This window comes from Parus major, chromosome 2 (assembly GCF_001522545.3).
Source record: "Parus major isolate Abel chromosome 2, Parus_major1.1, whole genome shotgun sequence".
NCBI lineage: Eukaryota > Metazoa > Chordata > Aves > Passeriformes > Paridae > Parus > Parus major.
The window spans coordinates 142,873,222-142,945,310 of NC_031769.1; the positions used below are offsets into that span (position 1 = coordinate 142,873,222).

A 72,089-nucleotide genomic window follows, 5' to 3' on the forward strand; every position below is an offset into this window, starting at 1 on the left:
CTTGAAGGGTTTTTTGCACTCAGTGCCTTTGGCATCTTGGCATGTTCTGCTTTCTCCTCAAGTCCAGTTCAGAATAAGGGAAGACACTCTCTCCTCTGCTTTATCTGCAAGTGGTGGTGTCTTTTATCATCCCATCTGCCTTCATGGGAAATAAATCTTGTGCATTTAGCTCATCTGACTTGATAAATGCTGCATGGGAAGTAAGAAAGTATTTTGTGTTTTATGAAGATGTGTTCCTGAAATTCTTGCTTTTGTGTTTTGTTACCAGTCCCTGTCCAGCATAAATCAGAAATGCTGCTGTATTCTACCTTCTGTATATTTATTTCCACAGATCCAAACCAGGTTTTTAAGGAAGACCTGGTGAGTTCAAGTTTAAACTTCCCTGAGGAAATGACTAAAGGTAGGGTCTGATCACTTATTGAAAAAGTGGAAAATCACTGCCCTCCAAAGGCATCTGTGGTTAAATACTAAATACTGAAACAATTGAAATGGCCAGTCATTTTTTGAAAGAAAGTTTTGAAAGAAAGTTTTACTGTCAATATTTCAACTCAAATAGAAATACTTTTACTGAGTATATGGAAAAGGATGTTCTAGTTGATATAAGGCATTCGTTTTTTTAGAAAGCTTTTGACAAAGTTGAAAGATTAGGAAAAGGAACTAAGCTGTCATGGCATAAAAAGGAAGGTCAGCTCAAGGATAAAAAAATTTCTTAGAGACAGGAAACAGAGTTAAAATAAAAAGCTTTCACAATGGAGGATTATCTGTGCATCCCTAGAGAGACTGGGCTCAAAGTTGAGCTGCTCAACACCTTCTCAAACAGTCCAGAAAAAGAGATGAACTATGAGATTATAGTATTTGCTAAAATAAATGTTGAGGTGATAAAATGGTTTGCAAGAATCATATCGGAAACTGCCTGAGAAGAGCACAAAAATGTCTGAAAATCCCAAGGAGTAGAGTGACTGAAGGAAACAATAGCTTAATATCTCTAAATACAAAGGGGAAAATAACTCTACCTAAACCAGCTTGATCTGTCAGTATATAGTGACAGGTACTTGTCTAGCTATTGAAACTCAGGAAATAAATTTTGAGCTCCCTGTAGGCAGTTTTATAAATACGTGGGCACAGTGCTTGACAGTATTCAAAAGATAAGAGACCATTAGGAATCTGTAGGAAAGTGAGAGATAACACAGTGCTGTGTAAAACCTCAGGGCAAACACTTAGATCTTGCCCCACTCTGTCCTGGATGTCACAGATGTAGAAAAGGTTCTGAGGAAAACAACAGGATTAATCAAAGGAGCCTGGAATCCCCAAGGATATGTTGATAGGCTTAAAATAAACTAAGGCCAATATTTACAGGGTGCATAATTAAAGCACGAAGCTTGTAGCCCCAAGATAAAGGATGGAGGTTTATAAGCATAGTTAGTGTGAAATAACAGCAACACAGATTCACAGAGGAGTGTTCCATCAAAGATAATTGCATGTCAGCCCCCTAGGTCAGACTTTCTTATAGCTGCTGACTGTCTGAGATTGTATCAGAGAAGGATCACTCTTTTCAAAATTTCTTGTACAGAACAGGGTCAAGTCTTCCCAGCAGGGTATGCAAAATTGAATTTTGCCTCTCCCAGAATGAGTGGAAAGGGGCTGGACTAGGTTGGAGTGTGCAAGAGAACGTGCCTGTTCAAGGGTGAGCAGGTTGATGGTGCAGTCACACACAGCCCTCCAGAGTAGTGGGGGACTGTTACTCACTGTATTTGCTGGACTAGAAATGTCCTGCTGGAACTGAGGTATGTCTTGGGCTAACTGGGCTTCTGACTTGGCTTCATGTGGTCTTCCTTATCCCTCCTGCTGTGGGCAATAGCATAAAAAATTTACTGGTGAATTTGTCCCTCCTGCCCTCAAGTGATAGGCTTCTGAATTATATTCTCATCTCTGCCACTGCTGGATCAAGTGGCTGAGGTATATAATTTTATCCAAAATTCTTCATATGATTACCCATATGAGCATATTTTTTCCCAGTTTTGACTCATAGTTCTCCAATGATTTCAGCATCAGTTAAGCTGAAGTTGTGAAGCTTTCAGGGCTCCTCAGGAAGTGAGTAGACTCTAGATAAAGCAGTAGAGCTCAGACCTTCCTGGGAAACTGCGGGATATGATGTATGAGGTCCCGAAGTAAGGCACCTGCGGATCTGAGTGCTGGGAATTTCTTACTGCAAAGGCATTTTTCCTTAAGTGAATCATCCTGACAATAAACCATGCTTGATGCAGAATGGAAAAGTTATTTTGTACATCAAGCTGTTTACTCAAATTGCTTTAGCTAAAGGAAATGGTGAGAGCTCCTATGAACTCTAACCAAGAACTCTAAAATCGGCATGCAAGATAAAAACCAACACCATATTCTTGTGGAACACTGGCATGGACATGGACTGGTGGGGTCTGATTAAGTTCAAGACTGGATGGTAATTTCAAAGTAGGTTTCCTCCTTGCCTCCATTTGTTGTTCCCTTCTTTGCAATGTCAGGGAACAGATTCTTAGAACCACCTGAACAGACCCACTGAGTCATGCCCCAGGATGGGAAAGGAAGTACAAAAGTAGTGAGAACATTGTGCAGGACAAGAAATGGGGAGAACATTCATATCCATGTTAACACACAGGTGCTCCTTCCTCAGACAGACTGAACAATAACTTGGATCCTCTTTCCCAATCTCAGTAAAGATCCAGTCAAAAAATACTATATAAAGTCTTTACAGCCAAAGGGAACCTAGAACCTCTGTCTGACCAAACTGTGCATTTTTCTTCCTGATTGAAGGTCCTAATGATAAATTCAAGATCTGATATTTCAAGAGCTATCAGTTGCTAAAACTAATTTCACAGTTCATTTAATAGGCAGACTAACCACATGTAGTAATTTTCTTTAACCCTGTGATTCAGATATATTCAGTGATTCAGTAATAAAATCTCTCCTACTTGAGTCCCGAGCTGATTTAAATGGTCATTTTTGCCAGTTGTCCTTGAATCTTCTACAGTGAATCCTGAATTAATACAAGTAGAAAGAAAAAAGAGGTTCTTTGTCTATCAAAAGAACATGAACTGGATTTGAGGTTTTCAATGATGTGATAGCAGGTTGGAGCTGACCCAGAGAAATTAATTTGTCTGGATAACTGTGACTTCCATGCCACACATTTCTCTACTACTTATGAGCAAATATTAGACTGAGTAATCCCTTTGAAACAGGCATTAAAAAGCCTCCCTCAGTCATTAAACCCTTTCATTGCCTCATTAATTCTAGCAGTATAATCTGTTTTTGATTAACCAGGTTGTTAAGCATCCAGTGTCAAACACTGATAAAGAGGGAGAATTTGCTTTACAGATCACAGACATGTAATTATGTATCTCACAGCTGATAAAGTGTGAGAAATTACCTTCAGCCCCACAGAATTCCCCCCAGCACATTAGCACCAAGTAGTCTGATGACACCTTCTCAACTATGGGTACATATTAACACGACACAAGAGCCTTTGATACTTCACTAGCACTTTGAGAATGTTCAGACTGAAATTCAAGTTTTTTAGGATAGAAACTGAAAAAGTTTTAATTGATTTATCTGGTATACTCTAGACCGATACTGACAGCACACTTGGAAAACTTTTAAGAATGTTTGACAGTGACTTATTTTCATACATGAATTCCCAGATTGAGCTAAACTGTAAGCATAAATTTAAAAAGGCATGCATTTTTATTTAGAATGTTGAAAAATAACTTTAATGAGATGAATATAGCTTTTACTACAGACATAAGGAAGGGTGACACTTTTAAGCATTTAAATAGCTGAAGATGTAACTAGATACTGAGCATAAGTGCACATAAGGAAGTTCTGAAAATGGTGCAGAATATCAGTGTCTTTAAATATTCAGAAATACATTACAGAGTCTTAGGTTCATGGAAATTTAAAAAAAAAAAAGAGTAAAAAAAATTGGACTTGATTCCCTTAGAGGATTTCCACCGCAAAATGGAGTTTGGTGCAGGAAAAGGAGACAGCTTGGATTCCTTCTGTAGCTGATGTCATGCTTCGCTTCAGCTATATTTCATAGGTGACTGATAAATCTCTTGTGGATGTTTTCCCTTTGAAAATTTTATACTGATGATGCACTTTCATTTAAATATAGAAGCATATTGTAACTTTATTATCAATCTCAGTGAAGTCCTTAATTAAAAAGTCAGATGGCTGCCTGCCTTGTTGCAAGACCAGAGGAGCCAACACTAATTTATGTACACTGTCAAACAGGCATAATTATGCTGCTGGTAGACTTGCAGATGGTTAGCAGTGAGAGCACAAAAACAAGGGTCAAAACAAAACCTTAGGTCACATCTTTCTAGCCAAATGTTCACCAGTCAACTCTTCTATACACATATTTCCTATGAGTTTTCTGAGAAAGATGCTTATTGTTTTGAGCTGTGGAGTTTTTAAGTGCTTCTGTTCATATGATACATGCTATAACTTCTGAGATCTTTATTTGCCCAGACATTTAGACTGTACTACACTGAGCTGTATTTCCACTAACAGAAGTATAACTCCCAGTGTGGACCTGTTTATTATGATTTTCCTATGCATCATGCTAGAAAAGGTGTTGTCAAATATCAGAAAAGTGCCTTATAAGTTGAGACACCCCCATGTAGTGCCCTATATGGGAAAATTGACCATTTGTTCAGATCTGAACTCACCCAAGGGCAAACTATTATGATAACACCTAGACAGAGCAGAGGGCTGGTTCTGTACTATCCCATCTCAAGGGAATGGGCTTTTGACTCTTGATCCCTGGCCAATCCCCACCACATCAGGGCTGTTCTGTGAGGAGCTGTAGAGTTTCTTTAAATGGATCTGTAGCTCACATTTCTGTGCTCTGTATAAGGGAGTGGTTGCTGTTGTCTGTAGGAAGGGTTTGAAAGGCAGAAGAAACTATGCTCAGTCTGTCTAACATGATTTCCTTGCTTCCCTGCTCCTTCTAATATCTATGTTTTGTAGTTAGCTCGGGTAATCCATGGTGATTCTGAAACCAACACAGTAAACAATCTCCAGAACAGACGAACTCTGTGGCTCTCACAGTGTTTTGACTGAGACATGTTTGATGCAGGAACAATTTGTACAAAACCTGCCTCAGAGAGATCCCACCTGATTATTAGATAGTTCCAGTGCACAACTGTGCAACCAAGAGCAGCACTTCTGCCACTAATAATATCTTTTATAATTTCTGCTTTTTTAAAAAATAAAACATGAACTGTCACTCTGAGTAAGATGTGTTTTCTAAATTATGTCATATCTTTTGTCCCTGTTAATCCATATGCTATTTTCTTAGATTTCTGATTTTTTGAGCTCTGCCTGGCTGTAACAGAGGTGGAAGATAGGAGACAACATGTTCTGTCAGTATTGCTCAGGTGCTGCAAATGAGAACAGTAAGCTTCAGCATGCTACAAATGACTCTGTAACAGAAGAAATACATTTATTCACAAATAAATTGCAATTAAACTGTGAATAGGCAGTGCCCAGTGATAGTACCAGAGACAGTGGGCACAGGCTGAACACAGGAGATCCCCTTGAACATCAGAAAACAGAAAACAGAAAATTTTTTACTGTGAGGGTGACCAGGTGCCTGCAGATGTCACCCAGGGAGGCTGTGAATTCTCCATCCCTGGAGATATTCTAAAGCCATATGTATGTGGTCCTGGACAACTGGCTCCAGTTTAAAGAGAGAAGCTGGATCAAATGACCACCACAGGCCCCTTCCAACCTTGAACATTCTGTGATGCTATGATTTAGTTTGGGTGAAGTTACCCAGTCCAGCACTGACAGCAAACACCTCGCCTTTAGCAACTGTTCAGAAAAAGACTAATGCTCAGGCTCCCTATGGTGTTCTTCCATACTCATTAACCAGTAAGAAATGTATTTGCTACTCACCAGTTCCCCATTATGAGAACTATCATTTGAAATGTGCAGTGGGAAAGCATATTTTGCATGGCCAGTACTATTACCCATATATAATATACTCTTACTGAGTATATTCAGAAATCTAAGATTAAAAGACCTTTTGGTAGTTTTGAACCAAATTTGCTATTTTACTGCACATTGTTCTGCACTACAACTGTCATTGGAAGCGCAGGATATCTTTACCCTGTCATATATTCCCTTCTCCTTCTGCTTTTTTTGACTTAGATGTATCAATTTAGTGCTGAAGGGAACAGGACACTTTCTCTTTTGTAAATCAACAAAATTCTCGTTCTGATGGTAAATCCAAATTCCAAATCCCATCCCAGTTTTAGAACAAGAGGAAGATTTTGTGGTAAATCCAAGGGCATTCCTGAACTGTTGCACATCCTTCCTTAGTACTGCTAGAATTTGTCATTAGCCCCATCCATCTCCTGTCTACTGGATGATGGGTAAATCCATCAACTGCATACTACTGAAATTCATCCAGTCATCTAGTTAGAGGTGAAATTCACGTCAAAGCTCAGTGCTTTCTGAAATTTTAATCTCCTTATTCCAATTACACAGTAAGAGATAATGCTGTATGTACAACTGCTGAGTCTGCAGTGGCAGAATGAGGCATGTGGCAAATCACAAAGCAGCCCTTTTTTGTCTCCTCTAAGTAGGAGAATCATATTCCAGATGTGCAATGGCTTTGATCAGCTGCCACGTCCTTAACTGGGGAGACAGTGCTGGAGTTTCCTTCCTCAGTCTTCCTTTCTCTGGTGGGGAGCCCCCAGCAGATGATCTTTCATTCCTTTTGTTATCTTTTATATTTTACAGTACAGGGGATATTTTATCTATGTTGGCTGTACATCCTTTGTTCTCTTCTGTCTTCTCAAAACTGCATTACAGTAATCAGTAATTTTGTAAGGTGTGTTTATGCTCTTGTGGTGTCATCTTGTGCTCGTGAGCTTCATCTCTGTGATCAACCTCTGCTTGTGTTCTCCATGGCCCATACACAAGTGAGAGGTTTATTGAAACTGATTCTCAGAATATACTCCATTTTCAGGCTGGATCCCAAGATTATGTTACCACATGAAACAACTCTTTCTTCAGTAGTTCCAAGCATGTTTTGCTACCTGCTATTAATTTTCCTATGAGGTGTATTTTAGCTCAATATATTTTTTAATTTTTCCCCCCCAAAAACAGAGCAAAATATATTCACAATAAAAACAGATGAAAAAGGAAACTGAGTTGGAATGAGGGAAGATACACAATCGTGTTATGCTTTGGTTTGACATTAGAGATTAATTTTTATAGCTCTCTCTTTAAGAATAAATAAAATAACTATACCTGACCAGGTATGCAGCTTTTCTGTTTTCCACAATTATCTGACATTCTTGACAGATTCATCCATTACAGCTGAAGGCTGGAAAGGTTGATTGTCCCTACAATATTTTCAGAAATAAGCAATGAAGAAAAAGAGGAAAGCCTGTAAAAGGTTCACCTCCTAGAAGCATCAGGAAATCCTTACAGCAATCAATGAGATAACAAAAAATTAAAAAAATTTATATCTTCTGCCAAAATTTACTGATTTTTATCTTCAAAAAAGTGGTGGAGCCTTTTCTCTTCACCTGTCCTAAGGTCAACAAAATTCATATTTCTGAAACAAAAGGAAGCAAGCTTGAAAGGAATAAATTGTCCATCTGACTGCTGTAAATTACATTATCTGTTGCCTGTTTTCCTACTAGGGCTGGACAGTTCCATGAAACAGCACCAACTTTCAGGACTCCCAGGCTCTCTCTGGGCTGCAAGGGGGTCTCTGTTCCACAGGGGTCTCTCTGGGGCTGCCGGGGGCTGTTCCCTTTCTCTGAACCTGCAGCTCCCCCTCCTGTACTGCTGTCACCTTTGGCCCTTGCTGGAACCTGTTTGTCCCTGAGATGCTGCAGCCCCACTGCCATCCTGTGATATCTCAAATCCAGAACCTTGATGTGCATTCCAGAAAATGATCCATGCTCACCCTACGGGAATTTTACGACTCAGTGAGATCAAGAGATAAAATTTAATATGTCTTTTCCATAGTCAGCTGGCAAGGTTAGGCATTTCCAGTGAATTGGGACATATTGCAAAAGCAGTTGATGTTTTTATACTCCATTAACCAGAGCAGGGCTGATTAAATATATTCCAGGGCTCAGAGGTTTGTATCATTGAAGAATTTATTCTGGAGTTGGAAAAATTGAGTCAGTGCAAAAGAAAAATACAAGATGATGTGACAGGCCATCAGATGATGCCCAAATTCAGCTTTTATTTATATCTTTGAAATATATAAATGTTCTTTTCAGCTTTTAGTATATCCAGCATTATTACAAAACTTAATTTTTTTTTACCCTATATCCATTTCTAATTGCAACAGAAGAAAAATGCATCATTTCAAGCTATCAGCCTAAGTTGATGGATATTTTCTGCTTCTCTTCAGTGCACTTTAAGATAGACTATTAATCTTTATCTTACATTAAGCATCTGTGAAGAACCATAAAGCACTTTATAGTGGATAAAAATTCCCAGAATTCAATGGGAATATTTTCATTCCCATTGCTGACATTTTTGTATGATGTTTGTCAAAATTAGGGATACAGCACTTTCAAAGGCTCTGCTATGAACGTGACTATGTGCTGAGGATACTGTGGGCACCATCTGAACTTAAACAGTGATACAGTTATAACTGCAACTTATTAATCTTCTATCTTAAGGATGAAAAAAAGTTTTAACCAGAAAATATTGTCTGATTCTTCCTGACTTGCTTGCTCTTGACTAAAAGCAAAAGGTGATTTGAATCTGAAGCATTTTCTCTTCCAAATGAAGTTTTCCATTATAAACAACAACAAATGCAGAAGGAAGGTAATGTAGGTCACTCAGCTTATTTTTTTTCTTGAAGTTTCTCTTTATTTTCTCCTCAAACCTTCAAGACATGGCATTAGGCGAGCTCCAGAATCCAAGAGCTGTGCATTATGCTGGAGATTCAGTGATGAATGGTAGATTACAGCAATACCTCTCACTCTTAACCATACTCTTTCTTCTACTGCTGTCCATCATGAAAATGAAAACACTGAAGGAATACACAGAGATTTTTCCTATTATTAATTTAATGAGAAAAAAATCACAAATCTTGTTACAAGTGCTTTCTTCCTTCCTTTTCTCTTTTCCTGCAGTAATGTGTCATCTCTCAACCCAGACAGTAAATTGTTTGAAGATATTACAATCTCTGATATAAAACCTCTATTCTAATTCTAACTTACTAAGTACACAATCTAGGAAAAAAAAATTATATAGTAATATACTAACAGAAAACGCAGCAGAAAACACCATCATACAAAAAGTTATTTATAGGAAATGTAATGATATTGCCAACTTCAGCTCTATTTTATTTACACATAGGGTCATGAATTCAATACAAGCATTCACACTACTTACAGAGGGAATATTTCAGAATGTTTCAAATTAAGGGAGGAAAATCTTCATTATTTTCCAAATCAACACAGCTCTTCTTAGGCTCTGTAACCTTCTGTGGTTGGAGCTTTATAGGTCCCTGTCCAGTTTGTTCCTTTTCTTGAATTATCTTTGTCACATCAGGGAATGAATATTTACTAGGATCCACTTCTAACTTCTCAATTTGTCCACTCCTGAGACGAGGGAAATAAATGGAAAAAACTTAATTTCAGTGTCAAATATAACAGAACTGTTTGAATTTATTATGTGATTCCATGGTTCTATTTTGGGTGCCTGATTATAAACACATTGACTTTGGTATGAGGGTTGCTACGAAGTCCAATTAAACCAGGGTTAAGAGTTCTTGTAACTTGAGAATTGATTGCTAAATGAAAACCCTAAGTGTAAACACATGAAAGTAATACAAAATCTCTAAGAAGAGAATCCTTAGTCTCCAGACTTCAAAAGTTAATTTTAGATAGCTCTAATTCCCTTTATATCACAACCTGGTGACTGATGGTATCACAGTACAAATGGTTGGTTTTTGATCTAAGATAATTTTTTAAAATCCAATTGTTTTATAAATATTTTTTTTCTGTTCCTTTTTACTCAGCTCCTTCCCACTGACTGTCTATTAATTTCTAGGTGTCAGGTCCATCTTTGGTAAACAGAAATACTTTCATTTATAGAGAAAATACAATTGTGGGAACTTGTCTGCCTTGATCAGCTAATTTTTATATTTTAGCAACATGAATCCTCACCATGTTTTTATTATGAAAAAAATTAAATTAAATTATAAGAAAACTCAGAGTTTTAATATAATTTTCAGATCCTATTACTATTAAGGATACTCTTTCAGATGACACTTAGAAATGTATACTGGCCACTCATTAAGGCAACCTATGCACATCACATGATGATAAAAGATTTGAAACATACTCTCTGTCTTGCAGCATTTAATCTTGTTGTTTTCTAATAGAGGAGCTCAACAATTAAATGAAAAAAATCTAACCTGCTCATGCAGTTTGTAACTGTTTACATGAAAAAATGGCAAAATGGAATTTAATTGTACAATTATGTTTAATTTCTTCAAATCACAACATGATTTGTACATCTTCATATTCCATTTTATACTGAGTCACAGTTCCCAGCTCAGCATTAGAAAAGACAGTGCCTCACCCTTCAGAGATGTGAGAAAATTCTTTTTACCCAGGAGATTAGAAAGGCTCCTTAGAAATAGAACAAACAAGGGGGAGGCAAAGGCACTGCGTGACAGAATGCATTTTATGGATAACAAGACAGGAAATGAAAATTTGTATATAAAGCACAATAAAAGAATTTAAATTGATAATACACCATCTATAGTTAAAACAGAGAGAGTTTTGCAGGGCAGCTTCCAGATTCTGCCAATGCTTCTCCATCAAGGCTCTGGGAGATCTGAGCAGACATCCCAGCCCCCACCTGTGTGCAGGGTCTCTGTCCCACTGAAGGAGAGATGCAGAGGAGCTCATGGGAGGGTTCCTCCTCCGCTCCTGTCCTATGCTGAGGAAAGCAGGAGTTCCACAACAGGCAGTCACCAGCCTAATCACCTCTCTCAGCTCTATGCCACTAGGTTTTTCTTGTACTAAAAGAATAATTTTTTTATTTTTTTTTTGAGCAGAAAATGGCCAGAGAAGCTGCCTGCTTTAATAATCTGCATAAATCTTTTCCAAATAGTGGCATAAACAAAAATTACTCAGAGTACAATTTTATGGGTAATGAAAACATACAAGAAAGGTCTTATTTCTTTACCCTGAACATTCTTCCATTTATAAAGCAATATTATTTTCTTCTGATATTTCACTATACTATTTACTGAAACATAAAAGTGTTCAATGTATGGCAACACTCTGAAAAATGTTCATCTCCTGAAAGTAAAGTGCATTTATGTTTCCTGTGAAAGTTATGAAATGTGCTGTGACCTGGAATTGCTTTATCAGTAGCTGTTGGTGAGATCACAAAGACAGCAGACCCTTAAACTAATCATTTACCACTAATCTGAGGCACCTCAGAAAAAGCTAAAAAAGCATAAACATGAGAATACATTAGATTCAGCTTGTGCCTCCATCACATGCTGGAAAAGAATTTCCTTAATTTGAAGTATTTCAATTAGCAGTGGTATCTCTCATTTGTTCAACAAAATTGTACAAATTGTCATTCATAAAAACACAATCATGGAATTTGAATATCTTATTGCTTAGTAGCACAATAAACTTCAGTACTCCAGAAATGAATTAACAGTGTCATAAGTAACAATCCACATCAACAAGCTATGAAAAAGTTATTGCATCAGCCATTCTCAAAATTGCAACAGCACATGTAATCAATCTCGAAGTATGTTAGCAACAGGCTACAAGTAAGACTGAGAATCAAGCACAGGTGAATTTTTCCAGAAAGGAAGTGGGTTTTCATGTACTTACATGAACATGATCAAACATTCTGTACCTGTTTGGAAAAGCTTTACAGTGGTATCCCAGCTACCATGATACTAATTGGCTGAAGCAAGACTCTGTTAGGCTGAGATCAGTGCAGCTACAACACAGATCTCATCATGCAATCCAGGCAAAAGAGGCTGGGTATCGATGAAGTCAAGGGTAACCACCTGAACATTTTTTGAAGAAAGAAAAATGTTTTTTTCCATATAATTCCAACTGGCAGAATAAAAATCACCTTGTTGCTGAAGCTGTTCCACGAGCAATGGCAAAATTTTTGCTTTGTTATGTTATGGAAACAAAAATATTCCTTGAAGCACCAGCTAGAGAACATATCTGAAAATCTCACTGTTTGCAAACTATTTCAATCTCAGGTCTAAAAATATATTAAGTTCACAGTTTTTGGCACTGCTACCTGCTGCTGAGTGTTCTCTACCTAAAAAATTATGGTCAAACACTAAAGCACCACACAAAAATAAATTAAATCCTTTATTTTTTCCTGACTTTTTTTTTTCCCTTTGAAAGGCTATTTCTACCTCCACATAGTCTGGCTAGGTTTTTTAAGAATAAAATTAGAAGACTCCACAATAAAGAAATTTTTGTATAACTCTAGCAGCCTGTTGAACAATCTGGTGTATGACACGTGGCATATCTGATAAATTGGTATTTCTTGAAAATTTACACTTGCATTTACAGTCTTTAATCCCCATACTTGATATTTAAATGATTTGACAGTTACATTCCCCTGTGTCAGCTTCTGAATTTCAATAAAATTTAGTTTGCTAGAAATTTCTCATACCTTTGATCCAGAATATATGGTTATTGGCATGTGACTGAAAGTTTCCTTTCTCTTATCAGGGTATCTAAAGATACTTTGGAGTCACAACCAACCACTTTGGAGAGGCACTTTTTCAAATCTTTTAATATTGTGAATGAAACAGGACAAAAAATCATTATCACCCTAGACAATGGAAAAGTTACTGATTAAAGTGACCTTGTCTGCAAGCAAGAAATATGCTCCAATACCTGCAATATACAAATAGATCCTGAATTTATATATGGCTATTATGGCTATAATATTATCTTACTCTTTCTCCTTTCACTATTAAAATTTTTAGTCAAACTTGAAACCCTTAAACACTCAGGAAACAAACACTGAAAACACACTTTATTCTAATGAAGTTTTTTCAAAGTTATGGAATGTTAGAAAGCAACTTTAAATTCCATCTCTGCCCTCAGACTTTTGTCCTTGTCCCATATGCACAACCTAAGATAACTTCAGACTGCACTGATCAGGAACTAACTGAACTGTTCTCTTGAGAATGCTTTCTCCAGAAGGGCACATTTCTGAAGTCTTCTGACCTTTATTACATTAAGGACTATCAGATGCCAATGTACAAATTAGTTTTCAAATCATTTCTGAGGCACCCCACCTTTTGTTCTCCTCGTTAGTCAAATGATGGAGATGCACACCCTCTACTTTGATTAGCTCCAGGCCTCTCTGAGAATGCAAATAACTCCATACTTTGAGAGTAATTTGATTGAAAAACATTTTTAACATGTTGCTTAGTCATATCTGATTACACTTTCTGGCTAAGAAGCCAATTGAATTACAGTTCCTATGATTCCTCCTTTCCCATACAATATTACTTCCATTCTGAAAGTTCTCAATGTCTTCATGACAGCTAGAAAACTTCATTGCCAGAAAATAATAATTCTGCAAACTATTCTACTCTCAAGATTTGTGATCTAATCCCAGGTGTTTATCAAAGGCATTACATCTCAATAGAACTGATAAATGATTTGTCATTTGTGATCTCTGCACACATTTACTCATCTGTCAGTCAGGCCACTCTTCAGATGCACTTGGCTTTCTTCACATTGAAATGTTTGTGCTTGGTTTAGACACTGAGAATTTGCATTCTGAAAGATCACATAAATCCTCCTAAAGTTCTTTCAGATCAATTTGCAACACCATTCCGTTTCTGACCTCATCTTACCTCCCCTTCCTAGTCCTGAAGAAATGACTCATTTTGTTCTACTGTATTTCTCTTCACAACACACAGTTCTCTCCCTTCCAACTCATCACATCCCTCTGTGTAAGCTGTAGGAATTTAAGACTGGGAGAGATTTTCAGCCATTCAGTCTGTGGAAAGGCAGTATTCTGACACTTTACAAAGACTGCTTCTAGAATTCAAATTAGAACTTCTCATTCCCAAAGAAAGATTCTTACTTTTACATCTACAATTTTTTCACACAGATTTGTTCTTTGCCTCTTCTCCACCAAAATGAACCAAGCTAAATCAGGGTCATCCAGTAAAACAGAGCTCTGCAGTATGTTTCATCTTCAGCAACACTTACATCTCAAGTGAGATAGCCATAGAGAATTTTTGAAATCATCAGTCTTTTATTCTTTATTAGTTAATAAACAAAGAAAAGCTCAATTATAACCAAAGAGTTATCCAAGAAAAGTAAATTAAAGCTTTTTTATCTCTGAAACTTCAAACCATAAAAGAAGTTCTGTTAATGAGTCTTATCATGACTTGTTTGCTAGAAAAATACAGTGATCCAATACAGTGATTAAAAACATTCAAGTTTTCTCAGTCTCAAGTTCAATATAAATTACAGGTAATTTTATGTATTTTATGTCTCTTACGTATTATTAGTGAATTAATAGCGAATTAGTGAAAAATGGTTGAAACTGGATAACCTGTTCAAAGGCATTTATGGGTTAACCAGCAGATAGAGGTGGACAATCCAGCAGCCTATTTTTCTCTTTTTTTCTCCTTAAGAATCCAGATTAAAAAAAAAACAAAACTAAACCAAACTGAAACAAAACCAAAAAATTGTCAAACCCCAAACAATATTTACTGTCACTAAGAATGGATTCCAGTAGAATGTAAGTCAGATTTCCAACCTAATATATTACATGGTGTTCTCTAGAGCATGTGCTGGCTTGGTCACCCTGTGCAATTCTGAATAGCTAAGAGGGGAAAAGATACTTAGGGTAGTCAGATTTGCAATGCCTGAACTATACAAAGATAGAAATCACCTCTACTTTACATTCCTTACTTCAATATAAAATATGTGTATAGATCAGAACTTGCTGATTCGTTTTTAGTTCTGCAGAAATTGCCACTCCATTCCTTTGCATCTTCAAATTAAACCATTCTCTGGCTATATTAGCCTCTCTGTATATAAAGATCTATAGTAACAAACAACAAAACAAAAGCAAAAGAAGAAAACTTAAAAAATTAATGAAAAAGGTTTTATTCATATGAATATTTCATTACTAGAGGAATTCAAATGTGTATATATTTACATTTAGAGACATTTTGAGTTTTATTTAATTTTTTTCTTCTCCAGCTACTAAAGGAAGATTAGTCTAAAGCTGAAGGTATGAGAAAAGGACTTTTGACTTTATGTAACTGTTACTCTTAAGATTTCCAGTAAAACTTCAGAGAAGTCCTCTGAATTTCCTCTACGCAGCTGTGGAGAACTCGACCTTGGTATCTTACAGCTGAACTGTGAGGCCAGTTCCAATAAGGAATGGAACACTCAGCTACTGCATTAATAGAGGCTTTGTAAATATAATAGATCAGTCTGTCAAATTCCTTCCACAGAAACTTGCCTCTTTGAATGGTCCAAATACAGATTCATATATAGTCAGAGAAGAAGTTTCTCATACATGGCAGAAGTAATGACAATATCATCATGTAATCTAGCTAACAAGAGTTAAAGAGATTTAAAGCTCTGCATTACAGTTTGGCAGATTATATGTCTGACAGCATTTAGCTAAGACATCTGTAGCTGTCAAGTATAATCACTGTAATGAATGTTCTTCTGTAATCTAAGAGACAACTATTCAGCAAATTTTTAACATCTGGCTAGTCAGCAACTTTTCAGCTAAAGAGGTCAAAACACTATTTTTAGAAAGAATTGTAATTCAATGACTCTTCCTACTTCTACTTTTGTGGTATATATTCCTGTAATATTTCAGCCCTCAAAATCTGCAGGAAGCAGATTCATAAATACTTAAAACTGTATAGAAATCAAACACAATACTTGGAGTTTCACTATGCCACAGAATATCTTTAGTTCATCAGCTGGCAGGAAAGGGCATAAATTCACATTATTACTTCCATGCTCCTATTATTATTTAAACATTTACTATGCTGACAAAACAAAAGGCAAACAGAGAGTTCTAAGGAAATGTATTTTCCTAATTCACAAGTTGTTTTATTAACTTATTTATTGTAATGCAATTAAAGATTAAGCTGCACTTCAGTGGAAAAGCACTATTCCTCTTGCAAAGAATCATAGAATAGACTCACAGAATGGTTTGGGTTGGAAGGGAAATTTACAGGTCATCCAGTCCAATCCTTCTTCAATGAGCAACTTACATCCTCAGTTAAATTAGGTTGCTCAGAGCCCCATTCAACGTCACCTTGAATGTTTATAGGGATGGGGCATCCATCACCTCTCTGGGCAAATGGTGACAGTGTTTCACCACTCTCATAACACAAAAATTCTTTCTTATTTATTTCCCCTCTCTTACTTTAAAACAATTATGCCTTGAAATCTGTCCCCATCTTTTTTAAAAGATTCTTTTTAGAATGAAAGACTGTTAGAAGGTCTCCCAGGCCTTATCTTTTTCAGACTGAAGAATCCAAACTCTCTCAGCCTTTCCTCATAGGAGAGGTGCTCCAGCCCTCTGATAATTTTTGTGGCCTTCCTCTAGACTGGCTCCAGCAGATCCATGTCTTTCCTGTAGTAAGGATCCCAGAGCTGGATGCAGAACTCCAGGTGGGTTCTGCATCAGAGCAGAGCAGAGAGGGAGAATCCCCTCCCTCAACCTGGTGTCCATGTTGCTTTTGATGCCACCCAGGACATGGCTGGCTTTCTGGCCTGCAAGTGTACACTGCCTTCTCATGTCCAGTTTTTCATTCACCAAAATATCCCCAAGTTCTTCTCAGGGCCACTCTCAATCCTTTCTTTTTTCAGCCTTTATTTATTCCAGGGGCTGTCCTGACCCATGTATACCACCTTGCAGCTGACCTTGTTCAACCTGATGACATTCATGTAAACCCACCTCTCAAGCTTGTCCACATCCCTTTGGATGACATCCCACCTACTGGCATGTGAACTGCACCACCCAGCTTGGAGTCACCCACAAAGTTGCTGAGAGTGTACTTGATGTGAAAATGTACTGGTCCCAGTATGGACCCCTGAGGGTCACCACTTGTCAGTGATCTCCATCCACAGATTGAGTCATTGCCTACTCCCCTCTGGACACAACCATCCTACCAATTCCTGATCCACCAAATCCTGACCCAGTCCATCCATCAAATCCATTTCCTACCAAGTCAGAGAGAAGGATGTTGTGGGGGGCCATAACCAAGGCCTTACAGAAGTCCAGAGAGGTGACAGCTGTATCTGTTCACTGATACTGTCATTTGATCACAGAATGTCACTAGGTTGGCCTTGCACTTGGTGGAGCTGTTCTGGCAGTCCTGAATCATCCCTCTGTCCTCCAGGTGCCTCAACATAGCTTCTAGGAGGATCTGTTCCATGATTCCCAGGCAGAGCAGGAACCCAAAGGTGAGGCTGATGGGTCACAAGATCCCAGCAGCCTTCTTTCTACTCTTTTTAAAAATGGGTGCAGTATTTCCATTTTTCCAGTCACCAGGGACTTCACCTGATTTCCATGACTTCCCAGGGATAATGGAGAGTAGTTATCCTCCATTTAACCTGGACCTTCTAAAAAGATTTTAAATACTCAGTGATGTACTGTTGTAATGACTGCTGCTTAAGGAAAGGGTACAGTCCTTGGGGCTAACTAGTAATTTCAAGAAATTCTTGCAGGTGTCCTATCATCTCCTAAGGCAAATCAAGACAAGAAGTTAATGCTTGATTTTTATTAGAAATAAGAAGTAGAATTAATTACAACTGACTCTTGCAGAACCATTTTGCCAGTGTCCTAAGTATTGAGACAAAAAACAGTCACAATCCAAAATGCCATTTTTTACTAACTGTTTAGCCTTTTTAACAGGATTCAATCAAACAAGGAAACAAGTGCAACACTTCAAATATAAACAGATAAACAGCTTAAGGAACTTTGCTATTACAATATCTTATTCTGGTATGAATACCATTGGCTATAACCAAAGGAAAAGGACAGATTAAAGTAAGTATCATGGTACTTGTACTTAGGCCAAGTGTCCATGAACCCTACTGTCTATCTACAAAAGTACTTGCTAAGGGTAAAAACAGAAAATAGTGCATCACTGATATTCACCTGCCTTGGGCAGTCATTAATTACAAGATTTCAAGGGCTGGAGTTGGTGTCACATATAATAGGATGGATCTGTTACAAAACCTTGCAGAATTGTTTTTTGAACCTATTTACTAAAGCAGTAGATCAACCTGTATGACAGTGAAAAAATACATTCATGAGAGAGATTCAAAGTAATTGCTTTCTGAAAGGTTTCCAGAGTAGGGTTCCATAGCAAGGAGCTCTGTGAAGGCCATTCTCAGTAGGTGATTTTGTTTTAGCGTATACCAGGTTTTTTAGTGCATACCAATTACCAATGAATGAGCTGATGGAAAGAAGCTGATAGGCAAAAACAAGTGTTTTTTTGGCTCTGCTATTGAAGGAGATCACTTTTTAATAAACAGCACCAGATAGGTTATTAAAAGCTTTCAGACATACTTTTGCTCTACACTAATCAGTATTTTCATATTTTCATATTTTCAACAATAACATAAAAGAAGTCCATATTCTGGCATGTGAATAACACACTATAAAAATAAAGCTGAAGCAGAAGACAAAAAGGGATTACCTTCTTGTGTTTTTTTGCTGTGTATTGCAGTCAGAATGTTTAATTGAAGCTGAAACTTTTTGCTTAGCCAGGATTACTTCTTTAGCCTAAAACAAAAATAGACAAAACAGAATTCTCATAAAAGTTGACACTTTTGCTTTCAAGCATTTAAATAATCTTTCGAAAATAGAAAATTGAGAGCGTCTGCATAAATTTTCTCTTGTGACATTTACTCTGTTATATTTTAACACTCTTCACTCAGCAAGGAACAGAGACATAAGGCAAATTAAACCAAATTATCTGAATGGAAATATAGTCAAACATTTATAAAATTATACATGAAAGAGTATTTAAATATATACATCTACTTGCATTTAAATATATACCATCTTAGCACCTTGTTAATAATGCACATTACTGATTGCATTTTGGTTCTGGTGTCCAAGTAAGTACTTGTTCTGACATTATTATTAAAAAATCAGCTTTAGTATGGACTTCTAATCACACAAATGACAAGTGATCACGAACTCCCTCAGCTCCTTTGCTAAAAAGGAAACTTAGGTTCAAAGTCCAGATGAATTCCCCTTCTCAAAGAAAACACGTCCACCGTGATTTTTTGGAAGATGTGTTACAGACAAAAGGGCATCTCATTGCAAAAGGATCTTTCCCTTTGTAAGAACAGCATGAGAGAGGGATCCCTTAAATGTTTGAAAGAAGAATAGGAACTACACCAAATAGTTCATTGTATTGACTTTCATAGTGCAATTGATTTGAGAGTAGTCTCTTCCAGAAGCCTTGTGAATTTAGTCTCCATTCTGAACCCCAAATGATATAAAGACAGCTTCCATCGTCTGTTTCTGGAAATCAGTCTGAAGAGGCTGAATCCCTCTGATCTATACATGCTCTGATGAAGGAAAGAAAGCCTTGTTTCTTTCTACTTTCCCTTTTTCCAAGTGTTCTTTTTTTAAACAGAAATTAATTCCATTTATCCCCTTGAGACTCGTGCTCCTTACTTTGTCCTCAGAGCACACCATCAAGGATGGTGAAGAAACATGCTGATTCTGCACTCGTAAGAAAATACATCCTTGACAAGAACTGACCTTGGAACTTAGGGAAGGGTTAGGATTTGCCTACTTTCGGCTCAGTGGAAAGATAACAGTGAAACAGTGAAATTTGAAGCCTGTGATATACAGGAAAATGGACTAAATTGATAAAATGAAGCTTTCTGAAAGTTATTCTATTATACTAATATTTATGATACTAATACTATGACTTCTAATATTTACATTTTTGTGTACAGTTTTGGGCACCACAATCTAAAAAAGACATGAAGTATCCAAAGGAGGCCATGAGGATGGTGAAGGGTCTGGATGAGAAGCTGTATGAGGAGTGGCTGAGGTCACTTGGTCTCTTCAGCCTGGAGGAGATGGAGGGGAGGCTTCATTGAGGTCTTCAATATCCTCATGAGAGGAAGAGGAGGGGCAGGCACTCATCTCTTCTCTCTGGTGACCAGTGACAGGACCCAAGGAAATGGCCTGGAGTTGTGTCGGGGAGGTTTAGGTTGGGTATTAGGAAAAGTTTCTTTACCCAGAGGGTGTTTGGACACTGGAACAGCCTCCCCAGGGAAGTGGTCACAGCACCCGAAGGAGTTCAAGAAGGACTTTGACAATGCTCCCGGACACATGGTGGGGTTCTTGAGATATCCTGTGCAGGGCCAGGAGTTGGATTTGATGATCCTGATGGGTTCCATCCAACTCAGCATACCCTATGATTCTGTGATTAATTAGAAAACAGAAAATGCAGCCTCTTTTAAGATCATTATCAAATGATTCTAGATATAGAGGTTTTAAATAAAATCTGGAGTATATTTGAGAAAACAGAAGGAATATGTGAAAGCCCTATTTTTTGTCCACCTTTTTCTTCCTGCAATGGCTTTATTATTCTACAATAGGAATTCCTCTGAGTAACAGGCTTTCCAGGAAACACACTTACACTGAAGGATTATTAGATTTCTAGGGTTCCACAGCTGTGCCTCCACATGCCTTTGATGGTAATGAAATATTACTGCATTTACCATACCTAGATAAGTGAGAATTATATAAATAATTCTATCAAATACTACTGACATGCACAGTATACACCACTTTTATTTTTAGATTAATAAAGGAATCTAACTCTTACTGATCTTTAAATTTCTAGTCACTTTTGAAAGCCCAGGCAATAAAAAGCTGTCAGCATTCATTTGTGACTGGTAATATAATGAAAAATTAATCAAAAGTCCAAATTTTTTTCTCTGACTCACTAAATTAAGAAAAATGAAGTTTTAAAACATGACAAAGAATGTCTCAGAAACCTAAATATAACATGCCTGTTAATAACACTGGGGTTTGATGCTTTTACTCAGGCAGTAATTAAAATGTTGTTGTAATCTACTGATTACATTTTATGAAATCATTTGTTTATCATATTATTTAATATGCTAATTTTAGTCAAAGTCCATTAAAGAATCTCCCAGTTTTTAATTTTCCTGCATCATCCACAAAGATGATGCTGCCAGAGCACAGAGAAACCTGAGAAGATTCATGTCATAAATATTTTTCCCAGAACATGAGGCATGTACAATGTCATCATTATCAACACCTTACTCATGCAAAATCTCCATACAATGGATTATTGCAGTATAAACACTACACTTTTAAAATGTCACTACATTATTTCACTGAACATTGTGTCCTTCAGTTTCTTCTGACAACCTTCCAAAAGGTAAGCACTACCTTAGAAAGGCATCCATTCTGCTGTAATTTGTTGTGTAGCAAGTAATATGGTTAAAAATATGGTTCTAGAAATGAATGTGAGAATTATTCCTTTCTTTTACTTGATGTGGAATTTACTATCTGCAACATCTGTGGTGTGCCAAGGTCATCAGAGAGGCAAATAAAAAGGTTTTGTTTTTGTTTTCAAGGTTTAGGGAATTATAAACAGGCTGGAAGATGAATGGTTAAAGGTTTATAAACCTGATCAGAAGCTCACTAAAACAGGTGAAAAACATTTAGAATTCAGATAGATTTCTGTTATTTCTGTGTTACTGAGAAGGCAGAGATATTTTTAGGATATTATTGCATGAAGCTTATTATAGGAGACTATTTCTAGATTACTGGACAACATTTCAGTTATGTAAGGAATGTGCTAGGCCATTTACCTAGTTGATAAACAAATATTATTTTGGTAACTGTTTTTTAGGAACAAAAGGATATAATACAGTGCAATATAGTCATTAAGCTTGTCTTGTCACTGATACAGCCTGAAAGAGATTGAATTAATTCTGGCCTTCCATTTATCTTACTAAGAAGAATTCCCATTAAGTTGGTGATCTCCAACTAGTATTCTCAAGCATTGATAAAATCAGCCACAATATTCAAGTAAGAAAAATATCTATTTGCCTTCCTGTTGTCAATCATTATTCATTTACCTTTCTTCCTATATTATATCCCATTAATAACTATGGATTGAGATAATCTGAAGAGGATCTATGCCCCCAAAATTTAAACTGAGTATTCTGTTTCAGTGCTAGTGGAAGAGAAAAGATTCTGTGACTAAAAAAGAACAGTGAACAAGAGATTAGTATCTGTTACATGCAATTACAGTGAAGTAACACAGATCCATCTTTGGTCAGCAAATCCATGAGGTTCATAGGATCACAGAATGCTGGAGATTGGCAGGGACTTATGGAGGTATTCTTGTCCAAGCCCCCTGCTCAGGCAAGGCCCACTTGAGCCCACTGGACCACACCCAGCTGGCTTTAAACTATTTCCTGAGACGGAGGATTCACAACCTCCTTGGGTGACCTGTGCAGGCACCTAGTCATCCTCACAGCAAGAGTTTCCTGGTCATCAGAGGGAACTCCTGCATTTCAGTCTGCGCCCACTGTCTCTGGTGCTGTCACTGGGCACCACTGAAAAGAGCCTGGCTCTGACTCTTTGCACCCTCCCTTTAGGTATTTCTGTGTATTGATAAGATCCTCTTGAGCCTTCTCCAGGCTGGACAGTCCCAGCTCTCTCAGCCTTTCCCCATAGGAGAGGTGCTCCAGTTCCTTGATCATCTTTGTGGCCCTTTGCTGGATTCTCTCCAGTATGTCCATGTCTCTCTTGCACTGAGGACACAGCACTCCTCCATGTGTCTCTCACCAGTGATGAACAGAGGAGGATGATGGCCTCCCTCCACCTGCTGGCAATGCTCCAAATGCTGCTCAGGATACAGCTGGTGTTCTTTGACAGAAGAGGGTATTGCTGACTCATGTTCAACTTCGTGGCAACCAAGACTCCCAGGTGCTTTCCTGCAAAGCTGCTTTCCAGAATCCACTGACAACAAAGACACCATGCAGCATTCATGCACCTCTGACTGTGTCCAAGATACTCAAGCAGTTTTAACCAAACCAAGGCCAAGCTGAGAACATCCAGCCAGTTATTCTATAGTGCTTCTCTCTCCTCATGTTTTACAACATCTGAGAATCATGTATCCTGAGATAAAGTATGCTCCAGAGCCTCAGGCTAGACAAAATATGTACATGTAGCTAAAATATCAAGGTAGCTTAAATATAAAGTTAATAATGGAACATGGCACTTTTCAATCACAGTATGAAGAAAGAATATTCATTTTGCTGATTTAGGTATGATTTTATAGGCAGGGATCAGAATTAATATATCCAGAGACAGTTGGAAATACTTACATTTTCTAAGGCATTGATCATCCACAAAGGAACTACAAAGATGTATGAGTAAAAAAAGCAGGGTATGGGACAGAAAACTGACAGTACTTAAAGAAAAGTAACTATTAAACAAAAGAATCCATATACATTTGAAAATTACACTATCCAAAATGGCAAATGTCAAGGCCTCATTTTCAAATATATTTATGGAAACATAAATTCTCAGTTGAGTGAATTTTGTACATTCAGAAAATAACTACCTTAACCAAATAAGTACAATTTTCAGTATTCTTACAGTTTCTGGTAAAAATGCATGTTTGATGCTAGAGTGGCAGTTTGTGATTTGGTGCAGAGCTGTCCTCAGAGGGACAGACAGATGGTACAGGACTGGAGTGTAGAAGGTAAGAACCACAAACAGAAAAAGGCAGAAGTTAGAGCTACTAGATGCGCTAACTGGTCTTGGAATTAAATCAGCACAAAGAGACAAAAATGACCCCATATAGCAGGTGAAGCTATTTCACCTGAATAGCTTCTTCCTTCAGAGAGAAATGCTGTATTTGGTATGTTCTGGTGGACTCACACATGTCCCCTGCCCTTACACAAAACAGAAACTTCCTAAAAGCCAGAAGGGTAAGGCTACAGCACCAAGAGATTGTTTATTTACGGTAACTATCCCTGGGTGGGGTTACCGTATTCCAAAAGCCGAAAGTATAAGATGTCCTACAGAGGCCTTAAAAGCAACCCAACCATCCCAAGGCATAACAGCAGAAGATACTGCAGTTAATTAACTTCTCCTTCAGTATCCAGAACCCCACCATATGATCCATTCTCATCTCTGGAGCTCCACGTCCCTAGAACTTCCAGCTCCTTGTCTGCTCCAAGCAGTTTCAGCTGAAACACCGTGTTGTCACAACCTACAGCTGGTCAGAGGATGCTTTCCAGCCAGGCAGAGCATGAAGGGAAAATGAATTAAGCAACTCTTTTTCCAAACACATGAGAACTCAAGAGTAGTGCATCATCCCTTTATTTGAACAAATATGTAACCTTCATACATATGTGTGCCTCACAAATTTTGATAAACTGACTTGTTCCTATTATGTCACAAGTGAAAAACAGAAGTAGGTATTTGTTATTTTTCATTATTTATCTATTTATAAATATATATCTATTTATAAATCTTCTTTAACATTTTCATGTTTTACATAGTCTCTTTTAGGATATTAAAAGCTGATTTGTTTGAAGTAAAGGAAATACAAATTTCTAATAATACTCATTTTCATTATGTTCCTTTAGAGGGATTTTAAATACTAAGGCTTAGCTCTGCAATTAAATTGTCTTTATTCAATGTTCCTTTTTTGGAAAATATGCTCTGATGGGAAAGGCTAGACTGCATATCTTTAGCAAGCCAGATGCTACCTGTAACTCAGAAACATTCCCAAAGCACTCACAACATTTAAGGACCTTTGTGTGATGTCTCCTATTTTACATACCTTTGGCATGGTGACAACTAAATGACCAGTTGTTTGTGATCTTTTAGCAGAGCTGCTGTCTGGCTTCACTTCCTCAGGGAGCACAAGCTGAAATGGCTAGGAGACAATATGGAATTGAAGTATATCATGCTAAAATATTTTTCTTTCCTTCACATGGACAGAACAAATACAAAACCACCACTAACACGTATTTTGATTTTAAGGACACTGCTTTCACTTTATGTAGGTATTACTAAACCTAATAAATTATGCTAAATAGCTTTTGCTTACAAGTAGAGTCAGATGTATGTTCCTGAATTGCTGCCATTCCTGAAGTGGCATTTCTAAAGAAGGTTATAAAATGATGCTTGACTTATATTAGCAATTAAATGAGAAAGATTATCCAGTCTATTTAGATGTAAAGCAATTCTCAAGTTTTGTTTATGCAGTTGGCTTGGTTAAAAATAGGGACTTTGGTTTACTGTGGAAGTACTTTGAATTTTTTTTAAAAATGATGATAAAATTAAAACCACCAAGAAGAGAGAAAACTGGAATGACATTTTAAATGCCCTTTGGAAAGAATATACATCCATTGGTTTCTGTCAACTCTAAATTTCAGTTTGTGAAATTGCTAAATTCTAGCCTAGGGCAACTAGGAAGCTCTCTTCTAAACTGAATTATGGTACATTGTGTGGAGGGAATAAGAAGAGAGAAGAAAAGTGAAATTTTATTTCAGGCTTTGTACATCTTCTGGATAGGACTTCCACAGTTTATGTATGGTTCAAAATGACGCTGGTATTGAAAGAACATTCTCTCTGCATAGATGCAAATGGCTGGTAACTTATAGAAGTCAGATCCAGAGTGCACTGAATAAATATGGCAAACATTAACTCTTGACTTGAACTGGATGTAGTAAGGAGTCACAAACCTTTCCCTTCACCAGTACTCGTATGTAAGTTGGCTGCACATCAACATCAAGTAAAGAAGTGTCCAAATATCTTCAAAATGAAATATAAAAAAATTAATCAATCTACAACAGACCATATAGCTCCTTCAAAATTTCCTAGTTTATAAAGAACAAGCTTAAATTTAAGTCATTAAATTTTTCAAAATACTATTATGATTTAAAGTTTTGGGAAAAAAACATCCCATGATCTTCCTGTGAATGTCACTTAAAATAATGTCTCAATTCAGTCAAGCCTATGACATCAGCTATTGTATAACAACAAGAATTAAAAATCTTTGAGGAAAACAAAAAGTTCTTTCATCTGTTAGTTCAGTGCTTTACATTAATATGAAAATTAACCTACATACTATTTAAAATTGTGAAAATATTTTGCTACTTTTCCTTCTGAAGGTTTTACTACTAAAATTTTAACAAAAATTCTCTTTTTTGTACAGAATTTGCTGGAAAACAATGACCAGATATACTTTCCCTTCCCAGAAAAGACAGGAATTTTAAATCTTTCAAACAAAATTTGTGACCTGTAAAAGCTCCACTTTTACCTCTGCTCTTCACTATGTGACACTTGATGGGACTCATGGGAATGCACAAGTATGTATTTCCCATTCCCCTGCTTTTACAATATTATTTTACAGGTGACTTTTTCAAATGTTTTAGTCTGCATTTCTTACAAGTGAGCACAGACTGTTAAAATATGGACTACCTAGGGTCCCAAAGTGTTCAAGAAATGAGTGTACGTGACACTTAATGCTGTGGTGTAGTTGACAAGGTCATGATGGGTCAAAGGCTGGACTTAATGATCTTGAAGGTCTTCTCCAATCTAAATGATCCTAAATTATTTATTACACCTGAATAGATTTTCTGAGGTTCCAGAAAGAGATCTGTATCTTATAAATCAGAAACAGTGAGCAAATCTCTTTTGAGGGAAATTAATGACTTTCAAGAGAAGCACACCTGGCTTATAATAATAAGCACAGAATATAAACAGAATTCATAGCACAGAAATAATAATATTTCTGTACTATAAAACTAGTTCAAGTTTTATGTAACACATTTCTATTAGAGATAGATAAACTTGTGGCTTTCCAGACCCTTCCTGAAAAATGAAAAAGGTCATTGTAAGGCTTAGCAGTATATGTACTATCTCCTTGTAATATTTTGCCTGGTTAAACCAAATTTCTTCTAAGCAATGCTCTGGTATGTTTCAAGAATAGGCACAAGGCATGGACTCTTTCCGCTAATCAAGGAAAATAAGACAAGGCTACTGTACTCTGTCTCAGGGAGAAGAAGAATTTAACTAGAAGCACATGAACTTCATGTACTGAAGCATTTCTAGGGTGAAAGCATGAGCAAAAAATTCTACTCCCTACAGCCCCTATCTGCAAAGGAAGAATATAAAAGATTTTACATATATATAAAAGAACAGGTGTGAAAGACACCTGCCTGTGGACTGAAGAAAACATCAGTTCCCAAAAGGACTGTTAGACACAGTCTCCATTCAGGATTAACAGAGTAGTCTGAAGGGCCTTTGGTTTCTTCAGCTTCACTTCTTTGGCACAGGTTTTGAGATTGGTTCCATTATCCATTATATTATTTGTTTTCTTCTTGAAAAGTCCCCATTAGAGAGAGCAGAATAAATGAAACACTGTATTACATTTTATGAGTGGCAAAAACTATGGGGAAAAAAGACCTGACCTGTAAACGGCGAGATCCAAGATGATCTGGTTGTTTTCTTCATCATCTTTCAAAGAGAAATGAAGCCTAATAACAATGACAAGAAACATCTCCAGGATAAATACTACTGGAGTGAATAAGCAAACATTACAGCATAGTTCAAATGTTAGCAATTTTAGATGAAGGCAAACACCATTTAGACAATTATGTCATGCCATTATTTAGAAACAGTTGCAGTTTGCCCCATGAGCAGAAAAAAAACCCTGGCATTTGAGCCAAGGTCATTCTTACATTTATTTTCTGTCCTCCCTACTCATCACAAGAAAAAGAAAAAAAATCCTCTGTTGAAGGTCAGTTAAAATTAAGCTCATTCTGACAATGCAGAAAGAGAGACATCTGCTGGTGAAATCTGTCTGCTCTATTACATCTTCATAGAAAAAAACAGTTCCAAAATGCATGAAAAACACAGAACTTTGTAATTCTAATCTTATGGTATGTTTAAAAAAATGCACTTTTGTTCATAGTAAATAATTTTCCCCAAGTATAAATATCTATGCATTTCCAAAGTAAAACATGATTTGTAAAATACCCTTGATTCTATAAGCTTTCTATTTGTTGAAAATGAGACTGTAGATTGTATTAGCAGAGTGTTTGTGATGTGTTGTTGTGTTCTTAAAATTGAGAATGAATGTTAACAGTTATAAATTGATGCCATCTATTTCTACAACTGTAAGATCTAGTCTAGACTTACAAGTTCTGCTCACATACTCAAACATTTCGCATGTATGAAAGCAGAGAAAAAAATCCAGAATGAAATTACCTACAAATAAGAAGTTTTTGATAAATTAGTTATTAGTATAAAATGAAAGTATTTTGCTTAATATAATTTATCTGGGCTATTTCAGTGACATTAAAATATTTAGATAAATTTGGTTCAGGCAGTGGAAAGATGCTCAAATGTTAACAGATTAGATTATAAATTTTTTCAGCAATAAGAGTATTTTCCAGTTATACTTTTCAATCTTTGCTCTCCTATATTCTGATACAGACAATTTGCAAGAAGGTTTAAAGAGGTTGTAGTTTGCAGGTATTTTTTAATGGAAAAGTGCAAAGAATACAAAACAGCTTTACTTCCTGATCAGGCAATTTTTGTCTTCCTGCCTCACTGCTTTTGAGAACCCACTAAAACATGAAGGGTGAATAAAAGGACAGAATTATAAAATTTTCTAGGAAGAATCTTAATTGGAACTGGAGAAATAGTCTGTCCTCAGCAGCAAGCAGCCATTCCTCTTGCTAACTTTCCAAAAGAACATCAGAGAAGCTTGGACATTTTTATGGATAGGAGACTTCCATGTTGAAGCAAAAACTTTGGAGAACACCATCTGCTTTCTTGTATCTCTCTCTTTATGTCTCTCCAATACACTGCCAGATTGCATTGAACAGCTGTGACATTCTTGTTGAAGCCAAGACAAAAAATGCTCATTGGTCTGGCTTTATGTGGGCACATCCACAGACTAAATTCAGAAAACTTGGGTGACACAAACAGCAATGCTACTAACAGTGAACTCTGTTTCTTCTAAAAAAGAGAGCTAGAGATTTAGTCTAAATGTCTCTGTGTTTTAGAGGCATTGTCAACTTCTATTAACACAAGATTTTAGGCTTGTCTTTTTTGGAATAGAAAATGATACCGTTTTTCTTTTTTTCAGTCAACACATTTTTACTGAAAAAAGTACATCAATACAATGGAAAGTATCTCCTGGTAAAGACGAAACATTACACTAAACTCTTCCACTACTTTTAATTCTCTCTATTCTATTGAAAATTGTGCATACACATAATTCCTTGAATTTGCAAGCATTTCTAAATTTCCAAGATTTAGAAAGCAGTCTTCATGCTAATGATAAGCATGTTCAGAGATTTGGTTTGGCAGCTAAATTGGTCATAAATGGAAAAACTTCAGAGGACAGCAGAAAGTGGACACTTTCCCATTGCAGTCTCCTGCAGGAAGCCCTATGGGGAGCTATTTATGAGGAAATAATGTTTGCACTTAGTCTCCTGCTTTCCCTTAGAAAATGAAGGTTTGGTTCAAGTAAAATCAACGGCTGATATCCCTGGAAACTCATTCCAAAACACCCAAAAACTCAAGTGCCATGGTCAATGGTAAAACACAAGACACTGCCCTGTATCCCCTTCCTCTGTTGATGGAGACCACGCAGGGCCACAGGGCCTCTTGCCACAGAGGCTGATTATCCTTCCCAATATTGACAGTTTTACACCCATCACCAGAGGACAGAATGATTTTGTCCAGAAATATTACTGGGATGTATTTTTCCACAATTAAAGTGGCTTCTCATACACATTTATCTTCAACAGTTAAACTTTACACTATTAGCAAGATGCTCCAAGAAAAAGCCTTACTATAGAAGGGAAAAAACTAAAATATCTTATACCTTTTACAGAAATACAAGTTCTTCAGTCTTTAAAGACAAAGATGTTAAATTAAACAATCTTGAACACTTAATAAAAATTGATTCTTTTTCCAGCACCAGACTATAAATTTAGAATACAGTTTTCCCACAAGGAATATAATACTGCAACAAGAATTTCTCAGGCCTCTTATTTTTGGATTGTCACATATATTGAAATAGTTGCTCAAATCAACTACAGAGAGATTAGACTATTTAACCTCTTAACCATACATACTTAGGCACATTCACATTCAGAACTTTTCCTTCTGCAGTGACCAGTGTCCAAGAAGTCTTCTCTCTCTTTTTTGATTCCCTTAACAAAACAGAAAGAAAAATTGTTTATGGTTAATCATTAAAAAGTTACATTATTATTTTTAATAGCAAAAATAAAGAAGAGGATGGCAAAAGGTAAGAGTTATTTGGTATTTGATGTTAAGGCTACAATTTAGTTCAGGAACAAACCAGATTGCATCACAGGTCCAACTGCACATTAAGAACATCATCTAAAGATGAGCAAATAATTTATAAAGCCATGTACTACATGGACAGTAACTTCTTCTGCATGTCACCATGCCCATTATCAAACAGAAATCTATCAAATTATCTGGTATACCACAAGAAAACCAGGGATTCCTTAAATGTAAGAAATGGGACGTTTTTCTAGTTAGGAATGGTGAAACTTATCACGAGGTGTTGCCACTGATAACTGGCTTGATGTATGGGCAAGCAATTCTAAAGAATTTTTATTTGTGCTCACTTGATTACTCCCACTGAACAAGTGCTTGGCCTACCTCCAAAGAGCATCTGTCTCCCAGTCACTATTTTGCTCTACCAAAAAGAATTTTAATGGTCAAAAGATTACAAGCAGCATCAAATAGGATACAGTAGGACCAAAGGGCAGACATATAATTTGTTGGTGCATATGTTATATTTTTTGTTGTGTTCTTTGTTCAAAAAATGCAATACATATTCTTGATGTATTGATAATGTACTTTTATATTACTTCAAAACTCACTATCCATTTCCAGCTATTAGCAATTAGACTGTATCTGACTTCCATTTAGTACAACAAACCAACTACATAAGTTTATCTGCCCAAACAAAGTAGATCACAGCAAGATCATTAAGACTTTTAATACTGGTATTTTCCTATGTAAATGTCTAGTACATGAGCAAAGGAAGGAAGAGCACGGAATCTTGGTAACATGAGAAAGAAAGTCAGCTTGCACCTAAGTAAAAATACGGAGTTTTCTTTAAAAATACAGCAGTGTAATTGTCAAGTTGCATTAATCCACTCTTCAGCTGGTCGATATAGTGGGTATGGCCACTTCAGACAGCATATTAAAAGGGAGAATATTTCTCAAAAAAACCCCAATAAAAATGCATTGCTTCTTTTTTGTTCCTGAACTTATTTCTTACTATAAGTTCAAGATTAAGAGAATGTTAGAGACAAATTACTAATGATAGACATAAAATATTATAGATTTAGAACACCCTGGGGGAAAAAATCCATAAAAATAAATTTGGTCTATATATAGAATGAATTTGAAAAAGAAATAAAAATACTTAAGTAGACATAGTGGAATGACTACATCAAACCAATTTCTGTTTAAGAAAGACAATTATCCAAGTATTAAACACTATTCTGTAATATAAATCAGCTTTCATGTGGGATTTGTGGGCTGCCAGTCTCCACACCTGAATTCCTAGACTTGACACTTAAATGCCAAGTGAAGAACCACCACTCTGTTCTAAAGATGTTCTCAGAAACACCTCACCAATTATATTCTACCACCTGTTAGCTTTTAATAATCTGTTCCCAGATGAAATTGTCTATTCATGTGAACCATGTTAAGGAGATGCCGTGAAACTTTCTCAACACCAAATGAAAATGAGCCATGAAAGGATTTTTAAACCCTTTAAATGCCTTGGAAATTTAGAAAAATCCAGAAATCAATTATTCTATCTTTATTATAACACTATTTGGATTGTCCTTGAATCTTCAAAGGGAAGCATTTGGAACACATTTGCTTTTGACTAAAGCAAGGCATTTCCAAACACAGCAAAACTCGAACTGGCTAGAATCTGAGTTTCACAGTAGTTCTTCCAGGAAAGTGCTAGAATTTGAATTAATAATAGCAACAAGTTATGCACATTTCCAGATTTCCTGGAGACTTCCCTAGGACCAGCTTTTTCAATACTTAGCCTTGACAAAAATTGTAAAAAGCAAGCCCTTAAAAAGAACAGCTAAAAAAATCTCTGGCACAAATTGTGTTATATAAGCAAAAGAGAGGAAGAAAAAAAAAAAAAAGAAAAAGACATTGTAAACAAAAAGACATTGTAAACAAAAAGACATTGTTTACAATGTCTGTGGAACTGATAAGCCAGCAGCAATAAAATACTGGGGCTTTTTTGTTAGTATCTGAATATATTTTGCATGTTCAGCAAAATCAGTAACAAATTTATAAAGTTTTAAAGGCTCTTCAGTGACCAAACTTCTTCAGATTCACCATGTCAAATAGCACAGATAAAAGAAATAATCTTATTACTCGTGACTAATATCTTTGATCAAGTATGAGAAAAAGTTTCTCAGTTACATGGAAAAAGTGCCTGAAATTCCACTTGTGCAAAACACTTGTAGCATGGCCTGTATGGCATTTACATAATGCAATCTGCACTGTGGATAAATGTTTTTAGAAGAATGTTAAATGTTGAACTACACAAAACAGCTAGCTGCAAAAAAAGTGAAATTTCTAAACTCCATAAAATGAAGTTGAAAAAACAAACTATATTTTAAAACTTTGAGGAAAAATAAAATAAGGAGTACCTAAATTAAGTTTGGAAAACAAAAGAAAACAAAATGAACAATCTGAATAATATTTAGTTTGGACGGAATAAGCCTATTTTAACAAGCAACAGGCATTCAAGCTGTCAGTTCTCAGTAATAATTAATGTCATGCAATCACTTGTCTTGTTCTCTGTACCTTTGAAAATTTCTCATTCTTCAATTTATCAAAGATACTAAAATGAAAAGTACCTTATATTGTCTTTAGCTCTCCGTTTTTCTTCAATATATCTGTGAGTTTCTAATCTAGATTCTGGAGTGTATGGTGTAGGCTCCTCCCAAAATTTTCTGTCTTCATCATCATTTTCAACTGCTCTGTATCTTTCCCGCTCTCCATCTCCTTCTGCATGATTGGCTTTTCCCTGTAAGGAGTCTGGGCTGTACAAGATCACAGAAATATTATCCCAATGAAATGAAGGAAAAGTAACTAGTTAATACATTACTGCAATAATATTTTTTTTACCCAATAATAACTGTACAATTCCTATGAAGAATGGTATATTATATATTTGGAAAACATTCTCTGCTCTGCTTCTTTTATCAATCAACAAAGTGTATTTTGACATAATGTTTTTCATTTACCTGACTATGGAGTGATAGTATACCTATACCTAAACCCCTGAAAACCCTGAGAGATAGTTCAACAGATTTAATTTCAGAAAAACAATTTTCAGATACCCTCACAACTTTCAGGTGAGAGAAAACCTTCAGTCCGTGTGCTGTTTAAGAATTCCCAATATCAGGCAGCAACAGATTAGAAATTTATAAGATAGCAATGAGCATCTCCTCAAATTCAATCTTAACACCTGAATAATTTTTCCTCCCTAGCTCTAAGCTTCTGTAGATCTCTATCAATAGAGAGAGAAAACTGAATTTATGATACAGGTGTGATCTATGAGGAAAAAGTTCTGCAGGCAGCTTCATGAGACAGTTTCTATTGGATTAAAAACAAGATGGGTGGCAGGTGCAGTAGAAGATGAACCCCAGACAAAAATCCTGCTGGCTAGGATAGATAGTATCAGAGACATGAAGTGGAAGAAGTAGGAAAATCAGCAAAAGGCCTGAAATATTCCATTTCAATCTTCAGATGTTTTAATGCTAAGGCAAAAGCAATTATAGTTGAACAGCTGCTTTCTCTGGAATGCCTGCTTTACCTCATATAACAATTTCCAGCTGTTCTCTTGAAAGGAACTATTAATTACACTGCTTTGGCACCCAAACAACTTAGGTTGGAGTTTTGGAAGAAAAAATTCTATTGAACTGTCTGCAGGTCAATAATATGTTTTTAACTAATTGTATTTTTCATCAGAGATAACATGCATGAGGAGAAATAATTCTGCTTGATTGAATCAACAACAAAGATGAACAAAAATATGTAAGTGGAATTACATGAACTCTTTAATGAAAAAAGACAAACTTGTGAATAAAAAAAAGAAAATAATAACATTTACACACAAAGCGTTGCTGTTGTTGCAGTTACCTGTCAAATCCAAGCTTAGAGTCCATTTGTTTCTGTTTCTCATCCTTTCTTTCTTGCATCCTTCTTTGAGCCTCTTCCTTTTCTCTGGCCCTTCTGAGAAGGTAAGTTCGTTCCTGTTCTCTGATTTTCCTTTTCACCTCTGGATAGTTTTGAAGTGCTTTAATCCTCTCCGAACGTTCTATTTCTTTACTATCCAAATACTTCCAAAAGGGGAAAAAGTATCAATATAAATATATGAGATATTATAAACATATCCAAATCAATAAATCTATTAGACTGTAGTTTAATTTTAATAAAGTTCTCTTATAATTAGAAACGCATCTTTCACATATCAATAGCACTATGTAAGTTATGCTTTATTACAAAGAATTAACAGTAACTTGCCATTCAGATCTGAAAATGGTTTTGCGTGTCTAAGATCTGCTTTTAGCATTTTCCAGGAATTTTAATTAGTCTTATTAGACTATACAGTAGAGAGAGTCCCTTCAGACATTTCTGGTCTTTGTCTGACTTTGATTCAGCCCAAAATTATTTCTTTTGATGTGTAAGTTTACTGCCAACTGAGTAAGTTAAATCTACTCTTAATAAGTTAAGAAGTGCCTGTGTTTCTCTGAGGAAAATTGTGAGAACATATTTCAGGCCTGAGACTGTTTCATTGACAGGAAATAGTTACATCAGTTCAGTCACAGCACAAAACCACAATCTCTATTATCTATTTACAGCCAATGCAGTGTAGTGCAATTTTATACCAACTTGTATTTTTTTACTGTCTTGCACTACAGGTTTAGTACATATTGTTGGAATGGTACCAGCAACCCACTAACTTTCTGTGATCATGTTAATAATTTAAAAATACATTGTATATAACAACCACAAGAAAAAAAGTGCCAGAACTGTACAATAAATTTATTTGGAAAAAAAAAACAAACCAAAACAAAAAAACCTTTGTTTAATAATCTCCAATGAAGATGACAGGAAAGTTAATGAATAATTGTGGTTCCACATGAGAATAGAACTAATAATTATCATATTATTTATTGAAGTAATTTATTCTTTGGAATATAATTTAATTTCCTGTGAACATTAAGAAAAAGTCTATTAGCTTCCCAAGTACAGGTGTTTATCTTGTTTAGGATAAGTATTTTAAGTCAACAGTACTCATGCTTTATTTGGATTTAAATTTAAGTTTTAAAATCTTACTTTTAATTGATGAAGAGTTGCCACTACAAACTGTCTGTAACCTTCAAATTCAGTACATGGGTTACCCATTAGAAACAATTCCTTCAGATGAATATTGCATTTTAGGGATTCAATGCTGGAGAGTTCACCAATGAAATTTGCGGTCAGGTCAAGTTTCTTCAAGTCTTCACAGCCTGTTTGAAAGCAACCATAATTCAATTTGTCCATAACGTAAATGTACATGATACACATAGACACATGTACACACTTGGATATAAAACTGTCTCCATTTGTGTTCTGTAAACTGATTTCATTCTATCAGACCACATCTTTTCCAAGACTCTTTCTGAGTGAAAGAGCGACTCACAGCTAAAGTTTATGAGCTTACAATATTTACAGGAATAAAACAAACTCAATAAAACACAAAATACCATAACATTACTGGTTTTATCAGTATCAAAACTTTGAGGACATTTACAGATGAACTATTCAATATTTAATTTTCACATAAGCTGGATTTCATTTTTACAGTCTGTTTGCCTTGATATTTCTTCTCAGCTAAGTCTTAATCATATGGCTAAAATCCAATCCAATTGCTTAAGGACAGCAGGATCAATTATGAGTTTCAGTTCTGAGTATAGTTAATCTCTGGTAATATTATTCAAGTACAAAGATAAGATTTCCCAAAAACTCACTGCAAGTTACATTCTTCACTTTGTGGACTCAGCTGTCATTGTAAATACTTTATCTTTGCTTAAATTTCAAATACCAGTGAGAAAGTGTTTGTACTAAAACAATTCATTACAAACAGAAGCTCTAAATTAGGTAACAAAATGCTCTGGAAAATCTGATTTTTTTAATTTATCAGCCTCTCTTTTTATTATAATGTGCGCATGAACCATAACCTTGACTCTAAGAGTAAAAAGTTTAGCTGAGAGGAAGCTCAGTTTTGATTCACATCACTGTAATCACTTTCCTTTCCTTATCTATTTGCTAAGTTTTATGAACAGTTGAGCTGTTAAGAAAGTAAACAACGTAGAACAATTTATTAGGGAATTTAAATAACCCAAATTTATGCAAGGTCCAACCCCAAAGGTTCTAATTCCTAAATAAATGACAAATCACAGTAATAAATAATGCAGCCTGATAGACAAACTTAAAATTTAGTGGCATGAAAACAAACCCAACTTTCTCACCAAATTCCCAAATATGTCATAACTACCTACTTCAACTTTTTCAAATTTGTGTTTCGACCATTTGCTTGTTTTTTATTTAAGCCATCCTCTTGAACCAGCTTTCAGACTTAAAAACACAAAATAAACCAACCACCCAATTAAACAAACAAAATAAAAATAAAACAAAACCAAATCAAAACACACAAACACAAATAACCAGCCAACCAACCAACCAACCAGTTTATTTGGGGTTTTTTTTTAATTTTTCCTTTGTCAAGGTGGGTATGTTAAAGATACAGCAGCTGGCCTAATCAGAACTGAGAAACAGAAAACAATCAAGTCATAAATCATTCAAGTAATAATGGAATATGTTTATGGGTCGCCCCAAGTCTTAGATTTTAATCTTGGAAAATGCCCTATTTTGCACGTGAAATGTGCAAAAGTGACAGGATAAAGGATTAAGCACAGATAAAACAGACAGGATTTCAAGCAATGAAAGAGAAAAAATCCTCTAAAAACCTCTTTTAAAGAAACCCAGACCCTCAATGCAACCTGTGCTGAGCACAGAGCCTTCTTGTGTGTGACATTTGATTCCTGAAGATGAAATGTGACCCAGAGACATTTAGGAAAGTTCAATGAGAAAAAAATCAGCAGTAGGAAGTACTTGCTAGAAAGAAACATTTATTGAAACCCTGCACCCAAGGATCCTCTAAGTATCCACAAAAACCCTTACGGGTGGGCACGCTTATTGGCTTCCACCATTTCACAATTAAGTGTTCTAATATGAAAAGACAAAATGGATTTTTCAAAATCTGACCTTCCAGATTTTCAATTCTTTCAATGTTGTTCAAAGCCACATTTAAATATTCCAGCTTCTTTAGTTTGCCCACATTTTCTGTAACAAAACATAGATGGATTATTTCAGTTTTCAGCACTGGAAAGAACATTATGGTTTCACTTGCTTACTTTACTTTAAAACAACAATGAAGCAGAAAAGTAGGAAGGACAAATCAGAGTATGTACCACATTAATGGACATTAAAATTTTAATGTTAATAAAAAGAAAAAACAAAAAACTTTTCTGAAAATACAAAATAAAAAAAGCAAAAAGAAATAAGGAAAGTTACAGACACATTTTTATCACAAACTCATAAAACACGTATTTAATTCAAGAGGAATGGCTGAAAAAACATAGCGAAACATTCCATCTTGGGAAACATGACACATCTACAAATTCAGTGACACAAATCCTACCACAGTTTACTAAGAACTTGGGAGAGGTATTTTCTACAAAATTCACAAACAAATGATGACATCAATTTCTCAGCAAGAACTTGTGCAGCTTAGTTTGGATGTTTTGTTTTTGCTGCAGTATTTCTGTAACAGCAGTGCCTGTGCACATGATGATGTGACAGCCAGTGGTACCACTCGTGCACGCTGTGGATGCCTGACAAGCCCCTGCCTGCTCATGGGGAGGGCTGACCCTGAAGCTGCATCAAGGCTTGTGTTAAGACACAGCCCAACAGAGCCAATATAAACCATTTTGTTATGATCTTCAGAGCATGCTTGGAACTGCTGTGTCCTCTGCAAGGACATGCTGCAATCCACTGGAAGAATAATTTCTGCACTTCAGTACTTTGGAACACAGCCCCTGTTGACAGGGGACATTTGGTCCCCTGTTTTTGGTCACCACCATAGTGTCAGGAGGGGTTGGTGGTGCTTGTTTTGGTTGTTTTGGGGTTGGCTTTTTTCATTTGCTATTAAGGTATTACCTCAGAAAGCTGTCACATTATACAATAATATATGAATCACCAAGTTGCATACCTTTTCAACTCCTACAGTTAGATTATGGTAACATAAAAATTGCTTGTCTCAAAAATGAAATATTCTGAAAAAATTTTGTCTTCAAAAAGCAACAATCTGAATATAGTATCCTGTGCTAACCTGAAGGAGGCCTGAGTGTTGACAGAAAAACCACAAGATGATATCTTGTGCCTTATTAAGGACACATTAACAGAGAGAAAACCAACTTATTTTAGTCCCTCTTTTGATGGGGTAAAGAAGCACAAAGTAGTTTAAATAAAACTTGTTCTTTCTGGGAGAAGATTCCTCCACTTTAGGAAATGCGTATGTTATCAGTAGAGACAAAGCTTCCTGATCACCTGATAGGTTTTTCCTCAAGAAAACTTACAGGATTTGCCTACAAGTTCTGAGCACAGAATTTCCTCCTAAAACCTTAGTATTTTTTTTCTTCCTGTTAAGGAACTTCTAAGAGATATACTAATATAATTTCTGAACACTTCCAACTTTTTGTTGTTCATCTAGACAACATGTGTAGAATCTAAGCTTTTCCAGCCCAAGGCTTGATGTCACATTTTCCAATATGGGACAAAACCAGACCATATGAAATTATATCTTCTCCTGCGGTGCAGGAAGACCATTAAGCGTACGAAATAGAAAGTTTAGTTCACACACACTAGACAGTATTTTATCTCAACAAAAATTATTTCACTGTTAACAAAAAGATGATTTTGTGAAAATAAAATTTTAAAAAGAGCCTGAAAAAGCTAATCCTGTGATATCAGAGTCCATGGAATATGGTAAACTCTTTGTCTCTCTGTTTGCCAGAAGATGGGATATTTAAACTATATCCTGCTTTTTGAAATTTTAATCCATAAAATCACACTCATATTTTAATGACTTGTATCTCAGTAGTATCTTTTTAATTTAATATTTCCCTTGCAAATTTCTGAGCTTCTTAGAAATTTAATAAAGAAACCAAGAAAGGAACTCTTGTTAGCAGAACTTTCCCTTAAGTATAACAGAATACTTTTTTTTTTCTGATTTCAGAATTAGGCATGTGAATACATTTTAAAAGAAACATATAGAGAAAAGACTTACCAATTTTTGGAATTAGGTTATTCTGAAGATAGAGAATTTTTAAATCTCGACACCATTTGTCAAGATGCTCTAGCTTTTCTATTTCCTGCTGATGTAAAGAGATTTCTTCCAGTGAAAAAATTTCACAGTTGTTATGTTCTGCACGTCTTCTAACAAGATCTTCGGTGACTGAAAGAAACATTAGATGTCATATTTCCCTGTAATAATTTTCTGCCATCTGACTTATGAGCAAATTATAAAATCATTAAAATATTTTGTTCCACCATACCAAATAGCCTGGTAGGAATGACAACAAAAATAAAATCTGCCAGAAAAGATAACAAAATATCAAGTACCAATTAGCTTCGACCCACTCCGCCACAGTAAACATCTTTTGTGAAGCACAATCACGTCACCTGTAACGTTTGGAAAGATCCATATGAAAACTGCTGAGTCTTCCATAAGAATGTGATACAACCCTTGCAGAAATTAATCCAGCAGACACTATTTTCAGCATAGCTTGGGTTGCAGATTGATTCATGTAGGCAAGTAGTGGAGTGTTTTATGCTGTTTTATTTCCAGATGCCAGATGTTCACACCATAGACAGCAGTGGGGGGTAGAGGGAAGCGAAGTACAGTGTGTCATCATATTCTTCAACAAGCACAGCATGCACAGAAATAAGCAGGATAAATGCTGAAAGTAGGCAGATATTTTTTATGCCATAACTAAGTCACACTTACAAACGTTTATGTGAGAATGAAATGTATACCTAGTATTTCTTAGGCACTACCAGCTCATCAGAGCCAGAAAAGGAGTTTCAGTGGCTGAAAACCACCAGAGACCTGGGTTCAGTTATCATGTTGTAATATTTAATGCCAGGCAGTCTTTCAAACAGTGAAAAGGTTCTGTATAACAAAGGCAAGGAAATTCTATAAGAACCAGTGCTCACTCCTGAGCCAGAAGCTAGAAGTTTGTTTTCAGCACACTGCACCAAAAAGTGCCTGCATTTTCTTTTCCTTGACAAGCACTGGACTACAGTGAAGTATGGAGGAAAACCACAGGGTTTTATCAAATTAGCATAGGTATTTTCATTGTGTTTAATGCTAAAAAAAAGACAAAAAAGCCTTCCAAAGAGAATCTGAAGAAAAATAAGTAAAAAGAAAAAATATATAAAGATCTGTGAAAACAAACTGTTCTTACCATGCATTAATTAAAAGTACTCTTTCACTTCTTTGTCTCAGGGAGGTTTTGTAAATCATCCAGTTTTATTAATGGTCATGGGATGGCTGCACACATTCACAGTGACCAGCAAACTATGTACCAATACAGCCCAAACTCACGTGTGTCTGTACAGCTCCTCTGCCTGCAGTCTTTGGGAAAGGGGTGAAACTGGTTGTGTTTGTATTACATTATTTAAAGATATCCAGGCTTAAATTTCCCTTCTGCTTAACAGAGTTTCACCCGACAGAATTAATTTACAAAATTAAATGTGGAGATACAGATATTGATTGAAGGGGGAACCTGTCTGCACATAAATCGTGTTGGGGAAGGTGTCTTTGTCTCTTTTAACCACATTGAGCAGGTTTATTGCATCTGAACAATCATTTTCCTTTCCACTTGTTTAAAGTAACAGAAAAAGAAGAGGAAAAAAAGTCAATGATCATGACTAAATACTTTAGTCTTCACAATAAATATGAAAAAACATTGACATTTCTAGTCAGTTACTTGGCAAAACTGCTGGAAAAGAAAAAAAAAAGCCTGCTACTACTGTGTTTGGTGGCAGATTTTTCAGTGCCACTATTACCAGGTAATTTTGAGTAGAAAAACAATACTCCACAATCTGCATAAATACACACTGGTAGCAATATTATGCTCTATAACCTTTATACAAAAAGAAGGCATAAAAACTATTCCTGACAGCTTAATTACAGCCCAATTTCCACTTGCTGACGAAAATTGAAATTATTTTTGCAGTAATTCTGCAAAAATGTCCACTTTCATTAACAGATAATTGGCAAAGCATAGACAATCATTCCCAACAGAAGCTACAGAGAAGCTTTAGAAACCTAATTTGAGATCCTGTTGTAGGGAACTGCCTGAATATTTGACATATTGTGTAATATCTAGTTCATTTAAGAGGAACGAGGGGAAACAAGCTTACAAGAGAAAACAAATATTAAATACAATTTTAAATAACAGCATCTCCAGCACATTGACAAACACACTGAACTCACTAAAAAGTTCATTAACCAGATTTTCTGGCATTGTGTGCAGTAATGGGACACTGGAGTAGCAACCTGAGAGATCACAGCTACTCCCAGGTTCCCATGAACACAGGAGGGAATGAGGAATGGCATCAATCAAGCGGAGAGACCAGGTCTTGAAGTTCTAATGCCAGGGCTTCCAAGGATTACATTTTACTCAAAAAAGGAAGCAAAAATGAAGGATAACATTAAAGATATTGAAAGAATAAGCAGACTGATAGCTGCAGGTATATCAGGAGATGGTGGGGGAAGCTGCATTTCAGAAAAGTGAAGTATGCAACCATTACTTTAAGACTCAAATTCATGTTGCGCTGTTCAGGAGATAAAGTCATTCTCCTTCAGGCAGCGCCTGCTCACAGAAGGCATCTGCCAGCTTCCTGCAGGGAGAAGGAGTTCCTGTCCAAAGCACTGGTTTTGCCCAGCACAGGACTGAAGACTAGTGAAAATATACAATCAAAACATATTACAAGACAAATCACAGAAGAAGGGAGCTCCTTTTTCATGAGTAAAAGGTGTGAGCACTCAGTCTTTTGGGTCATACTTCTTTATCTGGAAAAGATGATCAATTCATAAGTAACAGTAGAGTATTTTACCTCATTTGAGGTTTTTCCACATCTGACAGACCTGGGCTCAGACGTAAGCCATCCTATCCAGTATCCCCCCTTGGAGGGGCTGCCCCACACAAGGAGGGGTCCCTCCCGACCTGGGCCATCCCAGTCCCCGCTGCTGGCCCTCCCAAGGGCTGTTTTGAGAGGAAAGGAACCCCTGTGCTTCATGTGGCGAGATAAAATGAGGAGTAATTGCCAAGGAAGAGAAAAATCTGACAGTCATCCAAGGGAGGCAGGAGGGCAGGGGGCTGCCAGGGGGTTGTGGGTATGATAGGCAAGGGAGACAACTGCAGCAAGAGGGAACATGAATCAGAGAATTGTTTAGATTGGAAAACACCTGTAAAATCATCTACTACAACCCAGCACAGCCAAATCCACAAAACCATGTCCCTAAATGTCACATCTACATGAGTTTTAAATAACTCCAGGTGTATTGACTCCACCAGCTCCCTGCTCAGCTTGTTCTATTGCTTGACAACCCCTTCCATGAACAAATTTTCCCCAACATCTAAAACTAAACTTCTGGCACAACTTGAGGCCATCTCCTCTCGTCCTGTCACATGGCAGAAGAGGGCGACCGCCCTCTGGCTACAGCCTCCTTTCACGGAGTTGCAGAGAACGGTAAGGTCTCCCTGAGCCTCCAAGCTGAGCATCCCCCAGCTCCCTCAGCCGCTCCTCATCAGATTTGTGCTGCAGCCCCTTCCCCAGCTTTGCTGCCCTTCTGCGGACACGAAGGAGGCGTGCAGGGCGCGGGGCCCGTCCTGCAGAGGAGGGCAGGCGCTCCCCGACACTCACTGTGCACCATGGCCCCTCAGGCGCCGCCGCCATTCCAGCGCTGCCACAGCAACGGCGCGGCCGGCGCTGAGGGCGGCGCCGCGGCCTGGCTGTAACCGGGCCCGAGCTGCGCCGGCCCGGCCCTGCCTTCCCTCGGCGGGCAGAGACCAAATGGCTTTTCCTCAGGCGGAAATCTCGCGTCTCGGCCTTTGCGTGACGCTTCTGTCCTCCCCCTGCATATCCGTCAACTAGTTTGCCTCACACATTTTAGGCTGAGAGCTTGTTTTCCGTTGTTTGTGAAAGCAGCCTGTTCCAGCGAGTCACAGCCTTGTACAATTTTAGAATCACAGAACAGTTTAGGCTGGAAAAGACTTGTAAGATCATGAAGTCCACCCGTTAATCCAACACTGCCAAGTCACCACTAAACCATGTCTCCCACTGCCAGGCCCACACCTCTAATTTTGTTAGGGGTGATGATTCCATCAATTCCCTGAGCAGCGTGTTCCAATTCTGGGTCACGATTGGCATAAGATTGAAGTGGTAACATCAGGAAAAGTCGGTCTGTATTTCCCATCCATCTTCATTAACCTAAAGGTCTGATCAAACCTGAAGGTCATCTTCTACTAATGGGTAATTCACTTAAAAATTTAAATAAGGGAGTAGGAATTTTTCAATGATCAAATTCATTTATTTAGCCATTTACCTCTGATGTAAATGCAACTCTCCACAGCCACTCTGCACCTTTCTATCTGTACTGCAGATCAGAGGAGTATGAAGGTGTCATTGAGTTAAGACTCCTGAGATTTGTGGAGATGATGAGACACAAAGGAACAGAGGTATTTTATACACTACAGTATTTGTCCTGGTGTATCTGACTGGATAAGTAACAACTCCAGGACAGCGAGATTTACAGAGCTGCTTAGTTGTGGCCCATGGCCCCAGCACATAATCACAGACATTAAAGAAGGGCCACTAATCCTCCTACCTGCACATTTATATCAAATTGCAGGCCTCTTCAAATAATGACTTTTTTGCTAGTAATATTAATTTTTCACTTGGAAGTAAAATTCACAATCAAAGTATTTTAAACAAGGGAAAAAATCTTGGTTTTGCTGCGTACAGTATTTTAAACCCTGTATTTACATTGTATTACATTGAAATGCCTATGTTATTTGGTTAAGCTGAAGTCAAGGAGGGAGAGTATTCATCCCTTTTTCAGATATCCTATTGAAATGCCTATGTTATTTGGTTAAGCTAAAGTCAAGGAGGGAGAGTATTCATCCCTTTTTCAGTTATCCTAGATTATAGTTCTGAAGAAAGGAATATAAAATCTGCAGTTAATTAAATTACCAAATATTAAAGTGAGTGGGTTGACTTGGTAGGTTGCCAGGTGCCCACCAGCTTTTTTTTTTTTTCTCACTTCCCAGCCTCAAAAGAAGATGGGGAGAAAATATGATAAGAAGCTCATGGATTGAGCTAAGGGCAGGAATGTCAAACAACCATTACCATCATGGGCAAAACTGGTTCAATTTGGGGAAATTAATTTAACTTTTTTCCAATTAAACAGAGTAGGATAGAGAGACATAATGATAAATCTAATTCCACCCTCCTTTTATTTCTCCCTTCTCCCCAGCTCAGCTTCGCTCCCAACCCTTGTATCTCTATGTCCTGAGTTAAGCCACAGTTTGTTTTAATCAGTGTGTATGCAGGTCCTGTTCGACAAATCTAGTTAAGCTGCAGGACTACTTCTTCAAGCAAGTAACTTCTCACTTGCAATGGCCCAAAAGAAGAACTCTTTGTACACCGGTGACTGGAAAGCTCTCAGGGTGTCTGTTTTTCTCTTGTGAAGAACAGTTTTGTTCATGACTCAGGGCTAAATTATTCAGGAAGACAGTAAGCAGCACTTTGGAGTATGTGTTTGCAACACACTGGTCCTCACCTGCTGGTCTGGCACATGCAGGGCAAAGCTAGGTGCTGAAGTATGTTATTTGCTGTGTTCTTTATTTTCATATAGTTTTGTTGGGGTTTTTTGTTTAAATTATGTACTAAGAGCTTTCAGCAGCACAAGCCTGAAATGCTGGCATGAAGCAATGTATATGCCAGAGATAATGTAAAGAATCACATTACAAACAGTACAATGGAGATGAGAAGGAAGAAAAAGTCGCCTCTGGCATACTTTTCCTGAAGAAATTGAATTTACTGCTTTAATACATTACAACTTTATTTGTTACATGTGTAAAACAATGCAATATGTATTTCTATGTAACAACAAAAATGAGCTTCATAGCATTATTATTACAGTGCTAGCATTTACAGCAATTATAGTATTATTAATACAGAGGAACTTTGAACATTTCAACTTTGTCCATAAATACACTCATGTAAGGTGCTCCAACCCCAGAAAATTGATATCCATGTACAAAGCTGTTGAAGTGCTGCAGCTTAGAGTCTCAGCTGATTGATACCCTCTGTGAATTTAAACCTGTGTATTTTTATTTATTTCCTATTGATTTACTGTTTTTTTCAAATCTTATTTTTTATTTTATTTTTCTATGGTTCTAGGTGATGTAGTCACCGGTACAAAACAAGGCTTTATGTTTGCACTAAAGTACCAAAAAACCCTCCCTCAAAGAGCACATAATCTGCAGGGCAGGACATGAACTCACAAATAACAAGTATTCACTGAAATACATGTAATTTCTCATAATAATAATAATCTCCATTACTTAAAAACATTCTCAAATACAAGAAGAAATGAGAACAGGAACAACTTTACTGGTATGGAAATGCCAGAGGTAGGGGGGGAAAAAAAGCAGCATGAGAAACCACAAAAAAGTAAACAATATAAAAGTAGTAACTGTTTTGCTCAGTGTATATAAAACATGCAAAGAGTTTTATAAAATAATGCAGACAATTCATAAAAATATACATCAAAAAGCAGATTTTGTAGAACTGGACTACGTGGTCATAACCTGTATTCTGTACCGTGTTGTTTTTATTCCATATAACTTAAATTAAAGATATTAATCTTTCTATGCTTTGGCTTCTATGAGTAATGCTTTCAGGATAACTGCAAACCAGACTTGTTCACAGACCAGGAACATTTAAAATTAAATAATGGCACCAATATTACCATCTTCCACATGAACATTTCCCCTATAAAGCACTACATGACATAATCTCAGGAATAACTCTGAAATTCAGCTGAACACATCTGAAGTAAGAGAATATAAGACAAGGTGTAATGATAAAGATCATATATATTAAAAAAGCAATAAACTGTATGAAAAAATACACAAGGGTTTATAAATATATGTCACAGCACTTCTATTTGATTTTCTTTCTCTAAATAAGGTGCTATATGAAAGGGGAATAAACATTTAATTACTGGAGACAAAAACCCCATAAAATTCTAGTTGTTTTCTCTGTTTGTATAAGTGTCAGTTAATCACTAATCAATAAGTGGTTTTACTGTGAGAGAATTATATTCCACAGTTATCCTAGGCTTGATACTGTAGTTAATAGAAGTTGCAAATACTCATTACCTCTGAAAGTCTGGATTTACACATTTAGGTTGGAAATTTTTTTCAGTTTTACATCAGAAAAATCCTGGCTTCAATTTTTCATCCAACAGGAAGAAACATATGATTGTGCCTATTTTCAGAGAAAAACGATGAGGCATGTTTTTATGTCCATAGGAATATATGGAAGGGAACTGCCAAAGCCAATCAGTCTGGTAATTGACTAGAACTTTGTTAATTCAACATCAATGAATATCAGGGAAGGCAGATCTTAACATCCTGAGCATTTTATTTTTAGCCCTAGAACTCCTTAAACAATTGAGAAATTGTCTCAGGAGTTCCCTCTCTCCAGCTCAGAACAATTCCAATTTACAGATTATATTTATTAATAGACAGATTATAGCAATTTATTGTAGACCTTTTTTTTTTTTTTTCAATCTCAATCAGATTTTTCTTTGATAGTTTACAGTGAACTAATGAATTTAAAGTGAACTCTTCTAGTTTTCAGCATAATTGCTTTGTTAACTGCGGGTAATTGCGGTCTTGGACTTTTCTCTCAGAATGGGATTTAACTTTACAGATTATTATTTCAAGAGATTATTTAAATACTAAAGATCTTTATAATCCTTTAGTTTTAAAAGGGATTTTAGTAATGGACCTTTTATGATAGTAATAAAATAGATAACAAAATATTTACATTTTACCTAGTGATATTTGCTCTCAGTTGTCTTTGTGCTTTAAATATAAAGGAATTATTTAACACTTACAGTATTATTCAAGTGTATTAACTGTAAGTAAATATGAGGATGAGTATTATAAATACTGTTTTAGTTACATAATATATCAGTTAGCACATATACTAAGCCACTATCCAAATCCACTATATTGGATAGCATGATGACAAGAAATTAATATATAAAATATGGGATAGAATTGTTTTTATTTAAAGAAATATTTCACAGGAATTACAAAACATTTATTATCGAGACAAGATACTACAGGTACAACACTTCTTTGCATGATTTCTTTCAGGTAGTCATCAAGAACTAAGGCTTCACTCATATTTGATGAGAAGAAAAATAAACCTAAAATTAATTGTGTTTTAGAGGAAGAATACTATCAAAATCTGTTGGGTTTTTTTTCTCACAGGAACATGTAACCATGGCCATAAGGAGGTATCCAGGAGTTCTATGCTGAAGAGCTGATGAAAATAAATTTGAGGAGGAGGAAAAATGAAAACTATTATTGAACTCATTTGAAAATGCACAGAAGTAACAAGTCTGCTTTTAAATTTTTATGAAGTGCAAGAGATGAGCAAGTTTTGAACTGTGGAAGGTCCTGTCTTGCAGTAACCTGTGTCAATCTGTGTTTAGTTTAGTCCTGCCATGCAACAAGTGCCCAGTTCTCTACTCCATCCTGTTGTACCTGCTTTGGTTAACATTGATAGTGGCTTTCAAAACCAGTGAGCTTTCAAGCTCTGATGTTTCAGCCCTTACATAAACAGTTCTACTGACTTGAAGTGCAAGGTGTGGCACCCCTGCTTGGCATGCTGTGAGTAGGACATTTTCTCACCATAGGCAGAGTGATCAAATGACTGCACTCCTTTCTAAAATGCTTTGTTCTCAGGATTAACACCCTCCTTTAAGAGTGGAAAGAAAGGTTTTCCAGGTTGTGTCTGAAGCTGTGCAGATGCCTTTAGATCTCAGAAGTTGAACTGCACTCAATCAGGAAACTGCTAAAGAAGCTGTTCTATCCACGCTATAAGGAACACAAACTGGGCACAGCTCCACTTGGTTCCTCCTTTTCATTTTTAACTGTACAAGGTGGAGACATAAAGCAAATAACAAAGCCAGGACTGGGATGATGAACTCCAATTACAAATAAATCAGTGTTCTTGTTTTAAGAGTTTGAGCTTCAGTGAGGCCTAGAAATGATTGATAAACAGAAATTGGAGTGTGAGGATGAGGCTTGAATGAAAAAGAATAGGGAATAGAAGCATATCTAAGTGTTTTTCTGATATTCTGAACCAATTCATGTTGATGCTGCTTCACTGCTTCAGTGGAATGCGACCAACTCAGAGCAGCACAGCACCTGGTCCTGCTGTTCAGTTCACACTTGGGAAAAGGAAGACTTGTTTTGCTTGTTACTGGAAAATATGTTTTCTCTGGGCTGAAGCACAGCAATTGTTAACAGCTTACACTATTTAGACACTGCTGCCAGACAAGAGAAAGAAAATATATAATGCAAATGCAGTAAAAAATGAGTTATAGACATCAAATTGGAGTAATTTACAGTGAAAACTGGCAAGGGTCCTGCAGTTAAACCTTCTTTTAATGGAAAGTCCATGGAACCTTTCTAGGATATTTGAACCCTATAGAACCCTGTTCTATAATAGGACTCATCCCCAAAAGTATGTACTCACCAATTGTTCTTTATTATTGTTTTCTGTGGGGAAAAAAAAAAAAGAATACATTTTTGTATGTCTTGATTTAAATCACAATTTCTTATAATCATTTCATGTTATCTGTAGGTCCTGTTTGACAAATTCAGCTAAGCTGCAGGACTACTTGTTTGAGCAGGTAACTTCTCAATTGTGATGGGCATAAAAGAGGCATTCTCTGTATACCTGCTGCTGAAAAGCTCTCAGAATATGTTTTTCTCTTGGGAAGAACAGCTTCCTTATGACTCAGGGCTAAGCTATTCAGGAGGAGGGAAAGCAGCACTTTGGGGCATGTGCTTGCAACACACTGGTCCTGACCTGGTGGCTTTGGTAAAACCAAAGTATTAGGGACTAGAGACATGGCAACAAACTGATGCATCATCCCTCAAAAGGTGGGACTGTCATTGCACTAGGGCTATCCAAGTTGTGCCTTGCTGTTTCTGACTTCCAATGTACCCAGTTCAAAGGCTGATCTGACAGATTGTCTTGGGGCCTTTGGCATACACTGATCTCCTGGACCCTGATAGCTTTAGAAACAAAAAAAAATTCTCTTGAGCTTCACTTTCACCCATAACAATTCTGATAAGCCCAAACTTTTCAGTCTTAGAAGCATTTTGTATTTTAGACATTTACAATCCTGTGGTGCAAAAAAGGTGAAGGAATGGTAATTCATAAATCCATACTTGCTTTCAGCATGAAGTTCTATGTGTGAGCTAATGCCACATTGGGTTAGAGAGGCCAAATGATATCAATTCTGCAGTCCCTGGAAGGTGATGATGTGGTGAGCATCATAATTAGGTGGTTTTATTTTTTCCAATTAAAAAGAAAAGGCTAGGTCTGGTGTCCTGGGAGTGGACTTCAGAGAAGGGCTTGAAAGTGACCTCTGGAATCATAAATTACACTGCTTGGTCTGTGTCTGCATCATATTCTGGTATATTAGGTTTACCTCCCTTTTCTGATACATTTATTGCACATTTATGCAAAGGCAGGTTTAAGAACGAACAGAAAGTTTCTGCGAATACAAATCAGTAACTGGAAATATGGAATTCAGTACTTCAATACTGGAAATATTGAAGTCAAGTACTCTAGCAGCAACTTCAGATCCTACCTTCTGTCTTCTGACATGAAAACAACAGCAGGAATCTCCTTTCTCTTCTTAATATAAAATTTCTAAATTCCTCTCTTCATCACTTGACACTGGAACCACTTACCAAAACTTAGTTGTTTTGAAAAATGTATTGAGACTGAAGAAAGTTGACACAGGAGCATCTTGGGACAAAAGAACTGTGAAATTAAAATGCAAAATGCTGTAATGGATTGAAGGTTGCATTTGTCCCCATTTGACCATATACTGCTCTTATTAGGATCAATAAGACCCATGGATATACATCCAAAGATAAAATTTGGTCCTCAGATGTGTCTTAGTAAAAAAAAAACAAAACAAAACATATGTTGGCAATAAAGAAATTCTATACTTACAAACTAAAATGATCAGCAACAAAGTGACAGACAGTCCTCCCAGAAAATATCTGAGAACAGAACAATACCCAGAAAGGTTAAAAAAAGCCAAAGAATGCATATTGGGTTAAAAGAGGTGAAGCCTGGGTGGGAGGAGGAGGAGGGGTTCTTGCAGATGAACCCTCTGAACTCTGGTAGGTGAACTGTAATTTGAAACCAGATTACATAAACTATTGAAGATAATCTCCTGGAAAGAAAGACCTCAACATTCAGACTGTGAGAAAAACCCACTTAGAAAGATATGTATCCATTCTGATTCTTCTCAGCCTGCCAAAACCCCTGTCAAAGCAGACTTGGCAAAGTAGCTTCCATATCTGCATGCATATTTCTTATTTTTGTGCATATCTATGTAGCTTAGATATTTTCCTGCATCAACTATCATGTGAAAATATATTTTCACAATAAGATACATATAATTTTGAAAATATGACCCTTAATTGAAGTTTTATTCACCAGTTGAAATGAAGCAAGCACTCATGTCAGAAAATAAAAGAAATAAAAATTACCTTGTACATACTGAAATCATTAAGCACATGATCAGTGCAACCATCTGAGAAATGACATTTTGCACTGTCCTGGATTCTAAAATAAAAATCAGGAAAATAATGGGTTTTAATGAAAGTAAATATATGACAGGAGGCGTTTGCAAAGGCTACCTTCAGCCTGTGAGACCAGTCTCTTCGGTTGCTTTGAAAGAGAACTCGCCTGGAGTGATTCAAAGCAGAAACCTAATTTTCATTCTCTGGGTGTCTCTCAGGAGTCTTTTTTCCCCACAACTACAGAAACACTGTGCCCTCCATGCTCTCAGAAAACAAGCCTTTCTGCATAATTGCCTGTTTCAGTTTTTGCTCCCATGCCCTTTCCTCCATTTTCCTCTTCACTCCTCTTTTTTTTTCTGAAAAATGGATGAGGGAAAGATGTGAGGAGGGGGTAGTAATCAACTAAATACCAATTTTGTGATTTTATTTTTTAATCTTTCATTTAAAATACATGTATTAGTAAATGAATTCTATTCTACAAGGGACCAGATCCATATTTTTAATGTATTTTCACTTCACTCTGAAAATGAGGTGTGCCAGAATAAGAACATAACATACCTGCATTGCTCCAGGTCTCTTCATTTGCATTTATCATAAAAGAGCAGGGTTTTGAAGCACAAAATGGTTCCTCAAAATGAAGAAACTCGTCATCTTTGGTGAGAAATGATCCATTAGGTGCTGGAATTTGCCTTTGTGACACATGGTTATTACATTCAGAAGAAAAGTCTGAATCACCTACAAGAAATGCATGTATAACTGAGATTGCACAAAAGAAGAGCTCTGAGACTTTGTATTAATGAATTTAGGAATTAATTACTGAACCACAGGAGAGTTTCCAAATTGTTAGAGGTAGGGAATTGGCGGGTTCAAATGCAGGAGAGAATATGCAGAGTAAAGACAAAACTGCACAGAGCATAACAGATGAAGTTATTGAAGGAGCCAGGTGAAAGCAGACAGTGCCAGGTATTAATCACACCAGAATAAATATTCCTGGTGATGACTTTGCATTCGAATTCAGTCAAAAAATGACTTTTTGGTACAGAGCTCTTTGTGGATTCATACTCAGTTTTAATGCCAGGAGCTCTATTTAGAATTCTGTAGTTCATTCTGTCCTTTACCTGCACACCTTGGCTAACACCTGCAAAATTTCCAGAAAGAGATACTCAAATATGCACTAAACATAGACTGCAATGTTGTATCTTGATTACCAGGTACCTGATCAGGGCTTACCACTATCACTGTGACTGGCTTCTAGTTTACTACATCCATCAGGCCAAGGATCCTTTACAAGGGAGAAATCCATCCTGCTGGGAATGGTGGAGCTGAGCCATGAGCTGGAGGCACTGAGATTGAACAAGCTGTCAAGAGAGCGACGGATTTTCTTCCTTCGCCTGAATACACTAGAAAGAAAAGATGTGTTGCCAAGGAATAGAGCTAATTATTCTTGCTGAGCAGGGACAGAGCTCTAAAGCTTGCAGGAATGACATGAAAGAACCAGGTTCTGGGTGCTGCTTCCAGCCCAGTTTTTAACTCTGGGCATGTCACCAGGAATGGCTGCTGCACACCACAATATGTCAGGGAGTTAATATGCTGTATTAACAGCAGGGCTGATCATGCTGTTGTGATTCTGGATACTGTGGTAACAAATGATATCACAGCTACTGGTCTCTGACAGTGCTGTGAGTGTCTCATGCTACCTGTGATTGTCATCCTACCATATCCTATTTGAGGTAGTCTGAATCCATTGAACTCCAAGTTTTTTGAACTACATTTTATATGCCTTCCTAAACTGTCCTTCTGAATCAATTGATGATTTTCTTTGAGTGAGAATTCCAGGACCAGATCTTTTTTATTTATATATATATGTGTGTGTGTGTTTTAGACAAAGATATTTATATTTATACTTTTTTCTTAGTCCTTATCAGAGTAACACCCACCCCACTGGCAAAATGAGCTGTAGCTCTCTCCTTTTCCTTTATTGGACACAACTTCAATTATAGCAACAACTGTGCACTAAGGAGTTTTTGGGTAGTAAGATGTGACTGAAAATCAAGTTATTTCATTCACTGCACTTTCTAAAGCAATTGAGATGTTCCCATTCAGAAGTAATGCTGGTCTTATGCCAAGCAATATGTAGACAGACACAAAGACACCTCCAGATAAGGCCAGAGATGTGGAGGCAATCACCAACATGGATTAAAATGTACATATAGTTCACTTACCGAACTAAATTCTCTTTATATGTAACACTTGTGTGGGATGGTGTCAGTGTTATGTTGCCCTCTTCATCAGACAGAAAACTGTCTTCTGTCAAAACATAATAACCATTAGAAAGCAGTCGAGGGCTGCGGCGGCATGTAGGAAGGGAGCCTGTCAGAGAACTTGTGGAGCACTCATAGGCAGGATTGTCATCCAAAAAGGCACAAGTACAGCTGAAAAGTAGAAATGAAAGCCTCTAATTTAGAGGTCTGGACAGAGCAAATCCACAATTTAATAGTAATGAATTTCCATTCCCAGCTGATGGGGACTGGTAATGACATAGATTTAAATACATGGATGTGATGATATTACTCTTTACCGGGGGCTTCAGCCAGCTGACATGTGCATCACATGTTCCAGAGCTTCAGATTACAGGAGGGATACATGCCAGGGGAGCATTTCCTGAAGCATGGAGCCAGCTTGAGCTCAGAAGTGCTGGGTGTGTTTCCGTGGCAGTGTTCTTGGCCAAGGAGTCCTGCCAGACCTACCCCGACCTGGAGCCATCAGAGGCATTCCAGTATTTGGCTTTTCTGAATTCCTCTACATGGCACAAACTGGGTGCCCCTGAGCCAGGCAGGATTTACTTGCTTTTTTATAATCTGGCCATACTTAGTGAAGATTTAAGGATACACGACTTTTAACTCTCAGAAATCCTAGAATGCCATGCATCTGGAACAAAATGGGATAAAGCCCAGATATTGTGATAGCTCCATCCAGGACTGAAACACAATTGACTTTGGGATGAAATACAGCACAGAAAACTATACTCTCTGGTGTTTAAAATAGAAGTGAGTAGTGACAGAGGTGAAAGGATCTAAAAGTTGTAGACATTGTACTTAGTTTGACTAAAATTTAATTTATAGTTATACCTTTCCATTTAACACCTATGAGTTCCAAATTGCCATGCAGTGACATCGTGGAAAGAAAGGAAGACACTGGATTGATTTAGTGTCTGACCTGTGTTTCAGTAAGAGATTTAACTATCCCATATGGCATGTCACACAGAGATACCATAATTTCAGTGTAGGGAAAAGCAGATGGAAGAGAGATACTCCAAAACCTTGTAATTTCAAAGCCAGTGTTTCCAACCTCAACAGCAGTACTTCTGAACTTCCATTTAGGGCAGTAATTAAATTATTATCGGCACTACAGTTCTCAGTGGCCCAAAGGGGATTTTTACAAAATCTACACCAGAACAAAAATAAAATTAAGCAAGTGTAACTTTCCTTAATACCTTGGAAAAATATGTCTTGAGAGGTTGTGTCTAGGCTCTCCATCATATGGTGTTGAGCCTGCAGAAGCAAAGGTGAAATAAGAAGTCATTATCATATTCACTGACAGCTTGTGCATACCAGAAAGATAATAAAGAAAGCTAAAAATTGAAAGAAAATTAAAGGATTCATTAAAACATATGAAAGGATATGAAGGATATGAAAGGATAAAACATATGAAAGAATCAGGGAAAGACTTAGTGTTTATAGAAAACTCATTTCAACCAGGACAACACAGAATCAGAGCCAACAGAAATCAGATACTTTTACTCTGCCCAGTTAAGAGAGTTGAGCGAAACAATTATGGACACAAATGCAATAACTGCAGTAATTTTAAGGTGTTTTGCAAGAAATCTGCTTCATGCCAAAGCTAGAACCTGAACTAGCACTAGATACTGAGTAGAATGGAAAGGCCACCATTACCACTATATTTTATTTTCCTGATGAAAAGTGCAGACATAGCACAACCAGCACAGGGATTGCTACAGTGACAAATATTTGACAGTAATATTGTGGCAGGAGAATAAGGAAATAGGATTTGTCTGGATTACCATGGCTCAAGTGTGCAAAGGGCTGCTAGATGTTCCACACCTGACAGAATCAATCTTACAAAACGTGAGCAAGGGCTATCCATAGGGAGAATTTATGTCTATTATTACATGAAAAGATGAAAGATATGATCTTTCCCTATATTACCTTGTCTCTCCTGAATCTTTAGAGCTTCAGACTTACAACACTGTTAGTAAGTGCCCATCCTTCCCCTCCAAGAGGAGATAGGGCTCAGAGAATTTTATATTTTTATGTTCAGTTATGAGCTGAGGCAAATAGAAGACATGAAGGTCAGGGTTTCCACTTTGGTAATCTTGTTTAACCTCCTTGGAAAATCAGTTGTCAGCCACTTCACAGGGTGTGAAGTCTGACTCACCCTTGGGACCAGGCAAGGTGAAAGAAGTAAAATATTCAGGGTATTTTTTACAAATCCGTCCTATTACCCTGGTCCTATGCATACTGTTTCTCCTACCCTTTGTAAAAAAAAAAATCACTTTACCATGAACAAATTATGCTCTAATGGCCACAAAAATAACTCGAGGAGGAGAAAATGGGAAGAACTTGGGGGAAGGTACAGAGAGATCAAGAAGCATCAGTCAGAATGCCACGGAGCAAATTCTACAAAGAGTGGGACCAGTGGTGTATTTCATAGTTTGACATGTATTAGAGCTATTTTTAACATACAACTACCTCCTGAAATAATTTCTCTTATTTTAGGCAAAATCACGATTCTTAAATGTGTAAAAAAAATCTTACATTTGAAAGCAAGAAATGCATTCAAACTCTAGAAGGAAATACAGGGATGACTCAACAAGCAGTGTGTAGATTTGGATAAAAACTAAAACAAAGAAAATCCTAAGTATTATCAGTCAAAAAAGATCCTCTCCACAAGTTATTATTTTTATTAAAATTGACAAATGTATCCAAATTTATTTGCTCCTAGAGTTGAAGCAACATATGATGTTCCATACGTGTTGAAAAGTACTGCTTCACACACCCTAGGGTAACAGGGAATATAGATTATCTGTAAAAGAGTTAAAAAAGAAACAGAAACATGTTTTATTTTGTCTTGTTTGAAAATTAGGATGGGTAAGATATTATCAGCAATATAGATCAAATTATTAGTCATAGTGGAATCTCAGGCAAAAGTAACTGATTCTAGGGCAAAAGGTTTGAAAAGGATATATAGAAGTATATGTCAGGATCAATTATACCCATCATAACTCTTTAATAATCTGAGTGAAACATTCCAGCAACTGAAACCCACAGCACAGCTGTATTGCACGCAATTCTTTCAGTTATAATAAAAAGTAGCAATGTCTAAAAAAAGAATAACTTTTAGGAGTGGCAGCTTTCCCATGGGGTAGTGGTTTCACTGTAAGGTGTTGACACATACTGATCACAGAGGAAGGACAAACCACAGTCTTTCTGTTCCTCATTTGAACTCTCTCATAACTTTACAAGGTATGTCTTTGCAGCATGTTTATTTGCCACCCTCCAGAGAAATAAAATTTCAGATAAAATAGAGTATATTCATCTATTTATAAAAGAAAGTGAGCAATATACACATGCAGATATACTACTGGTGAGGCAAGGCATTGCCCTCTTTTCAAGAACAATTAATAAGCAGTTGTAACTTGCTTTTAAACTACTTTAAGTAACGATAATATCAAGCTTCTGTGAACAGTAATAGAAGAGGCAGCCCATCAGATTTTTTTGTTTGCCTTGATCGTGAAAATTTTTCACTCATGAATAATGAAGAGAGTTCTTGAAAATAATTCAATCAGTGATGGAGAAAACATGGAAACATCATGTTGCAGACAATGCTGCACAGTGTTCTGCTTTCATTTAATATTCAGTCCAATTTCTGCACTATTAATAGCGTGAGAAGCTGTGGTAATGACATAACAAAACAAAGCTTCTCAACCATCACTGTACAATGCAGCAGTGGTATCTGTGATCCATGAAATGAGCCATCAACACAGCACGTCTAAACCATGGCATGAGAAAAAGCCAAGAGCTCTATGAAATCTCGCTAAACACAAATCTGAGGTGAATGAGGCAACATTTTATGTCAAGAATCCAAATAAGAATTTAAGGCAGCAACCTCCTTTGGATTTCAAAACACACAGAAGTTCATGTTGTAATATAAACAAAAAGTCCAAACCAGTCAGTTTTACCTACCTTGCCCTCCAAAAATCAAATCAGTGTTTAAGCCAATGGTGCCTTCAGTATACAATCTAAATATTTACATTAGTACCTAGCAAAATATAGCACTAACTATTCAAATAGCTGAAACTCAAGCCAACGAGTTTTATTCTATTGTATCTACCAAACACAAGTCTCTACAAAGGGAGTTTTATTTGTTCACACATATCAGTTGTTTTTGAAGTTGTTTTCTCCCTGTAGGTAATGGTAGCAACATTCACAAAAACGCAAAACTTCCTGAAGAACAGCACAGAAATGAATCCAAAGCTTAGCTACTCCTCAGCTAACTATATTAAGAGATAAACAAGGCTAAAATCCTTCAAACCTGGAAAATCCATTTCCAAATTAACACATGCGTGCCAAGCTTTTCCTCATCCCGGGAGCCCGTGGGACTGGTGGAGGCTGTTCTGGGGCAGCTTCCCGGGAGAACCCAGCCCAGGCTCCTCGCAAAGGCTGCTCTATCAAGTCCCCTGTTTCCTTTTGAAAACAGCCCGTGCAATCAGCGGCACACAGCCCCAGTGAGGTCACGCTTCCTGTAAAGTAGCCTCACATCAGAAGCATTTGTTGTGAAGAGCAAAGCGAAGATAAAGATTAGCCCAGAACGCTCCTGCCGGCTGTTGCGAAAGAGAAGCAGCACTGGAAATAACGTCTCACTCCAATGATCACACAGAGAACAAAGACACAACCTTTTCTCATCAGTGACACGGTTTTGTTCCAAATTTGCTTTTCTACCTCGCACAGAAAACTTTCAAGTTGTGTATACAAATAATTCCATTTGTTGAAATACTTGTGAGCCTGACAGGCTTTGATGTAAGAAAATTATCCAGTTACCAAAAAATAATAACAATACGTTTTGCAAAAGCACTGTTGTACAGAAGATACATTTGGTGAGAGTTCAGAGCTACATCTCACAGCTGAAAACATTATTGCAAATATATGCCATCAATGTTAATATAAATTCCATTGAATGGAGAAAGGAATAAAGCCATTTGTAAACATATTCATTGTTGCATGCTAAATGTGTCATACTGTGTAAGGCATCATTCATCACACCTTAAAGTATAAAAATTAAATCCAAATCCACATAAGAGAAATAGAGCCTGAATAAGATATCCTGCAATCAAAAGGATTTGGCTGCAGAACTATTACATACAAAAGTAATATAAATCAGCTGCTTGACACTGAAATGTACAGCCTTAGGGGGTAAAACTTCATCTCCAAATAGATAAAATGATCTAGTAGTTTTCTCTCCTGATGCCTGTATGTATCACTGACAAAAAATGAAAGCATAAATCTAGTAAAATACGATTTATTTGATGATAGTTTGTGGGGTTTTTTTCCCCCTGGAGAAGGAAAAATACTTCCACTGATAAAAAGAATATAAAAACCTCACCTCCCAGAAAAGGAAACAAAAATAGGAATTAGGCATTTAGGATGTTGCAAAAGACCTCCTGTTTGTGAGTTAAACTGAGATGAACATTTTATGATCTTTTTTCTCAAACATGAAAATAGGGACACGGTCCATCTTCACATCAGTTCTTTTAATTTGGTGGAATTATGTCAATGGGGAAATGTAGTCCAGCACTATTTCCATGGATGCATGGGCTTCATCACAGCAGCATTTCCCTGGCCACCCTGCCTCTCTACAGGCAATGAATATAAATTCCCAATGATCTTTAAAACTAGGTCACCTACAGAAGAATTTCTGTACACACACAAATTTACTCCTTGGCTATATTTTTGGTTTCTTTTCTTATTCTTCTCAACAGGAAGCAGTGAATTCCAAACTTGAGCTGCTTTTCTGAAGGACATGGATATTTCATGTTTGTCTATATAGTTAAAATATATTGTGTCTATATCATATTCAGTCTTGGAGATGTTTTCTTTTTTAATCACTGTTATTTGTATCTGCAACTCACTGTTCCACAAGCCTTTGATGCATAAACTTCATTTATGCATTGGTGACTATTTTATAGGTGAATGCTAGACTATATACACATACATAATGGTTTATATACAGCTTTTTTTTTTTTCTTCACCCTGTCGCACCCCAAATTTCCCACTCCACCACAAGCCCTATCTCAACAATAAAAACTTCAAAGCAGGTTTCAAATTTTACAAAATGAGTACACCAACAAGCTTACTTGCAGTAGTTTTGTGCCTGTGGAACGCATTACCATTCAACCCACAAAAGGAAGGAAATTAGAAATTACAATACTAAATACAAAATTTTAATTTATAATTATATACTAAATATTCAATACTAAACATTTTTGTACAGTTCTCCCAGGCTCACTCTGCTTTTGATACAACAGATTGTGCAGGGTCTGTCAGTCCAAGAGAGGTGGGGCTGGGGTCCCAGCAGCCCTGAGCCTGAGCAGGTACCCCTGGGAGGGACACACAGAGTGCATTTATAACCACACCTATACAGACACACACAGCTGGCAACCCAGGTGACAGGAAAAGAGAGTGTTCACGCTGCACCAGCAGCTTCATCCTTCTCACCCCTGTGGCTGAACAGTGCAGAGGTCCACGCACATCTGTACACATCCCTCCAGCAGCTGGGCTCAGGAACTCTATCTGCCCAACAGCTGCCCCCAATCCCAGTCTCACCAGTTGCATTCACCCAGACATTGGAGCCCTCGGGGCCACAGCCCCACAGCCCAGCTGGTGGTGCAGAGCATCTCACACAGCTACAGCTGGCTGGGGTTCCCAGGTCCTCAGCAGCCCACTGAGAGACACCCCAGCCCACATGTGTCCCAGGCAGCTGCTTCTCCCGGCCCCAAGGTGCTGTTGGCTCATCTGGGTTTCATGCCTGGCCACAAGGGCTGAGACTTCTCTGGAACAGCCCTGGGAAAGACCCAGCAGACAAGGCTTCCCTTCCTCTGAAATCCCTAATTCAGGCTCCCACCTGCCTTTGTGCCCCCAGGCTCCTCTGGCTGATCAGAAAGGCTTTTGATGGGCTGATAGCTCCTGGAATGGGAACAACTGGGTGCAGGGAATTCTTTGGGCTCCCCCCGACACTGTTGTCTCTCTGAACTTCTCTGTGAGTGTGCAGATGAGCTTTTAGCACATATTACACTGTAACTTTGCTATCTCAACGGCCCACTGCAACTCAATGCAGAGTTATGCTAAACACAATTTTCAGGAAGGGTATTTTCCTGGTAGAATGAATTGAGTGGCCATCATGGAGACAGTGGAGTGCTTATTGATTGAATGTAATTGAGAGTAATGTGATGCTTCTGTAACTCTCTTTGAACCTCCTGGAAACCTGACAACCTTTAACTGTCCACCAGATTCAGCAACCATCAAATCAGGCCATTTTTCCTGTATCACAGGTCTGTGTCAATATTGTTTATATATTACTCAAAAGTAAAAAAAAAATATTCTGAGAGGTCTGAAAATTAATTGAAATTTTTTAAAAAATACAGCAGGGGAAGGGCTGGCCATGAGAATCTCTGAGCAGCCTCACTGGGTCAAAAGTAAGGTCTATCAAACTCTCCTTGCCTGCAGTCTTGCTGCAGGGCAAACTAAGACCCATTTTAATTTAGCTTGGTGAATGATAACATTTTAAGCTAAGTGCATGCCTTTATGAAGCAAAAACACTTAGCAATATTTGATGGACTGCTAATTGAAAAAAACAACAACAAAAAAATCTCAAACTGAGGCCTTTTATTTCAATTTTAAGAAAAGGCTGAATCCTGCATTAAGTTAGCATTTCAGTGCAGGTTACAGAATTGTCACATCATATATGATTTTAATAACCTGATCAGGTCAACTGTATGAACAAAGATTAATTAGCCTGAACAAAGATTAATTTGCTTTAAAGTGGAACAAATCCATTTTTAATGCTATCAGATGGAAATCCCATCACACTCTATCAGAGACTTTGAGATCCAGGATTGATTTTTGACCCCCAGATTCATTATTTTAGTTTAATTGTTTCTTCAAAACAGGCAAAAAAGGGCATTTCTTGTTTGCATGTTGGAATACAGTGAGTAGACCTGTAAAATTTGGAATTAGCTCTGAGCTTGCTAATACACTCATACTGCTTAAATCTTAAGAGGTTACCTGCAATAATGCCATGTCAGCTACCTCTGTATTGTACCATAGACATAGTCCAGATAGACAAAAAATGTTTAAAAAGGATCTAAATCAAGTAAGCCACTGATGGACAATGATATTTCTTTGTATGAAGCCATGACCAGTCTGCATTTTATCTCTGTCCTTCTTGATTATATGGTTCCACAGAGAAATTTCCTTGGTATCTTAACCTGATGTAGACATGGGAAAATGCCACATCATGATAGAAGAGCAGTGTAAAAATAGACATGGGAAAAACACAAGAAGTGCTTCCATTAGAACCTGTAACTCTCCCACCCTGCATCTGAAAATACTGCTTTAAAACCCATTTTATCAGAGAAAGAAAACAAAAGGAAGATGTTCAAATCCATCAGCCAAAGCAGAATTTAGTCAAGGTTGCTAATAGAACTCAGGTGAGTCCTCATTAGAGGTCTTCATAAATTTCCTCACAAGAAGATCTGACCATTACTGAAGAAGGAGAAAGGAACACTAAAAAAAGCAACAAACACACAGACTTATACTAAAAGCTGTTTGACTCAATTTTATAAAGGATTACAAAAGTTCATGAATCAGCACACTGCAGTGTCTGCTGTGACTACAAGCAGCCAGGACAGAGTCAGCTGTTGGCCAGTTGTGCTCCAGCAGCATCTTATTTGCAGAGAATAGAAATATTAATGCACAGATCACTGGTCTGAGCAGAGAATGTGTGGGAACAGGTTTGAGGTGATGTGTGCATGGTGTACACCCATGGTTCCTAAGCTCACAGGTCATCACACTTCTAGCACAAATCTACATGACATATTTTAGGACACACAGAGAGGGAAAGGACAGGGACTAAAGGAGGTAGCTGTGTGGGGACACTGCTGACTCTCAGCTCTAAAGGGTATAAGAAGCCATGCTAAAATCCATCACTATGTGACCAACCCAGGAATAACCCATAAGACATGGAGAAGACTCAGTTGCCCATATTTCTGTCTCCCATGTCACCGTAGTTAGTGCTGGACAGACCACTTGCATAGCAGCACCTGGGTGGTTAAAAGCTGAACAAGCCATGTAGATACACATGGCTTTAGGGACCTTCTCAGTGCTTTAACTAGACACATAAAATTTCATCTTTGGTCGGGGGTTTTCTTGTGACATTTTGAGTCCCAAAGTAAAAATTAGTATTCCTCTGGAGTGGCCATGCACTGCTGCCCACTGTACTTGGGAACCTGTGTGACAGCCTGATGTGATCTACATGGAACAGAGGGTCTTGTACCAATATACAGTGAAGGCTTTTGGCCAACATATGATTGTAAAGGATCACAGCATGCTTTATATATACTGAAAACCTGTAGCTGAGAGGTGTTGGTACAATTGCTTCCTGAAACAATAGTGGCAAAACAGTGATCATTCTGATCTCATGGTCATTTCTATAATAAATCCTACTGAGTGAGGCATAAATGAAGACCAGTAACAACTAAAGAGATAATATTCTTTAAAATGCCTGTCTTTACGAGCAACCTTATCAGTTGTCTCTCTGTAGTCTGACATTGACTGAGTCCCCTTCTTCCTGTATACCAGTATTTAAGCAAAGTCTAATTTTGTGAGGCATATACTGAGAGTCCACAGGCCTTTCTGCAATAGTTTGCAATTTTTCCAGCCTTGCCCATACCCAGCTCATATTTCCAGCTAGATCCAAAGTGATGTCCTAGACTACTTCAATGGCTGGGGAAAGGCAGCAGCACAGGCAGCCTCAGTATCCAGTGGAAGACCGTGACACACTAGAGGCAGAGTGGCTTTACAGCCTGGATGCTATCCAGCATTGCATAAAGATCAAAGCTTTGAAGGTGGCCTACAAGGCAATTAAGGACAGAGAGCAGAACTCTGATAGCCTTCCAGGAATCTGCCCATGTGACACCAGCACAGACCCAATGGCCAAGTACCAGAAAACAAGTGACTCCTACCCTGAACCAGTGCTCCTGTGAACAAATGCATTACAGGCATTTTACAGGCAGGGTTGGGCACAAAGGGCTAATCTCACAGTCAGCAACCATCCTTAGCCCCTGAGGACACCAATTTACACAGGACCACAAAGGAGACAGGAAAATATCACGCTAGTTTTAAAAAGTGATTGGTATTGCCTGCTGACAGATGTGATGAGTGTTTTTCATTCTCACCCCTGGACTCCACCAGGAGTGTGATTTTTAGTATTCTGTTTTCCTTCAGCACAAGTTCCAAATTCTGTCCACCCAGAGGTCAGCTCTCAGAAATGCAGACCATGAAAAACTGCGCACTGGGATATGTTTGTGAGTCAAGTGCTCTGTTGATCCACCAGAAAGTGTACGCTGCATTTCAATCTTATATGGAAATAATCTAGAAAATCAGTGCTAGGAGTAGGTATTATTACTACAGCTTTGGTTCAGCACTGCTCTCATCAAGGCTGTAAAGGAAAATTCAGTAAAATATTTACTGATGTATTGCAATCTACAGAATCTCCTCTAAAACCAAAACACAATCCAAGACATATGGCTGCAATATGAAAGGCAGAAGTGACACATTGCACAGCACTGTTTCTGAGGCAAAAGCAGAAGTACATCTCAAGAGGTCTATAATATTCACTGCAAAATAATATTCATAGCATGGTGAATGTTCCATATGCCCCTAAGAAATATCAAATGATACACAGAAAGAGGTTTAGTGAGGCTGTAACATGACACAGCAGAGCTGCTTGCATCCAAAACAGGGAGCTGCTCCCTCCCAGACATGCAGAGCATCAGGAGGTACCACTCTGGTGAGCAGCAACTTCTGCCTCAAGGTTTTTCCTTTAACCCTATCAAATGCCAATGTTTGCTCTTTCTTTCTTTGCCTGAATTTAGGACCCGTTCACTAATGTCAGAACTACCTGCTAAATGCAAATTTCATTACCCACCTGGATTTACCAGATCTCACTCCTTAGAATTCTCTCCTTACTGTACTTCACCCTTAAAATACTGCCAGTAGGGAACCTTACTTCTGCTTTACAGCTTCATGCCACCTCTCCAGCAATGCAGTGGAACATAGCACCTGTGGGCAAACAGCCAGTTCTCTGAGAGAAACCACTGACACTCTGCAAAGAACCAGTGAGCAATTCAATTAAAATGTCCAGCTTCAGTATCTTTCAAAATTAGAAAAAGATGGGATTGATGTCCCAAACCCACAGGGTTACTATTTTGTATGGTGTCCATGGCAATGGGTGTTAGTGACTTTTTCTTTCGTGCAAGGCCAAATCCTTCAAAAATCGTCCACTTTAGGGTATTTCCCAGCATCTGGAAAATTTAGGGCTTTGAAAGGGAAAGAGTTCAGTGAGATAATGGAAATCTTCACAGATGGAGGGAGGAATTTCTGGAGGGGAGGAAGTTTCTGGGATGAAAGAAGAAGGGCAGAGAAACTGAAGAAGGGGCCATAGCAGCCTAATGTCAGATATAGAGCCAAAATAGACCAAGGAAATGGCAGGAAAAGGACAGATGATGACAGAACAGAGCTGGGCCACAACCAAGCTGCCTGTGCAGATGGATAGAGCAGGGCAGAGGTGCTGCTGCATGTCTTCCAGACTGAGACTGTGCAGACACCATTTGAATACAAGCACCAGCAGCAATTTTAGATATACCTTCCTACTATAATAAGGGTAAAAACAACAAGGAAGTTTTATTCTATTGACTGTCACCTCACAATTGCAATATCTGACATTTAAAGTAGTTCTTTTATGGCCTAACTCAATCGCCCACAAGAAAAAAAAAATGGGAAAATAAACAAACTGATGTCTGGGTTTCTCACCATAATATCTTTCTTTTCCCAGGTGTTTGATCTTTCTCCCAGACCTTTCCTGAACCTTTCCAGTTTTTGGATGGGTTTTCTGAACAGCAAGTTATTTTAATAACCACATACTGGTGCCAAGTGCAACAATAATGTCACCTCTCTACTCCTACTCTGTGTTTCCATGTGCATGTGCTTTGCAAAGACTGCATTAGTCTTTTCAGCATCAACAGCACATCATGAGCTCATGCTCAGCTGATTATGAAATCCTCTCTACCCCCCTCCAAGTCTCAGTGAGTCACTGACTGGCAATATAAAATCTCCCATCCAGTTTGATTTCCAATTTCCAATTTATGGCTTGTATATTCATGACAAAGCTGAAGACATGCTTCGTGACAAGATTAAACATCAAATTTTGTGAGGAGCCGAAATAGTGAAATCTCTTTTCCAGCATCTCTGTCTTGTCATGCTCTGATGTCTGAAGGAAAATAACCACTAAGTCTTTTTCCATTGTGGATGGGTCCACTCAGTCACCCTCCCCTGTCCAGCTGAGCATTTTAACAGGAAAGGTTTAATGTGATGTCTCTCTGTGTCAAGCTTGAAGTAAGATAGAGGTTTTAGGAATAAGTGAGGAAAGGGAAAAGGCAATTGGAAATGGCAAGGAAAATGGAAGGCAGATGGGGAATGCAGCCATGTAGACCATAGGAGACAAGATTAAATATCAGATATGGTTTTGTGCTGAAAGAATATAAAAAATGTCTTCATCTAAATTGCTCCTTGCTGGCTTTATGGTGGAACAGGGTCCTGGGCCATGGGCAGAGCTAGGGAGGCACTGAGATAGTCAAGCCAGGGCCAGGAGGGGCTCTGGGTGCCTGTGGGCAGAGCAGAGATGGGTATACATACATGAAATAGCAACAAAGAAATGGGGAGAGTGGCTGGGGCTCCTTGTTTTCCTAAATGTTTTGATAATAGTGCAAGGAAATGCTGCCCTGTACTGCTGGGCCACAAGTGGACTTCTGCTGTTCTGAAGACAGTGTGGGAGGAGTCACACGTGGCACTCTGCATCCAGTGTCCCATCCTCTAAGTCTTTACTTTGGTTCCCACCAGCATTTATCCCAATGCTCCTCTGAGCTTGAGGAAATGGGCCTTTGATGGGCTCATTGCTCCTGGGAGCTGCCAGGGCTGGGGATTATATGGGCTTGTCCTCCTGTGCTTTTTGTGCATGCAGATGTGCTTTTAGTCCATATTAATCAACTCCTGGGGCTTGATATGCCTCTGTCACCTCCTGTCAGCTCTGCCTCCCCCTCCCAAAAGCCTCAGCTGCAAGGTGTTGCTCAAGGTGCCACACACTCCTCTGAGCCCCTCTCACACCATGGAATAAGCCTTCAGCAGTCAAGAACATGATTCAGTGACTCCCATGTACCCAGCCCCATCCTCGTGGCCTCTTATCTTCCCCCATTCCCACTCCTTGGACAAAAGCACCTCCACTTTTCTAACTATCCTGATGCTGCACATTCATTGTCACTCAGAGAGAGCTCATTCCTTACACAAAAACCTTCACTGTCTTGTAGCAAACCCACTAAACCAAAGCTTGCATCAAAACTACACCAAGGTAAGAACTGGAGAATTCAGATGAATGCAATGGCAACGTTTTCACTAAAAAAAAAAAAAAAAAATTAATTTGTTTCCTTTCCTTTTCTTTTTTCTTTTGTTTTCTTATTTTGTTTCCTTTGTTTTTCTTCAAGCCTTTTTCTTCCTTCAGTCTCTTCTGTTTTCCTTCCAGAAAATGGTAACAAAGGAAAATCTAGGGAGGAAAAAAATATCATAGCAAATACTCTAAAATATCCTACTGAACAGTCTGCCTATAAAGACTTCTCAAGTGGGAGGCAGCCTCCTGGGGACTAAATGAAGCAGATGGATTGACCTTGAACAGCAGCCAAACGCCCACACAGCCACTCGCTCACTCCCCCAGCAGTGGCATAGGGAAGAGAATGGGAAGAACAAAGTGAGAATCATAGAACCATTAAGGTTGGAAAAGAACTCTAAGATAATTGAGTCCAACCATTCACCCAGCACCATTCTGTTCATCACTAACTCGTGCCCCCCATGCCACATCCACGTGTTTTTGAACACTTTGAGGAATGGTTATTCCACCGTTTCCCTGTGCAGCCTGTTCAATGCCTGACCACTCTTTCTGTAAAGAATTCTTTCTAATATCCAGACTAAACATCCCCTGGCACACCTTGAGGCCTTTCCAAGTCTTTTTACTTGTTGTCTGGGAGAAAAGACCAACCCCCACCTGGCTACAGCCTCCTTTCAGGGAGTTGTAGAGAGTGATAAGGTCCTCCCTAAGCCTTCTTTTCTCCAGGCTGAACACATCCAGCTCCCTCAGCTGCTTCTCAGACTTGTGCTCCAGACCCTTTCCCAGCTCCACTGCCCTTCTCTGGATAACATTCCACCCCTTTATGTTGCAGTGAGGGGCCCAAAACTAAGTGTAGGATTCAAGATACATCCTCACCACTGCTGCGTAAGGGGACAATTTAACTCCCTAGTCCTGCTGGCTGCACTGTTTCTACAAGCCTGGATGCCATTGTTCTTCTTGGCACACTGCTGGCTCATGTTCAGTCGCTGTCAACCAGCACCTCCAGAAATGTTTGCAAATCTGGATGAGGATAGTTTAGTAAGTGAAGGAAAGCAAAAACCCCTAAACCAAACAACCCAACCCAAAATAACCCCAAGAAATTCAAAGGCAAGCACTCAGTACTCCCCATCAGCAGACCTATACCCCTCCATCTAGCAGCAATGGTCACCTTGGAAGAAAAATGTCCCACTTTTCTTCTTCTGCCCCAGGTTTTCTTGCTGAGGCCAGGGTTTTATGGCATGGAACATCCCTTTGGCCAGTTTAGGCCAACTGTCCTAGTTCTGCCCCTCCCACTCTCTTGCCCAATCCTTGCCTGTTTTCTGGGGAAGATGAATGGAAAAAAAACCACAAGTGAGTGCTGACACTGTGGGTTATTCAGCAACAGACACCACTCTGCTGTGTTATCAACATCATCATCAATCATGATCCTCCTCCTTGTCCAGTGACATATACACAGATGTCGTTCCTTTAGCCTGTGGGACATCCCCCAAACATCCATACAAGTCCAATCAATTCATTTGGTCCAGTGCTCCACCCTGTAGCTTTCTACATCAGATGGTTTTGCACAACACAACAGGAAGCATTGGTAAACAGATCATATTGCATTTCACTTTCTGCTATTTATTACACTATTGGGCTTGAGCCACCTCCTCAGATGATGCTCTGAAATCTCTGCCTCCTGGATCAATGGTGATTTCTTTCAGCATTCAAAGGCACTGGGAGTTCCTCATCTGAGCCCACTGTGTGATCAATCCTACCCCCTTATTCCATGTAGCTTCAATTGCATTATCTGTAGAGCTGGGCCACAAGTGGACATTGTTGTAGAGGTGCCCCTTGCTGTGAACATCTAGTACACCTCAGACCCTTGATACCCTCAGCTCCAGAACCCCAGAGGTCAACCTTGGCTCTTTCCAAGAGGCTCCAGGTGAGCACAGAGCATGCTTCTCACAGTTGGTACTCTCTGGACAAGTCCAAGGGCTACCATACAAACTGTCCTCTCTGTCCTGCTGCTGTTTAGTCACTCTGTCTGGACACCAGGTGCCCACCAAAGCCACTCTGTCACTGTCCTTCCCAACTGGACAGGGGAAAGTAAATATAAGAAAAGGCTTCTGGGGCAAGAGGAGAGGTCACTCCTAAGGATCACTCCTGAGATCACTTACCAGTTACCATCAGAAGCAAAACTCTGTCACTGATGGCCTGAGCATTGGCCAGAGGTGGATCTTAGACCCAGTTGGCTTTGACTCTGGTGGACATGGCAGAAGCTTCTGGCAGCTTCTCATAGAAGCCCCCCACTACCAAAGTCTTGCCACACAAACTCAATAGACTTTAAAAAGTTCTTAAAGGTCACTGAATGGAAAGGACTCACATGCTATGATCCAGAATCTGCAGTTTCCAGAAATACACTATGGCTAGGAAAGTCTTTTTATTAATTGGTGGAAACTTGACATTTATTTTACAGATCATGTCCATGGGGATGTGATGATGCTGATCTTGCCATTACCAGCTTGGGAACATCTGTCCTGGAGAAGAAGAGAAGGAAAGACTCCATGAGATTTTTCACTGAGCACTGAGATGTCAGCAGTGCAGGGGTCAATGCCAGACTTGGCTCATGGTCATTTATCATAGATCTCTCAGGCAGAACAGAACACAGTGATAAGCAGCACAGCAAGCAGCAACAGAACAGTCATCACACCACTGGGTGTCACAGGGACAGCCGTGGGCTGGTCGCACCAGCTGCCAAGCACCCACCCAGTTGCTCCCTCACCCTGCTCTCAGCAGCATGGGGGGAGGCTGGGATGAATAAAAGCAAGAAAAAAAACAAACCACCAGACGCAAAGACAGGCCACTGTGAGGCTGCTGCCTGGCTGGGGCTGTCCTACGGCCACCAGCCACAGTTGTGGCACCTCCAGGACCATCTCAGTGATTGCCCTGAGTCTTTTTCTCCATCTCACATAATCACAGTGTCACAGAACTGGTCAGCTTGGAAGGGACAGCAGTGGGTCATCTGGTTCAACGTCCCTGCTTAAGCAGGGTCATTCTAGAACACATTGCACAGGATTGTGCCAACTTGAATTAGTGGAGACTCCACACCCTCTTAAGGCAGTATTTCAGCACACAGTCACTGCACACTGAAGTTCTTCCTATTCAGCTGAAACTTCCTGTGTATCAGTTTCTGCCCATTCCCTCTTGTCCTAGTACTCGGCACCACCGAGCAGAGCCTGGTCCATCCTCTTGACACCCTCCCTTCAGGTAGCCCTGGATCAGGTCTCCCCTCAGCTGCCTCTTCTGGGGCTGAACCCCCTCAGCCTTTCCCCATACGAGAAATGCTTCAGCCCCTTAATTAAACACCTTCCTTTCCCTCCACTGGACAACTCCCTCCGCTCATCCTGTTTCTGTGCCGGAGGCTGGCTGTGTGAGCCGGCGGCGGGGACGGCGGTGAGGCCAAGGCGATGAGGCCGTGTCAGTGTCCCCTTGTCAGTGTCCCCTTGCCGGTGTCCCCTTGCCGGTGTCCCCGCTCAGGCTGCGTCGATGTCTCCGTGTCAGTGTCCCCGCTCAGGCTGTGGCTGTGTCCCTAACGCTGTGTCCCCACTAGGGCTGTGTTGTCCCCGGACCGGCGTCCCTGTGCCGGTGTCCCTAGCGCTGTGTCTCTGTGCTGGTGTCCCCAGCCCGGTGTCCCTGTGCTGGTGTCCCCAGCCCGGTGTCCCCGTGCCGGTGTCCCTATCGCTGTCCCCAGCCCGGTGTCCCCATGTCGCTGTCCCCAGCCCGGTGTCCCCTGTCCCCATGTCGGTGTCCCTGTGCTGGTGTCCCTGTGCTGGTGTCCCCAGCCCGGTGTCCCCGTGCCCCTGTCCCCATGTCGGTGTCCCTGTGCCGGTGTCGCCGTCCCCATCCCGGGGCCGCCGCTCTTTGTCTCGCTCGCCCCCGCCCCTGCGCAGTCACGTGCCGGGGGCGGGGCGCGTCGCGCGGCGGTGACGCGCGCGGGGCGCGGGCAGGATGGGGCGGTGAGGGGCGGCCGTGCCGGACAGCCCGCGGCAGCCGCGCCGGGCCCCGAGCGAGCCGAGCGGGCGGTAAGGGCCGGCAGCGCGGGGGCGGCGAGGAGGGAATGCGGAGGGAGCGCGGGCCACGGGGCTCCGGCGCCCTTCGCACGGCGATCGGGCCTGGCGGGGCGGCGCCCGCGGCTCTGCTCGCGCCGGGCCCCGCCCGCAGCCGGGGGTCCGGCGGGGCCTCCCCCGGGTGTGCCGAGCGCCGAGTCCCCGCCGGGCCGCGGCCCTCTCGCTCCGAGCCCGGCTGGGCTGCGCCCTTTGTGTCTCCGCGCTCCCGGCGCTTCCAGGGGATCCCCGCTGGAGAACGGGGGCCGGGTGTCGCTCCCCCCGCAGTGCGGGGCAGCGAGGCTCCGACCCCGCATCCCGGCACTCCCGCTCGGCGAGTGGGCTTGGGGTGGTAACAGGGAGCGCCGCAGAAAGTCGCGGTGATAGCGACAGTAGTTGCACAGAGAGGGTTTTTTGTTTTGCTTTTTTTTTTTAATAGTGGCTGAGCTACAAAATAAAATTAGAAGCCAGTTGTGACTGCAACTCAGTGCTATGAGTGCGACTCCAGAGTGCATGGAAAGACTCAAGATGGGTTTTTTGTTTATTTTTTGTTTGTGCTAATTTCATCTTACTTGTCCTTTAGGCCATGTTTATCTGTTCTTGATAAGGTAAGTTTTTATTGGTTTGCCTTTTCTACACCCGAGGAAAGCACACATGTTGTCTGTAGGTAAATTAAAATTTTGCTTAAAAAGAATGTGAAGGAATTACAGTCTAGTATAGTTCCAGAGATGAGCACTATAGTTTTTTTCCCTTATTATTTTTTGTTGTTAAGGTTGATAACAGATTTTTTTCGAAGGGAACGAAATCTGAATAAAACTATGTATGAATGTTTTTTGATGCCTTTTTTTGGGCCCTGACTGTATTTCTGTAAGCTAAGCCGTTAACAACAGAGTCAGGATCAAAATTTTGCTTCTTTTCACCCTCTGGAATATGTTTGCTGTCAGTGACATATTTTAAACAACATAATGTGTTTTAATGC

At 38.5% G+C, this 72,089-nt stretch overlaps 3 protein-coding genes across 15 annotated transcripts in view; 1 reads left to right on the plus strand and 2 right to left on the minus strand.

Annotated features, from left to right (window-relative positions):
- Positions 1-8,223: 8,223 nt before the first annotated feature.
- On the minus strand, positions 8,224-43,377 carry LRRC6 (leucine rich repeat containing 6). Of its 4 annotated transcripts, none has more exons than XM_015618956.3 (13): positions 39,991-41,259; positions 39,596-39,763; positions 37,513-37,590; positions 35,542-35,714; positions 34,342-34,541; positions 33,054-33,239; positions 30,252-30,329; positions 27,570-27,635; positions 25,839-25,908; positions 24,932-25,027; positions 18,758-18,843; positions 9,430-9,638; positions 8,224-9,064 (listed from the first exon to the last, which is right to left on the minus strand). In XM_015618956.3, the coding sequence occupies exons 1-12, from the start codon at positions 40,034-40,036 to the stop codon at positions 9,452-9,454; spliced, it is 1,434 nt and encodes a 477-aa protein (XP_015474442.1). In that variant the 5' UTR covers positions 40,037-41,259; the 3' UTR covers positions 8,224-9,064; positions 9,430-9,451. The 4 variants fall into 4 exon arrangements, 3 of the variants coding, with proteins under 3 accessions (XP_015474442.1, XP_015474443.1, XP_015474441.1); XR_001519620.3 differs by lacking the exon at positions 8,224-9,064 and adding an exon at positions 20,324-20,509 and having other exon boundaries at positions 9,355-9,638; positions 39,991-41,263; XM_015618957.3 differs by lacking the exons at positions 8,224-9,064; positions 39,991-41,259 and adding an exon at positions 43,243-43,377 and having other exon boundaries at positions 9,355-9,638.
- A 2,044-nt stretch (positions 43,378-45,421) lies between these two features.
- Positions 45,422-58,084, minus strand: TMEM71 (transmembrane protein 71). 7 transcript variants are annotated; one of them, XM_015618961.3, is made up of 10 exons: positions 57,852-58,082; positions 54,733-54,790; positions 53,462-53,671; positions 52,470-52,639; positions 51,798-51,974; positions 51,207-51,282; positions 50,662-50,711; positions 50,394-50,466; positions 49,165-49,187; positions 45,422-48,666 (listed from the first exon to the last, which is right to left on the minus strand). In XM_015618961.3, coding segments are annotated over exons 1-9 (828 nt in total). In that variant the 5' UTR covers positions 57,865-58,082; the 3' UTR covers positions 45,422-48,666; positions 49,165-49,186. The 7 variants fall into 7 exon arrangements, 5 of the variants coding, with proteins under 5 accessions (XP_015474447.1, XP_015474446.1, XP_033368347.1 ...); XM_015618960.3 differs by having other exon boundaries at positions 45,422-47,943; positions 57,852-58,081; XR_001519622.3 differs by having other exon boundaries at positions 45,422-47,943; positions 49,165-50,466.
- Positions 58,085-70,997: 12,913 nt separating this feature from the next.
- PHF20L1 (PHD finger protein 20 like 1) overlaps positions 70,998-72,089 on the plus strand; it is a 59,409-nt gene continuing 58,317 nt past the window's right edge. For all 4 annotated transcript variants that reach the window (XM_033512457.1, XM_033512458.1, XM_015618068.2 and 1 more), the window contains exon 1: positions 70,998-71,089. The gene's annotated coding sequence lies outside the window, so the exon portion shown is untranslated. The remainder of the gene's footprint in view (positions 71,090-72,089) is intronic.

Excerpts from the sequence above, each read along its gene's own strand:
- TMEM71 (XM_015618958.3), bottom strand. Across the intron at positions 52,640-53,461 it reads TATAAAGAGAATTTAGTTCG|TGTATTCAGGCGAAGGAAGA; the intron begins GTAAGTGAACTA and ends TTTTCTTTCTAG. Across the intron at positions 50,467-50,661 it reads GTTGCTGATCATTTTAGTTT|TTCTTTTGTCCCAAGATGCT; the intron begins GTAAGTATAGAA and ends TTAATTTCACAG.
- LRRC6 (XM_015618956.3), bottom strand. The coding sequence starts at position 40,036 with ATGGAAGACTCAGCAGTTTTCATATGGATCTTTCCAAACGTTACAG. Across the intron at positions 35,715-37,512 it reads AAGAATTGAAAATCTGGAAG|GCTGTGAAGACTTGAAGAAA; the intron begins GTCAGATTTTGA and ends GCTTTCAAACAG. Across the intron at positions 25,028-25,838 it reads GAGTACTGGTGAAGGGAAAG|CCATTTCAGCTTGTGCTCCC; the intron begins GTTTGTGACTCC and ends ATTGTCTCCTAG.